This window comes from Carex rostrata, chromosome 2 (genome assembly GCF_964058835.1).
Source record: "Carex rostrata chromosome 2, lpCarRost1.2, whole genome shotgun sequence".
Classification (NCBI taxonomy): domain Eukaryota; kingdom Viridiplantae; phylum Streptophyta; class Magnoliopsida; order Poales; family Cyperaceae; genus Carex; species Carex rostrata.
In genome coordinates, this window is record NC_135919.1 from 17,488,133 (window position 1) to 17,551,457 (window position 63,325).

The 63,325-nt window shown below is 34.8% G+C and overlaps 4 protein-coding genes and 1 long non-coding RNA gene across 5 annotated transcripts; 4 read left to right on the plus strand and 1 right to left on the minus strand.

Moving 5' to 3' along the window:
• Positions 1 to 4,584: 4,584 nt before the first annotated feature.
• On the plus strand, positions 4,585 to 12,510 carry LOC144548346 (U-box domain-containing protein 33-like). Its single transcript, XM_078297018.1, has 6 exons — positions 4,585 to 4,760; positions 5,139 to 5,215; positions 5,462 to 5,571; positions 5,978 to 6,061; positions 6,408 to 6,447; positions 12,322 to 12,510. The coding sequence occupies exons 1-6, from the start codon at positions 4,595 to 4,597 to the stop codon at positions 12,508 to 12,510; spliced, it is 666 nt and encodes a 221-aa protein (XP_078153144.1). The 5' UTR covers positions 4,585 to 4,594.
• Positions 6,719 to 10,852, minus strand: LOC144546489 (uncharacterized). Its single transcript, XR_013508797.1, has 3 exons — positions 10,367 to 10,852; positions 8,406 to 8,506; positions 6,719 to 6,962 (listed from the first exon to the last, which is right to left on the minus strand). It is a non-coding gene; the product is annotated as an uncharacterized LOC144546489 (long non-coding RNA).
• A 10,201-nt stretch (positions 12,511 to 22,711) lies between the features above and the next one.
• LOC144550604 (peroxidase P7-like) lies at positions 22,712 to 24,144 on the plus strand. The gene is made up of 2 exons (XM_078298603.1): positions 22,712 to 23,120; positions 23,378 to 24,144. The coding sequence occupies exons 1-2, from the start codon at positions 22,905 to 22,907 to the stop codon at positions 24,128 to 24,130; spliced, it is 969 nt and encodes a 322-aa protein (XP_078154729.1). The 5' UTR covers positions 22,712 to 22,904; the 3' UTR covers positions 24,131 to 24,144.
• An 8,611-nt stretch (positions 24,145 to 32,755) lies between these two features.
• LOC144550605 (peroxidase P7-like) lies at positions 32,756 to 34,188 on the plus strand. The gene is made up of 2 exons (XM_078298604.1): positions 32,756 to 33,164; positions 33,422 to 34,188. The coding sequence occupies exons 1-2, from the start codon at positions 32,949 to 32,951 to the stop codon at positions 34,172 to 34,174; spliced, it is 969 nt and encodes a 322-aa protein (XP_078154730.1). The 5' UTR covers positions 32,756 to 32,948; the 3' UTR covers positions 34,175 to 34,188.
• A 4,656-nt stretch (positions 34,189 to 38,844) lies between these two features.
• LOC144550606 (peroxidase P7-like) lies at positions 38,845 to 40,357 on the plus strand. The gene is made up of 2 exons (XM_078298606.1): positions 38,845 to 39,159; positions 39,466 to 40,357. The coding sequence occupies exons 1-2, from the start codon at positions 38,944 to 38,946 to the stop codon at positions 40,213 to 40,215; spliced, it is 966 nt and encodes a 321-aa protein (XP_078154732.1). The 5' UTR covers positions 38,845 to 38,943; the 3' UTR covers positions 40,216 to 40,357.
• Positions 40,358 to 63,325: the final 22,968 nt, after the last annotated feature.

Below are 63,325 nucleotides of genomic sequence, written 5' to 3' on the forward strand. Positions count from 1 at the left end.
GTGATATTGTACAGTACAGCATCATCTGTGTAATTGGATGGTCATGATGTGTTGCCAGATGCCACCCATGACTAACAGAAGTTAAAACAGTTTTAACTCTGTTTACCAACATAACACAGATCCTATTGGGTCACACCATATAGGAGCTACTCGGAGAATCTTACTGATTAATTATAAATTGATTATAATTAATATTAAGATGGTTATAATTAATTATACGTGTTATAATTAAATTATAAATGTTATGTAAAAATAACAAGCAAAAACATTGGTTAATTTATAAACGTGTATGACACGTTGTATAAAAGTTAACCGGTTAATTTATAAATGTGCAGGACACATTGTATAAATTATCGAAACAACAAATAACCGCAAGAAAAATATATATAATTATTCAGAATAATTATACGAATATTATTTGTGTTCGGGCCGAGGGCATTCGAGTCTTTTCAGATTCGTCCTTATCCGCATGACACGTCATCGATCCTATCCAGATGACACGTCATCGATACCGAAACAAATAACCGAAAGAAAAATATATATATAATTGTTCAGAATAATTATACGAATATTATTTGTGTTCGGGCCGAGGGCATTCGGGTCTTTTCAGATTCGTGCTTATCCGCATGACACGTCATTGATCCTATCCAGATGACATGTCATCAATCCTATCCACAAGGGCAAAATGGTCATTTCACACCTATGCCACCTTGCATGTGTAGAAGCATGGAGAAGAATGTGGAAGGGTGTGGAAGGAGTATTTTGGTCATTTCACATATAAAAGGATGAGGTGTCAATGGCATATCTTGTAAATAGGCCGAACTTGGAGGGCATTTTGGTCTTTTGCAACCGAATCTAAACACTATAAATAGGGGTGGAGGGGTAGAGAGAGAAATATATATTCACATATATACATATGCACATTCACATGTATCTTTTCGTGCAGAAACGAATCGGTATTTTCTCTCTTTCTCGGTTTCTCTCCCAAATAGTGTTTCGGTTGAGAAAAGAAAGTTATACGTAGTTGACGTATAATCTTGCGGGTTGTTGTGGAGTATATTTACGGGATTGATGAATAGTGTTTTACCGAATTTAGCGGCATGTCAGTTTTGCATATTGATGAAACTGAGCAACCAAAAATTCGTGTTTACGGGTTTTCGTCTTTTCCCCGTGAATAGTGTTTTTGCAGAATTCCGCGGTTTACGGTATTTCTGGCAGAAGAAATAAATCGCTCGCCGGTTAGTCCTGGTGGATAACCGATAGAGGTATCACACGTGTGATACTCCGAGTCGATTCCTTCCCTGGTGAGGCTCTACTCGCTCGGTCTGCATTCCAACTGTGATTTGGAAACAAGGTATAAATATGTTATATTAATCTATTTAATTTGTAAGTAGATTAAAGTTTTAGAAATCAATCATGGAGTAGATCTGTAAAAGGATTAAATTGGGTTTTGATGCCAAAGGAATACTGAAGGTGGACCGCCTTGGAAAGTTTCCTGACATACCCAGTTTAATCCTGAGCTTAAGTTGGCCATAGAAATTTTTGTTCTACGGTCATTCCGCACCTTAAGCCTAAACGGTTTCCGGTTAGCACACCGCGTGAACCCCAACATTCGTCGCCATCACAACCGTCGGCGTGGGTAGTTGGTGGTGAGCAGTAGAGGAGAAGAATATGGTGGATTTTGAGCTGTGCTAAATTATTTATTTATTTTTCTTTCTAAGAGGAGATTGAACTAAGAACCTAGTCAATTTCTTTTAAAAGTAAGTGACCACGTGGGGAACAAAAAAAGGAAGAAGAGTTATGTATGAACAATTAGGTTGTTAGAGAGACTAATAGAGGACTAATCAGCGGAGACTAAAATCTTTACTCTAAAATTAAATCAATTGCAGTAAATCTTTATAACTTCAAGAAATAAATTTGGCTTCTTGAGATTAGAAAAAAAAAAAAAATTACGAGTTGTGAAATAAGTTCTAAATTATTTCATGATCAACAACAACCTATATCATCACTAATGTAATTTAATAATCAAACAATTCCTAAATAGTTGTTAAGTTTTATTTTCAAAAGTTCACGATATGTTTACACATTTTACAGCATTACAATAATTCCTTCTACTACGTACTTTACTTCAAATCAAATAATATTTCAAATTTAAAAATCAGGATGTTACGTTAACACTGTGAAGCTAATTATTAATACTTTTATTGATACTGATTACTTCTTCCAAGTCAAGCACTCATGGTTCCTTTTGCGTTCTCATGCATGATCATCTCCATTCTTAATTACATTAAGTACGTTGATATCCTGATTCGTCAACGGCTACGATTGAAATATGAAATTTTAGATTTAATATCAGCCATCCAATTAAATAATATGTATTATTTTGATTAAATGGATCTTTTTTAGATATAAAAGTCTAAATTTAGTTAAAAACATACTTGCCACACGTACGATCACACCAGGTACAATTAAAATTGAACTATAATTAATATGTATATCTAGCAATGATTCAATGATACGCTTGCTTATAATTTTTTTTTTTTTCAAATTTATGCCTAGATGTGGGGGCCACTGTTTTGGTGATGCTAGGCTGTTGACGGCGTAGATATATTTGCCGATTGCTTTCCATAAATATAAAATTAGTAGCATCAACGAAAACAGGGAAACATGATCTTTGATCACTTTATTTCTGCTCCACAGGCAGCATAGAATCTAAATTTAATTTTGATTGAAATTTGAAGAAGGCATAGATTGGTACTCTCTACCCCATGTTCCGAGAGTTATAAAAGAAAAAAAAAATATTATATGACATGATTCACGCTAAGGCATATGGCAACTCTTTCGACTCTCTCTGATTTTGGGATCCACACAGCATGCGACAATTGGAAACCCAAAATAACTGAACTATCTCTATGAATGCAAATTAGGAATTTTATTCTTTATATTTTATAATTTTTGAAAGTGTTTCTCCATTCTATTATTAAGCACATTGGGTGTCCGATCTGCCAACGGCTACGATTGAAAGATGAAACTTCGGATTTAATCTCAGCCCTCCAATTACATAATTTGTCTTCTTTTAATTAAATGTATCTATTTTATGTATAAAAGTCTAAATTTAGTTAAAAACATACTCACCACATGTACTACCACACGATACGTTACAATTAAAATTGAACAAACTCTGAAATTTAGCGATATATTTATCTATTTCTTTATTTCTTCCATATTTCTCATCTTCAATTAAAAAGACTCCACCTTCAATTTTCTTATTTCTTTGTTTCCTTACTTCTTCTTCGTTTCTATACGGATCACAATGGAAATAAAAAAAAAATTATTTCCTTATTTCTCTTTCTTTGTTTCTATACATATTGTTGTGGGCAATTTTGAATATATTTCCAATATAAAAAATATCAATGTGTGTGTGTGTGTGTATATTCTAAATTGAAAATAAAGAAGAATATAAATTGGAATGTGTGTGAATATATGAGATAATTTTCTCTTACAATATGTGTGTGTGTATATATATCCTATACATACACACGATAACACTTTTTATTTATGTCTTTTGATATTATATTATATGTCGATATTGAATTGTTGTAAGATATTTGATATTAGATTCAAATTGAGCTATTATTGATATCATTGGTACTTAAAAATAAAAAATCATCACATCATCAAATTGTTATCAAAAATCACGATTAAAGTTAATTTAAAATACAGAATCATATAAATTTTTTATTAACATGTGTCTTAATTTTTAGATAAGAGGAGGGATCAAGTTACAACAATTTTTGAGTTACAACAAGTTACAACAAGCATTTTCTACATTTTCAAAGTCCAAATTGTCGATCCAAACCGTTAAATGTGATCTCTACAATAAAATATGCTTGAAGACCAAATTTTACATTTTTTGAATTTTTTTTACTATTTATTAAGATAGGTACAAAAACTAGTCAAATTCAGACCATTGAATTTTGTACCCATCTTAATAAACGGTTAAGTATTTTTGTACCCATTGAATAATAATTAAGATGTTGAATTAAACGGTTCAGTATTTTATCAGTTCGGTTTATTTTTTAAAACCAATTCAAATATTTTGATTCGGTTTGGTTATATTTTTTTTGTTTTTGTTTTGAGAAACTGACAGCAGCTTTCAGGGTATTAAAACCGAATATAGTAAAAACGAATATAGTAAACAGACCGAACTTTAGAAAGAGGATATGACTTGGAAAATTTTAAAACCGAATGGACCGTCTGTTTCGCGATACGGACCAAGATTCGCGCCATTTCTTCTTTCTATCCATTTTTCTGGAAATAAATCTGCTACGATCGTAAGAGATTGTAGGATCCCTACAATTCCAAATCCAACATTTTATTTGTTTTGAGATTCGTACAACCAATAAATAAAAGGTTACCACTGCCCCTCCTTTCTCCGCTGCCTTTTCTCTGAGACTCTATCTGACTCGTTTCTCCTCAGTTCTAGTTTTAGCTTTCCTTGCTCCATCGTCTCTCTCTCTCTCCCTCTAGAAAGGATCTAGGGTTTTCTTGGACAGTCGGATCCTATATGACGATGCAAATTGGAGAATCATCAATGGCAACCGCAGAAGTGAAGGAAGAACAAAAGGTGTATGTTTTGTTGCCTAGGGACTTTAATAAAGGAAAGCATATTCTTTCATGGACGCTCAGTCATTTTCCAAAGGATAAAACTAAAATCGTTGCCACTTTCATCACCTCTCCTTTATCTACCAATTATTCAGGTTGCAATCATTTTAATTTTGAAGATTTTTGTTAATCTTTACTTGAAGTAATTTTATTGTAAGAGTACCGTGGATCATATTGTTTTATGATCGCTTCCCAGTTCCCACACAAAGTCCCTCAATTCTGAAATTTTATAATTTCATAAAACTTTGATTCTGAATTTTGGAAAGCTAAATCCCCAATTACCCATAAAATATTAATGTTTTTTTTTATGGTTACATAAAATATTAATGTTTTTTTTTATGGTTACATAAAATATTAATGTTAATTGGTTCCAATTCTTATCTTGATTCCTAGTCTGGTAGTAAATGGAAGCATATTACATTGACAACCAATTTGAATGTCATACTCATGCAATTGTTTCCATTCTGAAACAGATGCATTACTCAATCAATGGAGGGAGAGAACCAATGAAATTCTAGACGAACATGTGGCTCTTTGTGCAATACAGAAGGTGAAATTTAGTTTTAATGAATTATCTTCAATGTACACGTATGTCTTTTCTTTTCTTCTTCTCTTGGGAACTCATGACATGATATCTTTGTAAATAACAAAAAAAATCCTCTCAGTCAATAGAGGTCATTAGGATACCTCCTGATGAAAACTTCAGAAATTTAGTTACGGTTTCGTTTTTGAATGAACTCAATGTGCTCCTAATTATACACTAACACATTGTGTCCACTGTTTTACTTGAACGCAGTTTAAAGCTGAGAAACTGATACACAAGAATGATGATGAAGTAGAAGGGATTTTAGAGCTGATTGACTTGATGGCGGTCAAGAATCTTGTAATGGGGTTTCCTCCAAACAGGTATTAAGATAAGATAGTCATGCACATCTTGATTTTTTTACTTTACATAATTAGAACTGCAAAAAATCAGTCTGAATCAACAATTAATAATTAAACCTTTGTTGGCATAATGGATATATGAAAGATAGCTTCAGTCTTATATATGAAATTGAATTAATTTGATCCTCCATTACGTCCATGCTACACAGCTGAGGATAATTGTTGTACTATTCATCAAAGCCTTATTAGGCTATATTTGCATTTTTTTTTTTGCAAATTTGGGAATCTTTGTACCATACCATACCAACATCACTGAAGATTGTTTATTGGTAGGCAACTGGTATCATTTGGGTTTACCTTAGTAGCAAAAAAGTTGGATCATGGCAGATTTCCTCGGTGTTGATTTCTGGCACCTTTTCAAATGCAGTAAAGTGGCAGAACTTGTCGGAGAGAAGGCAAACCCATCATGCAAGATATGGTTTATTCGAAATGGAAACCTGCTATTAACTAGGTACTATTAATCTTTTGTTAGTCTACCATGTGATTGCATTGCCTTGGTTACTGACAACTGGGCAAAACATTCGCTAGGATCTCACTAGCCCTTCGGTTAACTGAGCTTTGGGTAAACTTATTTGGGGTTTGTCTCACTAAGGTTATTTTGTACACATTATCAAAAGACAGAAAAACAAAAATGCACACTTATTTAAAGAAATAGATCTTTAATCCTTTTGGTTCAGGTTGAGTTCTCTGTATTTTGGGTTGGCTTAATTATTGGATTACATGAGTTCTGGTTGGTTATATCTAATTTTTAATAATCACATAAGCTTTGATGACAGGTGTATATTTGGCTTCATTAGGCATGCCAGGTTAGATTTGACAGAGGCGACAACTGAAGAGGTGCATCTTTCCACTTATTCTTGATCATAATTCTTTATTTTATTTCAATTTTCTTTTTTCCTTCTTAGAAATAAATTTTTGCTCTACTACCTAAGAAAAATCATAAATAAGATTTCCCTAAATTTTTTTTTCACATAATGAAAGTATAATTGTCACACCCCAACCCAGAAATTCTAGATTACGGTGTGATCAACCTCGCCTCGTGCTTAATTAATCATTAAGCACGCAAGGCTAATCATAAATAATAAATCCAACAGCAGCGGAAGCAAAATAATGTAAGTATCAAGCATCAGTCACATAGCAAATAAATATACATACACATACATAACATATAATCTGATCCATCTCGGATCCAAATGACACCATCTATAGAAGGGGATACATGATCTATCGAGCCCGTATATATAATACAGGAAATACGGGGCTCGTAAATCTAATCAAAAGCCTAACCCTAACTAGGTCAAGTGGTGTGGCCCTCGGGGACATCTCCTACTGCGGACCGCCAGAACCTGTACCTAAAACCCACGAAACAACTTGTGGGTGAGCGACGAATCGCCCAGTATGTGACCCAGAATTATCCCCTCAGGGATCCTCTACGGTCAAAGCACTTTTATATATAAAATGAATACAGTTAAAAATATGCACATGTGTGGACCTATATAAATATCTATTATAACTTATAATACTTTTGAATGATGCCATGATGCGATTATTCTATTATGCCAACATGCGGAATAAACCCAAAATAAAATCAAGGTGTAATATCAGATATAATCAAGTCGGAATCCAGTACTCCTTGCACTGTGTGCCCAAATACAATAACCATAATAATAATACGGATAAAGTAAATCACCCCGTGCCGTGCCAATAGTATCAAAAGAAATCGAATAGTATAATCCAAGGACTGTGATCAGAGTGCAATGATACACGATGCCTAGTGACATCGAGCATTGCTCCACAAGAACTGCACACTAGCCGATGGTTATACCTTTACCAAAAAGAATCTGAATAATATAATCCAAGGACTGTGATCAGGGAACAATGATACACGTTGCCTAATGACATCGCGCATTGCCCACAAGAACTGCACACTAGCCGATGGTTATATCAAAATTCGGTGTGTCATCTCACCTAGACGATTCATAAGCCAAACATATTCAATAGGAGAAATCATACAATGCAAGTCGCAAAAATATCATCACCAGGGCCACAGAACTCGAGATCGGAACTGTGCCCTCACCCGCCACACCAACACCCGCCACACCAAATCACCAAATCCGCCATGGAACTCGAGATCGGAACCATGCGGTAGCGTAAAACAGACCTACACAGAACTCGAGATCGGAACTGTGCAGTCTCAAGTAATAAAAATGCCACCACGGAACTCGAGATCGGAACCGTGGTGGGGTAACCCGTTCTAGGCATGTAGCTCCTAATGTAGGCGTGGGAAACATCCCGAATCGTCCGTGCCACAGAACTCGAGATCGGAACTGCTCACGTCAAATAGCAAAAATGATCGAAAAATGATATAATCAAGGTTTATACATATAATATAGTCCTAAAGCCATCCAAGGATCAAGTGACCCTTAGCTCAGTGGCTGTCGGGCCGTCCCATGCCAAGTGACACCAAGACGGAACGAAGTCACTCGGCTCTGCTCAGCTCTCACCAATGCATGCGTATGCACGTAAAATAATAATATAGTCTTCTACGAGAAGAAGACAGCTAATAACCTAATATTCTAATAAGATATATATATAATATTATTTAATTACTCTACTCTTAAAATACAGTAAATTCGAGTTTTTCAGGGTTTATGCAATTCTACCTACAGTGTAGAAAGAATAAACATGCTCTAAAGTTTTAATGCAACTACTTAAAAATAAAGTGCGGATGTCAGGTCAGATGGATCGACTGGTAAGAGTACGCCCACGAAAAGAATAATTCAGATATCCCACACCTGAGGGGGCTGGAGTCTCTGTCGCCAAAAATCAGCGTGCTCCGCGTATGCTCCGAACTGCGAATCGGTCCACGGGTCGGACTCGTACGAAGTTGACTGATCTGTGATCACGTAATTTAAACTAATTAAAATCTACGCTAAATTATTCTAACCCTCGTCCCAATTAATGTGCAAGTCAAATTCTCGATTATTTCAATTTTATAAAATTACCAGTTCAGTCAGTCTGACTGATCCGGTTAGGCATTTATTAATTATTTAATTTCATGTCATCGAGCTTAGCATTAATCTTAATTTCTTTATAAGTTCGTCAGATACCTTCATCTAATTTAATCTAATTTAATCCTAATTAAATTTATATTTTTAATAATTTAAATTGAAGGTATATTGCTTGTGAAAATTTAAATGTCGAATTATTCCCAGACCAAAAATAATTATTTGAGAATTATGGCAAATTAAATGTGTTTTACTTAATTATTTTATTCTAATTCCTTATCTACTTTGATTTATTTTAAATGAACTACAATTAATTTTAGTCAGTCGATATGCGGTTTCGAAAGCTAATTTATGATTTAAAATTCCTAAGTCTACTATTTTAAATTAAAATGTGTATTTGTATAATTATAACTAAATTTTGTATTTTAGTTTAGTATAGTTGTATTATATTTTAAATGCGTAACTTGATTATAAAATTTTAAAGTGAAACCTTTAACTAATGTACTTGGTTTGAATTATTTCTAACTAAGCCGCACAATTCGATATTTTATAACTACTCTAATTTTACGTTTATCTCGACGTTTCGAATCTAAGTATAAAACAATACTTTTCGTTGCTAATTAATTGTTCCTTATTAATTAGCAACGAAGTCTTTATAAAAATTTCAAAAAGTTTAAAAGTTTTAATTAAGACTTATTTATTAAACTTTTATTTTAATTAACGTGTTGGGTGTTTTAATTTGGTTTAAATTCATTATCTAGAGGTCAATATAATTACCATGTCTTTATTTAATTAAAATTTTCTTATATATATAAGTTATAACTCTCATGTTGTATAATACCTTTATTAATTTAAATACAATTCCTTACATAAAGAGTTATAATAATCTTATTTATTTGTCATGATAATTACACACCTAATCTTACATTTTATATTCACATCTTAATAAGTACAAATTACTTATTATAGCTAATGTCATCATTTGCTAATTATTTTATGAACCTTTAATTAAGCATTTAAGTGGCCCCAAAGGCCAATTCAAAATATAACTTATTCGGCCGAACACCTCTTCACAAATTTAAAAATCCCCATTTACAATTCGGCCCCTCTAATTTAGGGTAATTACATCAAGAGACAAAATTTCAGTTTCTTCTTTTCATAAAATACCTTACCTACAACTAACGCCTCAAAACCATATTTGAAAATTTTCTATTCTATACTTTATTTCATTTTTATATAAATTTTTGGTACAAAACAGAGAGCTCAACCCATTTCGATTTATTTTCGGTTTGGGCAAATCAAGGCCGGGTCCAACAATTCAAACTCCCAAATCTATCTTTAAGTCCTTAGGATAGAGTGTTATGACAAAGGACCATATTTTTAGCAATTTAGCCCCTCAATTAAATAAATTTGTGAAAGGGCCCCTGACAGTTTCAGAAAGGGTGTACCAGTAATGTGAATTCACTGGTACCGAGATCAATAGCACACCCACAGTTAAAGCAAAGAATACATGGGGACAAATTAGATGAAGAAGGCATAAGAAGAGCCCAAGTCAAGATTGACACCAAGAATCAAAATCGATTCTTCAAATCAAGGTCACACACGGCTTAAGAGAAAAATTACGAACACGAGAGATAACATGGCACAGCATACATACAAGTCAAGTCAAAAAGGGTCGATGCCCTCGTGCCATCACAAGGCAAAGCAGAATGTAAAGAGGGACGACAAGAATGGTACAAGCAAGTTACCGGCTTTGCTTCCAAATCCGTGTCGTGGTGAGAGTCGGTAGTCGTAGTCGGTTTTTGCCTTCTCCCCTCGCTTCCTAACCGGTCTCGAGATCCATACGAGCGTACAACCAAGCACAGAGATTTCGGAATCGAATCGTGCTGCTTCCGACTCACGTTGTGGCGAAGGTCGGTACCATGCAGTGGCTGAAGTCGTCTCCTCCTTTGCTTTCGACCTCGCCTCAAGCTTCGCGCATAAGGCAGCAGCAAGGAAAGTTGAGTATGGGGGCAAGCTCCGAAATAATTTGCAACAAGAAAATCCTAACCGGATTGGAAGAGTTGAGAAACAGTGGAGAGAAAAAGAGAGTGAGAGAGTGAAAGAGGAGCCTTGGTCAAGAGAGTACAAGAGGGGGTCGGGTCTTAATGGCGATGTGATAGGCAACGTGGGAGGGTCGTGCAGAGGAGGAAAATAGCGAAGAGAGGGAGATGGTTCCTTCGCCAGGAAGGAAAAAGGAGGAGGTATTAATTTGGGTGGGGTCCGGTTGTCAATCAAATAGAATAAGGATGGGAAGAAGCCAATTAAAGAGAATAGAAAATATGATTCAGAATAGAGTGGAGCTAGGGATACGGTTCGCCAAAAAAATAAATGAAAAAGGCATGAATGGAGGCTAGCTGTCAAGGCAGGAATTATAGAGGGAGGCTTTGAGATTAGTGCTAATGTAATTGAACGGTTTGGGATCTCTCAAGCAAATAAAAAGGATTTAATTTAGTGATATTTAAATGAAACAATCTTTTTAACCTCTCAGACTAACGAGGTTTGCTTATAACAAAATATATATATACAAGTCTTTGGAATGTTCCTTGTTCTTAACTCACAAGAATTTTATTTACAAGCTCCATCAACGTCTTTGATAATTACTATTACTATTACTATTACTATTATTATTTTAAATAATTTCTTACTTATAATTATGTTGCAAAATTTCTATTATCTAATTGAATTGAAAAAAAAACGTATCTGATTACAAGACTTGTAAAGAGGGGATGGTTGCTTCAAAATTCGTGTTGGGATGAAATCAAATGGTTCAAACAATCCAAAAATCAATATGTACTCGTTTAATTTATTTAAAAATATGTTTTCGTCCAAATTTTGAATCGAAGGTTCGTAAAATATTATAATGTCATACGAATATTAGTACGTGTTTATAATTCGATTTTTAAAATCCAAATGACTAAATATCAAATAATATATATACATATATATACATATAATATCAAATCACATATTTGTAATTCCTAAATAGAATTTGTAACTTATATATAAAATTATTCGTATGGAAATTTGTACATTTAATCTACTAATTCTAACTCTATTTATTTATTCCTTCGCAAGAATTCATTTTATTTAATTTTCAGATTCTCATTTTCATTCCATAATTTCATAAATCATTTATATCTCCAATTTTTAGTTTATATTTTTAAATCGTTTTACTTCTAACTCCTATAACTCGAATGTACCTATTTCATGGTTCGTTTATATTTCAAAAAAAAATTTTGATTCGATTAAAATTAAATCAGACCATCTGATCAATCATTAATTTAGTTAGAAATTTTTATTCAGTGTAAATATCATTTTAGAAATTAATCACGTTTTAAAATTTCGGAATATAACAATAATATATCAAAGGGAATGATCTCGGCCACTCTCTGGCTTTGCTGTTTTGATTATTTTCTGAATTGTTATTCTTTAACTATACTGAAAATGTATAGAAGAATAAGTACCTTAATTCCGTAACTGAAAAATGTTAGCATGATCAATACAATATAATTACTTTACCGGGAGTGACTGGAATATTAGCATGGTAGAAATGGACAATTGTAGTTTTGATTATTAGCATGGAATATTAGCATTTGTAGTTTTGTTAGTAAATATAATATCAGATCAAAAGAATTAAACAAAAAAGAATTGACAATTGCAGATAGAAATGGAGTTGCAGCGAAGGAAGAAACTACATGTGAATGAGGTAGAAATGGAGTTGCGGGAAATATACATGGAAGAAATTGAGGAAATCCCAAAGACAGAAAATGACAAGAAAGATCCTCTTAAAAGGGAAATTGAACAACTTGAGTTGGTTGTTGTTATTTTTTGTAAAGAGAAGCAAATCTGAGGAGATAAAATGTTTTTTGAATTTCTTTTCTGTTATTTTTTACAAGAGAAATGACTTGACCCTTTTATACTACTCATTTTCTATTTTACCGTTGGTACTCAGAAATGGTACCTAACGGTACATTCATTTAATTATCCTAATTACATTTTAACCCTTTTTTCTTATTTTACATTCCTACCCTTCTATTTTCAATTATTCTCAACACTCCCCCTCAAGCTAGGATTATAGATGTCGAGTAATCCTAGCTTGCTTGTGATTTCTTCAAACGGTTTTGGATCCAATCCTTTTGTAAACACATCCGCTAGTTGTTCTCCACTTCGAACAAACGGTGTTTCTATTTCCTTGGCTTGAACCTTCTCTCGAATAAAATGACAATCGACTTCTATGTGTTTGGTCCGCTCATGAAATACGGGATTTGACGCAATGTGACGTGCCGAATTGTTGTCACAATACATTTTCATGGGTTGATCAAAATTGATTCCCATGTCTTTAAGCAATTGCTTGAGCCATATCAATTCACTTGCGGTTGATGTCATGGCTCGATATTCCGCTTCCGCGCTTGATCGTGCCACGACATTTTGCTTCTTGCTTTTCCATGTGACTAAATTTCCGCCTACAAATGTGCAAAAACCGGTGGTGAATTTTCTATCAAAGATTTCCGGGATTTCCTTTTAAATACCTCAAAATTCTATTTATGGCCTCTAAATGTGGTGTTCTTGGTGAATGCATAAATTTACTAATTTGGCTTACGGAAAAAGAGATATCCGGACGGGTTACCGTGAGGTAAATTAGTTTTCCTACGAGTCTTTGAAATTGGTATACATTTTCTAAGGGTTCTCCATCCTCGGTATTTAACTTATATTTATTATCTATTGGTGTAGAGGCCGGTTTACAACCAAATTTACCGGTTTCTTTTAATAAATCCAAGGTATATTTCCTTTGTGAAATTAATAGACCTTTGTTTGAAAAAGCTACTTCTATTCCTAGAAAATATTTTAAATATCCTAAATCTTTAATATCAAATTTTTCTTTTAATTGGGATTTGATTTTTCTAATTTCTTCTAAATTATTTCCGGTAATTATTAAGTCATCTACATATACTAGTACAAGAGTTGTATTATTTCCTTCATTTTTTGCAAACAATGAATGGTCGGCATTGCTAATTTTAAAATTGCAAGAAATTAAATATGAGCTAAGTTTGCCATACCATGCTCGTGGAGATTGCTTCAATCCATATATTGATTTGTTTAATCTACAAACAAGATTAGCATTTTTTTCTTGTACATGACCCGGTGGTAGAGTCATATAAACCTCTTCCTCAAGTGTTCCTTGAAGGAATGCATTTTTTACGTCCATTTGGTATAGGTTCCATCCATTGTTTACGGCAATGGAAAATAAGACCCTAACGGTATTCATTTTTGCAACCGGTGCAAACGTTTCATTGTAATCTATACCATAGGTTTGTGTAAATTCTTTGGCCACTAACCTTGCCTTATACCGTTCTATGGTACCATCACAATTATATTTAATATTGTAAATCCATTTGCACCCAACGGGTTTTTTATTTTTTGGTAATGGAACAATTACCCATGTTTCGTTTTTTTCTAGAGCTTTTAGCTCTTCTTTCATGGCTTTATCCCAAGTTGGATTTCGAATGGCCTCTTGATAATTTTTTGGTTCTATTTCTTTTTCTATAGTTGTGAGAAATGCTTGGTATGAAGGCGAAATTTTATTGTATGAAACAAAATTTTGTATGGGATATTGAACGGTATAGGTCACATAATCTCTAAGTCTAGTAGACGGTTGTGATATTCTAGTTGTTCGTCTAGGTCCCGAATTATTTTCTACTTCGGTTTCATTTATGTTATCACTATTTTCATCTATTTCTTCTTCATGATCACTTGTATCATTTTCATTTTGAACAAAGTCTTGATTTTCAAAGTAGGGTATTATGGAGTTAATTTTTTCTTTTTGACAAGACACTTGAATTTCTCCCTCTTTTTTGAAATATGGCTCATTTTCAAAGAATACAACATTTCTAGAAATAAATAATTTTTTATTAATAGGGTCATAGCATTTGTACCCTTTTTTAAAGGGTGAATATCCTAAGAAAATAGTTTTTGTTGATACATAATCTAATTTATCTTTTCTTTTAATATGTACAAAACTTGTACATCCAAATATTTTTAAGTGATCAAAAGTGATTTTTTGTTGGTAGAGAATTTCTAGTGGAATTTTATTTTCTAGCTTTGAACTTGGTAATCTATTAATCAAATGTGTAGCACAAAGTATGGCATCCGACCAATATAGTTTAGGGACATTACTTTGAAACATTAATGTTCGTGTCATCTCTAATAAGTGCCTATTTTTTCTTTCCGACACTCCGTTTTGCTCGGGTGTATTAATGCAAGTTGTTTGATGTATAATTCCTTTTTCCTTAAAGAAGTTTGCAAAATTTTTGTTTATAAATTCCGTCCCATTATCCGATCTAAATATTTTTAGTTTGGCATTAAATTGATTTTCTATGAAATAAAAAAATTCCTTAAAGTTGGTAAAAACTTCATCTTTTGATTTGAGTAAATATAACCAAGTGGTTCTTGAAAAATCGTCGATAAAGGTAACAAAATATTTAAATCCGTTATACGATTCAATTGGAGCCGGTCCCCATACATCCGAATGAATCAAATCAAACATAGCTTTACTTTTACTAATAGAACTAGAAAAAGGAAGTTTTGTTTGTTTTGCTAACTTGCAAACTTCACAATTAGTACAATTTAAGTTTTTACAATCTAAAATATAGTTTAAAACCTTGTCGGAGGGATGCCCAAATCTTCTATGCCAAAGATCAATATTAATAGATTTAGCGGAAGCACAAAGATTTATTTTTTGTAAATCCAAAATATAGTGTCCATTTTCAAGAAAACCTTCACAAATTTTCTCCCCGGTTTTCCGGTCCTGAAATATAACATTTTTACAAGAAAAAATTACATCACAATTAAAATCTTGTGTTAATTGTTTTACGGAAAGTAGATTTATAGGAAAGTTTTTTAAAAATAAAACTTTGTTAATTTTCTTATTGAAAAGGGTAATTTCACCGACACAATTAATTTTTTCTTTCATACCATTTGCTACTAACACATATTGGTTATGTTCGGACAATTTTAAATTGGTAAGAAATTTTTCATTTCCAAACATGTGATCGGTAGCACCACTGTCAATAATTATTTGATCAAACAAATTAAAATTTTGAGAGTGAGATACAATACCACATGAGCTATGAATTTGATTTTGATTAGAAAGCAGCACAGAGAGTTGTTGAAGAAGAGCTCGCATTTGATCAGCCGACTCATTTCTGCCTAATCCGCTTGAGCATGACCCTTCAACAAAAGAATTGGACGCCTCCATTTTCTGACTGAATGGAGATGTCATGTGAGAGTTATTAAACCCATTTTCTCTTTCTTTCTTCACAGAAGCACGCTGCTCCCCCTTTTGTCTTTCCTCTACCTCTCTGCTATTTTTTCTCTCGGCCCGATCGCCTCCATTCTCCGCCACCTTCCACCACTTAGGTCGGAGATGAGAATGGAGAAACCAACAATTATTATGGGTGTGACCCTCTATTCTGCAATTGGAGCACTTTTCGGTTTCAATTTTGGCAATAGGGTTTTGGTTTTGGCGCGGACCGAAGCTAAGGTTTGGAGCTTTCACAGCGATCGCCTGTGTTTCGTGTTCCTCGACACTGCCTTGCGAGCCACTCATAGTGCGCTGCCACGACTCCTCCCTTTGGACCATGATATGGGAAGTCGGATTTGAGGTTTTTTCTTCTTTTCTTTAAAACGAGATTGAACTCGTTTAATTTGTCTGCTGATCGGATTTTGTTTCTGATTTTGAATTCTGGTATTTTCTGGTATTAACCTGATGAAGTAAATCAGGTGTATATTTTCTCGGGTATTTTTCTGGTATTGAACTAATCAGAAGCAGTATAGATATTATTTATTGGATTGGGTTATAGATATCTAAACATAGATTTTTGTTGGAATTATGATTGCCAGATTTGCTGGTAGGAATCAAAAGCTTAAAGCTTTATCGGCTTATCGGGTATTTTTATCGGGTTATCGGGTATTCATATGAGGTTATCAGAATCGAGCTTGAAGCTCTGATACCATGTTATTTTTTGTAAAGAGAAGCAAATCTGAGGAGATAAAATGTTTTTTGAATTTCTTTTCTGTTATTTTTTACAAGAGAAATGACTTGACCCTTTTATACTACTCATTTTCTATTTTACCGTTGGTACTCAGAAATGGTACCTAACGGTACATTCATTTAATTATCCTAATTACATTTTAACCCTTTTTTCTTATTTTACATTCCTACCCTTCTATTTTCAATTATTCTCAACAGTTGTACTCAGAAACCAAGAGTTGGATAAGAAGAAGCAGGAATTGGTAAAAGACATTTCTGATTTAGAACATCCTAAAGCAAAAGCATAATGCTATTAAGGGTGTGCTCCAGTTGTTTAAGAGAGGAAGGGAATGGGAGAGGAGGGGAGGGGAGGGGATGGGAGTTGGGACGGAAGGTGAAAATTTTAATGGAGTTGCTCCAGAAATATACATGAAGGAAAGGATGTTTTTTTTTTTAATAGTCGGTCCTACTGAAATATATCATTTTATTTATGTGCCTAATAATTTAATTTTACATAGAAAGAATTGGTATGTTGCACGAGTGCTTCCCTTTTTCTTATATAATTTTCTTAATTATCTTTTTACGGCAAATTGATTCCACCAATCAGCAAGTGGACCTGTACCAGTATCTTTGTTTTTGCTCTCAACAAAACCTGCAGTATTGTAGAAAATACCATACCATACTACTTAAAAACACCAAAAAAGCAATTTTTCAATTCTGTCCCATACCGGTACAATGGTTCTATACATTTTGATTTTTTTTTTTTAAAAAAAAAATCTGTACCAACCCATTCTTTTTATCAGAATAGTGATTACAAAGTTAAAGTATGCTATTTTCTGACATAGTTTTAATTACCAAACCCGTTCTTTTTACTGTACCAACCCATTCTTCTTGGTACCGGTACAGTGGATTTATGAAAGTATGTTATTTTCTGATATGACAAACATAATTTCAAGCATAAACAAGAATAACCAAGTAAACGGAAAACAAATTATAAAACAAATTTTTTTTTCAAGCATTGATATCCTGTTTTAGAAAGTCAGAAAATTTATAACCCTGAGATACTTAACTAAGCTGAGCACATGAAAATTGACATCATCCATATTTCTCAATTCAAGACAAAAGACGAGCCCGTGAATCATGAAACAGGAAAATATTTTACTCTTCACCCAAACATAGCCTACAAAATTTCACTTTCAAACCCTTTCTAATAGGTAACTATGCAAAATAAAATCTTGAGTTATAACCAAGTGTGCTCCAAAAAGGGTTAACGGAGGGGAAAGGGTTTATATATTGTAATTGATAATTTGGTTTACTTTCACCTCTGACATTTCACAAGTCATGTACCCCTTTGACATTTCACATAAGGACTGTACCAGTATACTAAGAGAGAAGTAAATCCAATCTCCACTTGATGATTGTACTCTTCAGCATTTAGAATTTGTTACCTGTCTTTCCTACTTTTCGAGGAAAAAAAATTATAAATACAAAATTATTAAGGAAAACATGTACCAACACAAGCATAATCAAGTAAATAGAAAGCAGATAGTAAATCAAAATACAACTTAAAGCATATAAGTCAAAAAACTAACTGCAGAAGTGTATATTTGGATTTCATCATAAATTTTATTTACATATGACTATTTTACCCTTATTTACATTTGAATATATTAAAAATTCTGATTGGACAGTCCACATGCATCCAGATAGAAATATTTTGTTACATTAAGTGATACGAATTTTCTTGTAACTGTCAAAGAAAAAGCAAATATTCAATTGCTACAAGATTATATATGTAAATATATTTTCCAAGATTTTGAAAATACAACACATCTATATATCAAATACAAATAGGTAAAAAAAAAATATCGACTCTCTCTGTTTCTTTTGCTAATACTTTAATATGAGCAATTTATGAATACCCATTTAAGAAAAAAAATTGTATTTGGGGATAAAATTTTGTGTTTCACATTATTTATATAAATTGGTTGAGTGAAATATCTTCTTTATGTTATATTTTGCAAAATATGATTTTTAGTCGATTGTGTTTAGTACAATCATGTATATATATATATATATATATATAATCGATTGTTTCTGAGGTAGGCTAATATACAATCGATTGTTTCTGAGGTCCCGTACAACCAAGTCATTTTCCGATTTTTAAAGTCCAAATGATCGATCCAAACCGTTCATCTTGTTCTCCATATTAATATGTGCTTGGAGACCAAATTTTACATTTTTCTGAATTTTTTTACTATTTATTAAGCCACTTTGAAAATCGTTGATCCAACGGTAGCTTCTGGTTTTACTGTTTTGTTAAGCCACCGTTGGATCAGCGGTTTTCAAAATGGCTTAAGAAATGGTAAAAAAAATCAGAAAAATATAAAATTTGGTCTCCAAGCACATATTAATATGGAGAACAAGATGAACGGTTTGGATCGATCATTTGAACTTTAAAAATCGGAAAATGATTTGGTTGTACGGGACCTCAGGAACAATCGATTGTATATTAGCCTACCTCTCTCTCTCTATATATATATATATATATATATATAAAATAAAAATTTGGGTGTGCAGGATATAATTTTTTTATTAATTTGTAGGGTTTTGAAAAATATTGTATTTTGTTATTTGTCATATTACTCATGTTGCTGGAATGCTGGTTCATTTAGTTTTTCTTTTGGATAAATTATGTTTGTATTTTTTTCTTAAAAAAATGTCTTTCATTACAAATACTTTGATGCTTTGATAAGAATATTTTTTTACTTTCAAATTTATGACATTAGTAAATATTAGCGCACGACACATTGACATATAATGAAATCAAGAATTATGACGATTAGTGTGGATCAGTATCCATAAATAATATTTTAAAAATAGAAAGAAATACCATTCAAATCGAGTATATGATATTCGAATAAGGGCGTTTTGAGTAGTTTTTGGAAATAAATGAAAAAATTAGGACATTTGCATGTGGCGAGTGCATGTGGCGAGTACGTGTGGCGGATACGTATCTAAATAAATTTAGACTTCTACACTTGTATAACATAAAAATGATGCATAAAATCAAAAGAAGATAGACTATTCGATTGGAGGACTGATATTCAGTTCGAAATTTCATCTTTTATCTAAGTCGTTAGCAGATAAGAACTTCTACGTACTTAATATAAGAATGGAGATATATAGAATTGTATTATTACCATAAATGATAACATTCTATAGAGCATTGTACAAATTTGAAGACAAATCAGACAATTTAAATCGGACATTGGACTGTATTTTGTCTCAACAAATCTGAAGGCACAAGTATGTGGAATTTTCAAACAAGGTATCATAAATGACACTAATTATCAGTGGGAAACAATCAACAAAAGGTAGTTATTATTCCCAGCTCAATAAAATTAGATATGAATTGCAACAGACTATACAAAATAATAGAAGGAAAGAAAATCAAATGTAGAACCTTTTAATTACACATGAAAAAAATTTCTTCAAAAAATAATTATGCATGATAATAAAATATTTATTCATAAACAAAAAAGCATTCAACTAAAATTTTAAACACTTGGAGGCAAATGATGTTCTTCTAAGTGACATTGTGCATGTGGCGTATCAGGTCAACGACACGATCACTGTATAAAGATAATTAATGAAATTAGAAAAAAAAAAGATAGATGAGAAAATTAAGAAAAATCAGAAATATAATGAAAATAAAATATTTATGGAGGCAAAGAGAGATATAGATACCTATAGTTCAATTCATTGTCATACCAGGAGACAAGCTTGATAAAGTTATCATTCAATGGGATTCCAGCCTTTGTTCCAGCCTTTGCAAAAAAAATGTCCGACCTGAAAAAACATAACAACGATAAACAAATTATGAACTTAATTACTGTTATTAAAGCAAAAAACTTAAAAATATGTTTTTAGTTGCATTGAAGTACCTCTTGTCGTCGACAAAGTCAGTCGATACCAAATCCTCCTGAAAATTTGTTTTCGAGAAGGAAAAAAGAAAGAAAGAAAAGATCAGAAAAATATTGCAATCCAATATTGTAATTGAAATAATATTACAAATTATACACAGGTATATAATGTTTCTTTTCTCTGCATCATATTAATTGATTATTTCACGGAGAGAGAGGAGAGAGAGAAAGAGGAGACACAGAAATGGCAGTTAGAGTGATTATTTCTAGCTGTTATTTCCTTCGCTGGATCAGAAAAATATTGTAATTCGTTTTTATTTTCCTTATAACGCTTCTCTTTTCTTAGCTGTCATATTATACTCTTTATCCGCTCATTTTTCTCTTATACAATTTTAATGTGATAAACTATGTAGCAGTCTATGTGGCGAGTATGTTTTTAAGTAAATTTAAACTTCTACACATAAGATAGATGTATTTAATCAAAAGAAGACAAATTATGTAATTGAATGGTTGATATTCAATTCAAAAATTCATCTTTCAATCTCGGCCGTTGGAGGATCAGGACAACTACGTGCATAATATAAGAATGGAGATATATAGGAGGGATCCACTTACAACATTTGAAAGTTACAACATCTTACAACAATTCAATTTTGTGATTTTTAAAGTTCAAACAGTCGATCCAAACCGTTCAAGACGATATCTATATTAAAATGTGTTTGGAGATCAAATTTATATTTTTTTGAATTTTTTTTACTATTTATTAAGTATTTTACAAAACTATTGGTTTTAAATAATTTTGGACTACTGAAAAAAACAGTTTTGTAAAATACTTAATAAATAGTAAAAAAATAGTAAAAAAAAACCATCAAAATTAGAAGAGAGATACATCAAGAAATGTAAAAATTCTAAATTTTTGAATTAATTTAGTAGAAAGTCAAGTGATCAAAATTAGAAGGTTAATAAATTAATTTTAATGCGTTCATTTTTTGATGTTTTTTGATCACTTGACTCTATGTAAAATTAGTTTCAAAATTTAAAATTTTGGCGGGTAGGTGCATCACTCGTAAGGTAGACGGGTTTCAACGATTCAGATTCAGTGTTTGAAGCCAATCCGATAAATTTTAGACTTGAGTTCGCAAAGGACTTGATGAACTTAAAAACACCTGAGTTCTACTCATATATGATGTGGCAGTTGTATTAATTTACGAGGACCTAGAAATTAAAATGATATATTGGTAGAATTCTTTGGTTTGCGGTACGTGCCCACCAAGTGGCATGCAACTGGTTTGGGATTAGACAAGACTTTATCTACACGAGCAAAAGATTTAGGAAAATAAAAGGCTGCTTGACCGGACCAATGGTGCAGAAATCTCGCGTACGTACGTATGGTACGGGAGGATGATTTGGACCTTAAAATAATAAAAAGAATATGATCATTATTATAGATATAAACAAGTGTCTTTTTTTTGTACACGACTTTTGTTCTTATTAACCGTGTATGTATACGGCTGAACTCATTTGTGCGCACACACCGTCTCCATTAACAAACTGTTTTTGATGGAAAGTTTTCAATAAAATTTTGTCCTATACGAAAATTAATTAATAAATCATCTATGATTCTAAATAGAGATGAAGTATACATGTATCTTTCTTTCTTTGTTTTTTTTTTAAAGGTTGTATTAGTGAATAAGTTAAGAAAGTTTTTTCATCCTTCAAAAATGACCAAGTATATCATGTATCTTTACTCAAAGGAGCATATATAGCCAGTATCGTTAATGGTCCGGTGAAGCAACCTCTAATTTTCCTGAATAATTCGTTTTTATAAACGAGTTATTTGCCAAGGGTATTTTTTTTTTTAATTCAGTGAAGCAACATTCACGTGCTGCAGACCATAGAATTCTACGTACCATGCAATATAAAATTTTCTTGGTCAATTAATTAATTGGTATAACTACCCCAGTATATCTAATCTATTAATAACAAAACTCAAAAAGGGCGATGAATGTTTGACTTGGAACAAGTAATCCAAACAGCTGGCAAAGAAGTTTGTACAAATCTTAATTAATTAATTAGCATCGATCGATATATACCGTACTTACAGTGTTCAAATAAAATAAATAATTATGTTTGAAGCATTCTTCCCAGTGACCTGTTCACCGAAGGTACCCTATAAATACACATATGATACACCATAAAGCCACAAATCAACTCTTAATTAGCTTCTCTCTACAAAAAAGTTACGATCAGCTCCCAATTAGTTTTAATCACGCTCTCTCATAATTAACAATGGGCTCTTCTTCAAAACTTGCTTTGATAGCAATTGCAATGCTCTTCGTGTTCGCTTTAAAGCACTGTCAAGCTTCTCTGACTCCAAACTACTATGATTACACATGTCCACAAGCCATTCCAATCATTCGCAGTGCTATACGGGATGCAATTGCGAAAGAGCGCCGGATGGCCGCCTCTCTCATACGCCTTCACTTTCATGACTGCTTTGTCCAGGTAATTAACAATAAATTGATCCGTTACATGATGTTCATCCAATGACACGCCTCATTTTGAATTGATCTTTTGAGGTCTGAAATCTAAAATACGTAGAAATGGTACAAGCATATTAAAAAAACACTGTTCCACTCAGAGTACTACATATACAATAACATAAATACTTACAGGAGCATACTCATGATTAATATTAATTAGGTTAATTTTGGAGTAAAATCTAAAGGAATTAGTACCTTCTATTTTGAATAATTAATCAGGGATGTGATGGATCGGTGCTTCTGAAAGACACCCCATGGTTCACGGGTGAGCAAACTGCCCAACAAAACAACAACTCCATCAGGGGGATGGAAATCATTGATGCTGCCAAGTGGGCCGTGGAAGCAGTTTGTCCGAAAGTCGTATCATGCGCAGATATCGTTGCACTTGCAGCCAGAGACTCTTCTGAGTATGTGAATGGGCCGACATGGACGGTTAAGCTCGGAAGAAGAGATTCGACCACTGCAAATAGAGATTTGGCTACTGCTGATTTACCCATCGGTACTACTGATAATCTGGATGGCTTGATTGATAAATTTGCTAGAAAGGGACTCAATGTAAAGGAAATGGTTGCGCTCTCAGGTGCACACACAATTGGTCAAGCTCAATGCGCGACATTTAGGGACCGTATATACAATGAGACCAACATCGATCCGGGCTTTGCTCTTCGCAGGAGACGTAATTGCCCTCGTTCAAAGAATGCCGGAATTACAAACTTGGCACCACTTGACCCTGTTACACCGAACTCACTTGACAATAAGTACTACAAAAATTTGATGCAAAGAAGGGGGCTGTTGCACTCTGACCAAGTGTTGTTCAATGGGGGTGAGACTGATGGCATGGTAGCCAGCTATAGTAGGGATCCATCTTCCTTTTATGCGGATTTTGCTGCTGCCATGGTTAAGATGGGGGACATCAATCCGCTAACAGGATCGTCAGGACAAATAAGAAAGATTTGCAGTGCGATCAATTAATGTGTATTCTAAAATTACTACTCTGTATCACTTGTTGATAGGTTGTCCTTATTATGTTTGTATATTAAATGACAAAAAATAAGTCTGTATTTTTTTATTTATTTACAAAATACTTTTAAGGCAAGGTTGTTGAAAGAATAATAATTTATATGAATGGAAATTTAGAAGAAATAAAATATTTCTCAAATGAATTCAGTGCATGTTTAATTATTATACTTATCAAGCGGTTTTTTTCTTCATTTTTTTTGGCTTCGTATAGTTTCTTATAATTAGAATATTTAGTTTAAAAGTTCAAGAATCCTTTTTAGGGTAATATATATACTAATATATTGTATCTATGACTTTTAAATTTTAGTTTTTTAGTTTGTGAGAACTTGGTCTTCGAACATATAATTTTGAAAATCAGTTTCTTGAACTATATATATAATCAGCGAAAATGACCTCTCAGCACCTAATTTACTATTTTTTTTCTCATTGACACTTACAATTATATTTTTTTTATCATGTTTGTTAATCATACGAAAGTGCAATATGATGATTTATCAGGTGACTTCGTATCAATATTACCATACGTCTTGAAAATTTAATCATTAATTAATTGCTAAATGAAACAACCAAATATTAAAAATAACTAGCTAGCTTTGTTTTTTGAGTTAATAAAACTACTTTTTAAGTGTTTCTAAGAAGAGTAGTGATCAAACGCCTCATGATTTTCTCTGTACCAGTCAACATGATCCATATTAAAATGGCTTGGTGACCAAATTTATATTCTTTTTGAAAATTGTAACTAATTTTTTAAATAAGTACTAAATCATTGTTTTTGAATGGTCCAAAACTATTGTTGTACATTGTTGCCATTACTAGATGAACCTTCACAAGGCATGCCTGCATGTAAAAAAAAAAAAATCTCAATGATCGAAAGTAAGCAAAATCTGAGAGTAAGCAAATTACAGAATCTTTACCCACAGTGCATTAAACTGATAACCTAAAACATCCTTCAAAAAAACTATAACCTAAGTAAGAGGGAGGGAAGAATGTTCAACGCAAGTGAGAGAAACTTTCAGTGCATGAGTAGATTACAATTAAGAATGGTAGAATATATACGAGGGTAAAAAGTGACTATCTACGAGGATATACCGACAGAAAGATGCTTTATCTATTAACAACGGTAGCATCCACGATGGTACACCGACAATATTCTCGCGGAAACTGTCATATTCTTGTAGTCGCAACAATGCACAATCAGAATAAGATTCGCTACGGAGAATGATAGAAAGTTTTAAAGTGATAGATAGCCGGAAAAAAAATGAAATTAAAAACACCTATAATTTTGGAACTTAGGTTAAAAAAAAAGTCTGGTTCAATCGGCTCAATAGTAGATCATTTCTACATTTGACTGGCAGAATTATCTAGTGATGACCAGCTCTATACTCGTAAAATTACTTGATCTGAAAATTCTGTACCATTCATATCAAGTGATTTTCTATCTATAAAAAATAATAAAAAAAAATTCTAAAAAATGTAAAATTTGGTTTGCCAAGAACATATTCATATGGAGATTATGTTGAACTGTTCGGATCGACCGTTAGGATTTTGAAAACTAAAATATTGAGCCGTTGCACAGAGACCCTCTATGGTATGCGTAGTACCGTAACCAACTCCAATATATATATATATATAGAGAGATGGGCTATGGTGAGTTGCGAAGTAAAGCGACTATTTTACTTCACGCTCATATTTTGCGATTTTTAAGTTCAAAACATCGATCCGAACCGTTCATCTTGTTCTCCATATTGAAATGTACTTGGAGACCAAATTTTACATTTTTTGGAATATTTTTACTATTTATTAAGCAATTTTGAAAGTCGCTGATCTGTTGGTCCAGAAAATTTTACTGTTTTTTACTGTTCACAGCAAAACAGCAATTTTCAAAAATGCTTAATAAATAGTAAAAAAATTCTAAAAAATGTAAAATTTGGTCTCCAAGCACATTTCAATATGGATTAAACATCTAACAGTTCGGATCGGTCGTTGGAACTTTCAAAATAAAAATACGGCGTGAAGTAGAAACGCGTTTTACTTCGCAACTCACCGTAGCCCACCTCTATATATATATATATATATATATAGAGTGTGACTAATATGCTTTCGGTAGCACTTCGGCCGAAGTGCTCCCGGTCCAAATTTCAATTTTCAAAATCCAAATAGCCGATCCAAACCGTTCATCTTGTTCTCCATATTAATATGTGCTTGGAGACCAAATTTTATATTTTTCTCAATTTTTTTACTATTTATTAAGCCAATTTGAAAATCGCTGATCCAATGGTGGCTTAACAAAACAGTAAAATCAGAAGCCACCGTTGGATCAGCAATTTTCAAAGTGGCTTAATAAATAGTAAAAAAAATTAGAAAAATGTAAAATTTGGTCTCCAAGCACATATTAATATGGAGAACAAGATGAACGGTTTGGATCGGCTATTTGGATTTTGAAAATTGAAATTTGGACCGGTAGCACTTCGGCCGAAGTGCTACTGAAAGCATATTAGTCACACTTTATATATATATATATATATAGAGTTAGGCTGGGGTGCTATGGATAGCATAGTGGCCTCTATGCTACGGCTCAATATTCGAGTTTTCAAAATCCAAACGGTCGATCCGAACCGTTCATCTTATTCTCCATATTAATATCTGCTTGGAGACCAAATTTTACATTTTTCTGAATTTTTTTACTATTTATTAAGTATTTTACAAAATTGTTGATCCAACGGTGGCTGCACAAAACAGTAAAACCGTTGGATTAGCGATTTTCAAAGTGGCTTAATAAATAGTAAACAAATTCAGAAAATTATAAAATTTGGTCTCCAAGCAGATATTAATATGGAGAATAAGATGAACGGTTCGGATCGACCGTTTGGATTTTAAAAACTCGAATATTGAGCCGTAGCACGGGAGGCCACTATGCTATCCATAGCACCCCAGCCTAACTCTATATATATATATATATATATATATATATATATATATAGAGAGAGAGAGAGAGAGAGAGAGAGAGATGGGCTATGGTGCATTGCAATGCATGAACCCCCTTATGCATTGCACTATAATCACGGATTTAAAGTCCAAACGACCGATCCGAACCGTTAGATGTTTAATCCATATTGAAATGTGTTTGGAGACCAAATTTTACATTTTTTGGAATTTTTTTACTATTTATTAAGCATTTTTGAAAATTGCTGTTTTGCTATGAACAGTAAAAAACAGTAAAATTTTCTGGACCATCAGATCAGCGACTTTCAAAATTGCTTAATAAATAGTAAAAAAATTCCAAAAAAATGTAAAATTTGGTCCCCAAGCACATATTAATATGAAGAACAAGATGAACGGTTCAGATTGGTCATTTGGACTTTAAATCCATGATTAATAGTGCAATGCATAAGAGGGTTCATGCATTGCAATGCACCATAGCCCATCTCTCTCTCTCTCTCTATATATATATATATAGTATGACTTGGGTGCTATGGATAGCATAGGGGGTTACAGTGCTACGGCTCAATATTCGAGTTTTTAAAATTTTAAAGGTCGATTCGAACCGTTCATCTTGTTCTCCATATTAATATGTGTTTGGAGACCAAATTTTACATTTTTTGAAAAAAATTTACTATTTTTCTAGATAGGTAGAAAATCAATATCTGAATGGTGCAGAATTTTTTAGATCAAGTGATTTTCTACCTAGCTAAAAAAATAGTAAAAATTTTTCAAAAAAATGTAAAATTTGGTCTCCAAACACATATTAATATGGAGAACAAGATGAACGGTTCGGATCGACCGTTAGAATTTTGAAAACTCGAATATTGAGCCGTAGCACTGTAGCCCTCTATGCTATCCATAGCACCCAAGCCTTACTCTCTCTATATATATAGTTTTCAAAATTGCTTAATAAATAGTAAAAAATTTTCAGAAAATGTAAAATTTAGTCTCCAAGTACATTTCAATATGGAGAACATGTTGGAAGGTTCCGATCAGTTGTTTGAATTTTCAAAATAGAAATATGGCATGGAGTACAAACACGTTTTACTCCATGGCTCACCCAAGTCAATCCCTATATATATATATATATATATATATATATATATATAGGAGTTGGGCTACGGTGCTATGCATATATAGTGTCATGTTATGCTATGCATTTTTCAACTGTCAGATGGACTTCAAGATTCGTGCAAGAAAATTTCGCTGGATAAGAACTTAATGGAAGTAGATGGAAATTTTAATTATTGCTAATGACAAAATAGGTCGTTGATATGTCCATGGGTTTAGTCCCGACTTTTTCTTTCTAAGAACGATGGAATTAGAAAAAGGGTTTTGCTCAAATTATCATGATAGAAGTTTGATTTAAGAGGTTCTTGTCTGATTATTTGAAAAAGGGTTTTGCTCAAATTATCTTGTTAAGAAAAATCTGAGAAAGCTCTCAAGTTCAGTACGAGATACAAGGGGTATTTTGTAGATCAAAGGCAGAAGGGAGATCATATATAACACACAGATCGGAGAGACTTTTACTTCATTTTCACTTTTTCATTTTCACCGCATATGTGATTACAAAGAAAAAAGGCACTAACGGAGAGTCGGACCACTCTGTTTTAATTTTTTCCATCTCCGTTAAACATCCTGGGAAATTTTTCTGCACGAATCTTGAAGTCCATCTGATAGTTGAAAACTGCATAGCACACAGTGACACTATATATGCATAGCACCGTAGCCCAATTCTAATATAGAGTGTGGCTAATATACAAACGTTTGTTCCTGGACTCACGAACAAACAGTTCGGTTCTCCGATTTTTACTGTTTGTACTTTGAAAATCGGAGAACCGAATTGTTTGTTCCTGAGTCCACGAACAAACGTTTGTATATTAGCCACGCTATATACATATATATAGCGTGGCTAATATACAAACATTTGTTTCTAACCCCCGGAACAAACAATTCGGTTTTATAATTTTTAAAGTTCAAACACTCAATCCAAACCGTTAGATGTTCAATCTATATTAAAATGTACTTGGAGACCAAATTTTACCATTCAAATCAAGTGATTTTTTACCTATCTAAAAAAATAGTAAAAAAATTCTAAAAAATGTAAAATTTGGTTTGCAAGTACATATTCATATGGAGATCACGTTGAACGGTTCGGATCGACCTTTAGGATTTCAAAAACTCAAATATTGAGCCGTTGCACGGAGTCCCTCTATGCTACGCGTAGCACAGTAGCCAACTCCATACACACACACACACACACACATACGGAACAAACGATTCGTTTTTTCTGATTTTCAAAGTCCAAACAGTCGATCCAATCCGTCAGATGTTCAATCAATATTAAAATGTGCTTCGAGACCAAATTTTATATTTTTATATGTTTTTATTATTTATTAAGATGGTTTTAAAATCGCTGTTTTTCAATGATATAGAATTTTAATAAAATCAGCGATTTTCAAACCATCTTAATAAATAGTAAAAAAATTTCAAAAAAAATATAAAATTTGCTCTCGAAAAACATTAAAAAAAGTAATTTTCAGTAAAATCTAAAAAAATAGTAAAAAAATTCCAAAAAAATGTAAAATTTGGTCTCCAAACACATGTTAATATGGACAACAAGATGAATAGTTTGGATCGGTTATTTAAACTTTGAATCACATAATTTGTAGTTCAATGTACAATAATAGCTATACATTATAATGTACAGTAGCCCATCTTTCTCTTGTATATATGGTATATATGATGTGGCAGTTGTATTAATTTATGAGGACCTAGCAAAAAATATATTGGTAGAATTCTTTGGTTTTCAGCACGTGTCCACCAAGTGGCAAGCAACTCGTTTTGGGAATTGGGATTAGACAACACTTTATCTACACGCGAAAAAGATTTAGGAAAATAAAAGGCTGCTTGACCGGACCAATGGTGCAGAAATCTCGTAAGTACGTATGGCAAGGGTCGATGATTGGGACCTTAAATTAATAAAAAAATATATGATCATTATTATAGACGAGTATGCATCAAATTATAGATATAAACAAATGTGTATAAATGTAGGTGTCTTTTGTACACGACTCTTGTTCTTATTAACCGTGTGGGCAGTGGCGTAGCCAGAAATTTTGCTAGGAGTAGGCAGAATATATGTAGTTGCAAAAAAAAAAAAAAAAAAATCCAACATAACAAAAACTACAATTTCAATCAAAATAAACAAGAAGTCAATATATATAATTGAACATCAAAATATTCAACTAAGTCAAAAGTATATAATTGATTTTAGGAAAATTGTGATTTTTCGGTTGACATGGCCCTTTGCGTAGATAATATCTTCGTACAAAATCCTACTCATTTGGTGGATAATGAGATATGGGTTTCCTTTTAGCGGGATCATAAGGAGGTTGTGATCCTTCAACTTCATTAGAATGATTAGGCCTAAGCTAGACCCGCTTTGTTGTGATCCTTCAACTTCATTAGAACGATTAGGGCCTAAGTTAGATCCGATTTGTCGTGATCCTTGTGAAGATGAAGCAACTGGAACTTTATATTCTTTCTTATAGAATTTCTCCATTCTCTAATTGACAAATTTAAAGAAATAAGATTACAAATCAAAAGACTTTCTACAAAATCCGATTTGTATGGTGCCCAATTGCACAATTCAAAGTGTAATTGAAGCCAATTTAGGTTTCATCAAGGAAAACTGAAGCTTAAGTGCTTCTTGTTCCACAACTGAAGGTAACTGATGCCTAATAACACAATCAGGTGTTTATTAGAAACATGTGCATAGACCTTGATAGCTATTTCTCCAATTGCCCAACAAGCATTATTTGCTACTGAGACAGCCTCCTTTACAGCCGTAGGATTCTGTGAAAATATTAGGCAAGTATTAGAAAAGCACAAACTAAATGCAAATAAAAAGTTGTCAAAATAAATTAAAAAGAACAATATATTAAAAGGAACATGGCCAAATTGACACTCTGAAGAAATAAAATATATAACCTCAACATAATCACCATGAAGAAATGTGCCAGTAACTGAAGGGTCATAGACAGAGCCCCACTCTTGTTGCTCTATTGCATAGACATCCGATAAATCTTTGTTTCTTTTGCTGTATATGATCTTAACCCCAAGCAATATGTCGTGATGTCATTCTATAAGAAATTCAGATAATTAGCTTAATCATACTAGAATTCCAATGATACACTGGAAACTATGATTTGTGTCAGGTGACTCGGATAGGAAAATTACAAGTTGAAATTTTGACTTCATATAATTAATTAAACAAAGGTCAATCCCCAAATCCACTAGCATACAATCAAAATGAATCACATGGTACTACCGTACTGACATGGTATCAGAAAGTTATGAAAGTCAGGTCAAATTAAAACAAATTGTAGAAATAGCTTACCGAGGTCAGAGAGGCGTGGTCAGTGGTCACGGAGCGGAGGCCAGGAGGTCAGAGAGGTGTGGTCAGTGGTCACGGAGCGGAGGTCAGAGAGGCGTGGTCAGTACAAAGTGGTCATGGAGAGGAGGTCAGGAGCGGGGAGCGGAGAGGCAGTCGCGTGGTTTAGGGTTAGGCGGAGCCGCGGAGGCAGTCTCGTCTCGCGTGCGTGCAGGCTGCAGCGGAGCGAAGTAAGCGTGGTTGATTCTATTCGCTAACGGAACGGAGCCAGAAGTGGAGCGAAGGAAGCGTTCTCCTAACAGGCTGTGAAAAAATTGGGCCAGGGGTAGGCAGACTTTTTCAGACCCATTAGAAAACCTGGTCCAAATTTTTTTTTCAATTCCAGAGATAGACAGCTGCCTACCCCTGATGTACAGTAGCTCCGCCCCTGCGTGTGGGTATATGGCTGAGCTCATTTTTGCGAACACACCTTCTCCCTTAACACACTGTTTTTGATGGAAAATTTTCAGATATTTATACGTATAATATGCCGAGTATAATTAGCGTTATTGTAGTAGTATATATTAGCATATTTATTAATAAGTAGATCTAAATATATACACCATATATATATATATATATATAATTGTCATTGATAAATAAGTTTGAAGAAATTATATATTATCATAAAAGAATCACAAACGTCAATAAAAGTTTATCCTATACAAAAATTAATTAATAAATCATATATTATTCTAAATAGAGATGAAGTATACATGTATCTTTTTTTCTTTTTTTTTATAAGGTTGTATTAGTGAATAAATTAAGAAAGTTTTTTCATCCTTCAAAAATGATTAAGTATACATGTATCTTTACTCAAAGGAGCATAGCCAGTATCGTTAATGGTCCGGTGAAGCAACCTCTAATTTTCCTGAATAATTCGTTTTTATAAACGAGTTATTTGCCAAGGGTATTTTTTTTTTTAATTCAGTGAAGCAACATTCACGTGCTGCAGACCATAGAATTCTACGTACCATGCAATATAAAATTTTCTTGGTCAATTAATTAATTGGTATAACTACCCCAGTATATCTAATCTATTAATAACAAAACTCAAAAAGGGCGATGAATGTTTGACTTGGAACAAGTAATCCAAACAGCTGGCAAAGAAGTTTGTACAAATCTTAATTAATTAATTAGCATCGATCGATATATACCGTACTTACAGTGTTCAAATAAAATAAATAATTATGTTTGAAGCATTCTTCCCAGTGACCTGTTCACCGAAGGTACCCTATAAATACACATATGATACACCATAAAGCCACAAATCAACTCTTAATTAGCTTCTCTCTACAAAAAAGTTACGATCAGCTCCCAATTAGTTTTAATCACGCTCTCTCATAATTAACAATGGGCTCTTCTTCAAAACTTGCTTTGATAGCAATTGCAATGCTCTTCGTGTTCGCTTTAAAGCACTGTCAAGCTTCTCTGACTCCAAACTACTATGATTACACATGTCCACAAGCCATTCCAATCATTCGCAGTGCTATACGGGATGCAATTGCGAAAGAGCGCCGGATGGCCGCCTCTCTCATACGCCTTCACTTTCATGACTGCTTTGTCCAGGTAATTAACAATAAATTGATCCGTTACATGATGTTCATCCAATGACACGCCTCATTTTGAATTGATCTTTTGAGGTCTGAAATCTAAAATACGTAGAAATGGTACAAGCATATTAAAAAAACACTGTTCCACTCAGAGTACTACATATACAATAACATAAATACTTACAGGAGCATACTCATGATTAATATTAATTAGGTTAATTTTGGAGTAAAATCTAAAGGAATTAGTACCTTCTATTTTGAATAATTAATCAGGGATGTGATGGATCGGTGCTTCTGAAAGACACCCCATGGTTCACGGGTGAGCAAACTGCCCAACAAAACAACAACTCCATCAGGGGGATGGAAATCATTGATGCTGCCAAGTGGGCCGTGGAAGCAGTTTGTCCGAAAGTCGTATCATGCGCAGATATCGTTGCACTTGCAGCCAGAGACTCTTCTGAGTATGTGAATGGGCCGACATGGACGGTTAAGCTCGGAAGAAGAGATTCGACCACTGCAAATAGAGATTTGGCTACTGCTGATTTACCCATCGGTACTACTGATAATCTGGATGGCTTGATTGATAAATTTGCTAGAAAGGGACTCAATGTAAAGGAAATGGTTGCGCTCTCAGGTGCACACACAATTGGTCAAGCTCAATGCGCGACATTTAGGGACCGTATATACAATGAGACCAACATCGATCCGGGCTTTGCTCTTCGCAGGAGACGTAATTGCCCTCGTTCAAAGAATGCCGGAATTACAAACTTGGCACCACTTGACCCTGTTACACCGAACTCACTTGACAATAAGTACTACAAAAATTTGATGCAAAGAAGGGGGCTGTTGCACTCTGACCAAGTGTTGTTCAATGGGGGTGAGACTGATGGCATGGTAGCCAGCTATAGTAGGGATCCATCTTCCTTTTATGCGGATTTTGCTGCTGCCATGGTTAAGATGGGGGACATCAATCCGCTAACAGGATCGTCAGGACAAATAAGAAAGATTTGCAGTGCGATCAATTAATGTGTATTCTAAAATTACTACTCTGTATCACTTGTTGATAGGTTGTCCTTATTTTGTATATTAAATGACAAAAAAAAAGTTTGTATTTTTTTTTTTTTACAAAGAAGTACTTTTAAGGCAACGTTGTTGAAAGAATAATAATTTATGTGAATGGAAATTTAGAAGAAATAATATATTTCTCAAGTGAATTCAGTGTTTAATTATTATACTTATCAAGCGGTTTTTTCCTCATTTTTTTGGCTTCGTATATTTTCTTATAATTAGAATATTTAGTGTAAAAGTTCAAGAATCCTCTTTAGGGTAATATATATACTAATATATATTATATATGACCTTTAAATTTTAGTATTTTAGTTTGTGACAACTTGGTCTTCGAACATATAATTTGGAAAATCAGTATCTTGAATTATATATATATGAGGAGGGATCGGATGACACCCTTTTTTGGTGACATCGAATGACACCGTACATTTTCAAAGTCCAAACAGTCGATCAAAACCGTTGAACTTGATGGATATGTTAAAATGTGATTGCAGATCAAATTTTATATTTTTCTGAATTTTGTTTACTATTTATTAAGATGGGTACAAAAATTCAACGATCTGAATATAGCGATTTTGTTAAATACTTAATAAATAGTAAAAAAAATCCAAAAAATGTAAAATTTGATATGTAAGCACATTTTAATATATCCATTATGTTGAACGGTTTGGATCGACTGTTTGGACTTTGAAAACTTTGAAAATGCACGATGTTATTCGATGTCACCAAAAAAGGGTGTCATCCGATCCCTCCTCTATATATATATATATAATTAGCGAAAATGACCTCTCAACACCTAATTTCAGGGGCGGATTTAGAATTTTCGCCGGAGGTGGATAAAAAATTATCGAATCGAGTTTAAATAGCTAATCGGATTTAAATTCATTATCTAATTGAGTACTTGATAAATAAACAATGCTTTGAATTATATTTTTCAATACTCTGACTTGTAATTTATGATGTTTTAACTTATAATTCTAATTAATTACCAATCATAATTGAAGAAACTTATTTTGATTTTAGCAATAAATTTAACCTGAATATCAAATGAAACATTTAGAGGGGGTAAAAAAATTTTCAGAGAAAACAAAGTCCATTAATACCTATAGATCACTAGATCACCACTAGCTGAATTTACCTATAGATCACTGCCCTCCTCCTGTTACATGCTGGGTCCACCCCAACCTAATTTACTATTTTTTTTCTTATTAACACTTACAATTATATTTTTTATCATGTTTGTTAATCATACGAATGTGCAAATGATAATTTATCATGTGACTTCGTATCAATATTACCATACGTCTTGTAAAATGTAATCATTTAATGCTAAATGAAACAACCAAATATTAAAATTAACTAGCTTTGTTTTTTGAGTTAATAAATAACTAGTTTTAAGTGTTTATAAGATAGGGTTCAAATGTCTCATGATTTTCATGCCTCGTCATACCTCACATCTTTTTTTCTCTATTTTCAAAATCCAAACAATAGATCCGTACCACTAAACATGATCCATATTATAATGGGCTTGGTGACAAAATTTATAATTTTTTGGAAAATTTTAACAATTATTTTAAGTAAGTACTAAATCATTATTTTTGAATGGTCCAAAACTCTTGTTGTACATTGTTGTCATTACTAGCTAGGTGAACCTTCACAAGACATGTCTGCATGTAAATAAGAAAAAAAACAATAATCGAAAGTAAGCAAATCCAAAACTCGTAAGAGTAAACAAAGTACATAATCTTTACCCTCAGTGCATTAACCTGATAACCTAAAACATCCTTCAAAAAAACTAAAACCAAGTAAAAGGGAGGGAAGAACCTTCAAGTGAGTGAGAGAGAAACTTTCAGTGCATGAGACATGCAAACAAAAGTAAGTGGCAACAATGCACAATCAGAACAAGAATCGCGACGGAGTAAGATAGAAAGTGAGTTTTAAAGTGATACATAGCCGAAAAAAAAATGAAATTAAAAACACATATAATTTTGGGACTTAGGTTAAAAAAAGTCTGGCTCACAATCGGCTCAATATATAGTAGATCATTTCTACATTTGACTGGCAGAATTATCTAGTGCTGACCAGCTCTATACTCTTAAATTAATATAAAGAAGAAATGACAACAACTATCACAATAGATTATTCAATTTTTCCAGTAGACCTTTCAATTCCTTCTATTATACATACGTACGTGATTTCTGCCCTTAATTGGTCCGCTGAAGCAACCTTCATTTTACCTAATCCTTTTTATTTACCTAATTAGATATTTTTCCCGTGTGGCTAAAGTCTTGTCTAATCCCACAACAAGTTGCTTGCCACGGGTTGGTCACGTGCTGCAGACCAAATAATTCAACCAATTTATATTTTTTTCCGAATTTTTAATTATAGAAGTTATAATACAATAAAATATCTGATGGTGTCACTGTTGCTTGCCACGGATTACCTCCACATTTTCTTGAGTTGCACAGTGAGGACATCTCTCCAATGGTGTCACTGTTGCTTACCAATTAAGCAGTTTGATGGGCTCTCACTACTGCCATGACAATATACATGCAAAAAGTTGCGATTTTGTCTGTTTATTTGCTTGTCGGTAATAATCTTGGTTTGTTACCATGTGTTCTTTGTTGTTGGCTTGATTGCTAGCTAGTGTTCTTCCGTTTTTCTGTGGGTCAAAGAGGATATCACAAATAAAGTAGCTGAAACATTGATACTACGTACTCTTGTTGAGTTCAGTATCGGGTTGGGTAGCAGGGTTTCTTGTTTTTGTTTCTTTAAAGTCCTAGTGGTGAACTCTTTCTTTTTAATGGATGGGCAATATTGCCTTTTTTTCAAAAAAAATAATACAATAAAATAAGTTATTAGACTGATTGTCTTGAAATTTTTATTTTATAGAAAGAACCGAAAAAACAAACTTCCGTCCCTTTCTAAATTTGTTTCGGTAATTTTGAAAGGGAGCACCTACCTATCCCCGTAACAATCTCATATTTATCCTTCAGTCATTAACTACTTAAATAACTACTAACTACCTAGGAAATCATTTACTATTTGCGGACCATCTAATATTTGAAAGATTTTACAACTGGCGTACGCAAGTATTCATATATAACACGTCAAATATTTATATCTAAGATATCAAGTATTTAAAAAAAAATTGATACGTTTTTAGAGATGATTTTTTTTTCTCCGTTCAATCTCATTAATATTTCTGACGATTGGTGAGGAAATTTTGCAAATCTAAAGCCACGAATGTTTTGTACATAATTTTATTTTTCAAATGAGATTCATGATGACATACTTTCGAGTTATCTGTTACACAAGTATTCATCCTCATCGAGAAAGTATTCATCTTCATCGTGCAAGTGCAAAAATAAAAACTGGATACATCACTTATCCATCTTTTACACGTTTTTAGAGGTGATTTTTATCTCCGTTCAATCTAACCAATATTTCTGACGATCTGTAAATAATTTTGCAAATCTAAAACCACGAATGTTTTCTACACAATTTTATTTTTCAAATGAGATCTATGATGACATACTTTTGAGTTGTCCGTTGCACAAGTATTCATATCTTGTCACGCAAGTATTCATTCATACACATTGAAATATTCATTCGTATACCTCTATATTTTTTTTATTTTTGTATGTCATTTCGTAGTACGCAGTCGCTTAATTCATCATTAATAAAGCTTTGTTCTTTGTAAATAACTTGCTACTTCATGATAAAGAAGAACATAGACATCAAAGAGATTAATTGCATCCACAGATACAAAAATATTTTGATATGGTCGACAGTGATGAATCTGACCCGGCAGAGGCGTGCTCAAGTATTCATTTATACACGTTGAAGTATTCATTCATAAACATTTAAGTATTCAATCCGGCAGAGACGTGCTTGATTGGAATGGAGTGATGGATAATCTCTGGCAGAACGTCCGCTGGAGTGGGAGCAACATGCATAGATGGGAAAAACGGAGGAGGAGGCGAAGGCAGAGGTAGGAAAGAGAGGGAGCTTATCGTATTTACCATTTCGAGGTGGAAGGTGGTGGGAGGTGGGAGAGGGAGGTAGAGGCGGAGGTTGGAGAGGTGGAGGCAGAGGTGGTAGAGGGAGATGGAAGAGGGAGATGGGAGAGGCGGAGGTGGAAGAGGGAGGTGGGAGAGGCGGAGGTATAGGTGTTAGAAGGAGGTGGGAGAGGGAGGCAGAGGTAGAGGTAGGAGAGGGAGGTGGGAAGAAGATATATCCAGAGAAGATTTAATTTGGCGCAGTTCAAAAGAGATACAAATCAGTCTAATAGCCTACATTTTTTAATATAATTTCTTTAAATAAAAAATTATGTATTTTTTTTATCCTTAATATTGGAAGAACTGCCCCATCATAACTAATTAAAATCATGAGAACGTAGAGGGGCCATGAATGTTTGACTTGGAAGAATAAGTAAGCGCCCGGAATATCACTATCAATAAAATATAATAATGAATACCTTCTTGTGTTGACTTTCAAAAAATAAAAGAAAAAAAAAACCTTTTCTTGTGTTAAAATAAATAATTTATTGTTGAAGCATTCTTCTCAAAGACCTGTTCACCAAAGGTACGTATCCTATAAATACACAAATGAAACACTAGTTCTTCTCATCATAAAGTCACAAATCAACTCTTAAATAGCTTCTCTCTACCAAACAATTACGAACATATCAGCTCTCTATTAGCTTCTCTATCTCATAATTAACAATGGGCTGTTCTTATAAACTTGCTTGGATAGCCATTGCAATGCTCTTCGTGTTCTCTCTAAACCACACTCAAGCTTTTCTGACATCAAACTACTATGATTATACATGTCCGCAAGCCCTTCCAATCATTCGAAGTGCTATACGAGATGCAATTGCAAAAGAGCGCCGAATGGCTGCCTCTCTCATACGCCTTCACTTCCATGACTGTTTTGTCCAGGTAATTAAATTAACCATGGTATATATTCAATAGATAAATAGATTCGTTAATTACTGATGTGCTTCCCTTGACACACCTCATTAAGAATTTATTTGATATTTGTTTTAATTTAGTTCTGAAATCTGAAATACCTATTAGCGGTACAAGCATATATATTAAAAAACACTGTTCTAGACTTCTAGTCAGAGTAAACTATATATAAATATAATAACATACACACTGCATACTCATGATTAATATTAATTAGGTTAATTTGGAGTAAAATCTAAAGGAATTTGCACCTTTTTACTTTGAATAATTAATCAGGGATGTGATGGATCGGTGCTTCTGAAAGACACCCCATGGTTCACGGGTGAGCAAACTGCTCTTCAAAACAACAACTCGATAAGGGGAATGGAAGTCATAGATGCTGCCAAGTGGGCCGTGGAAGCAGTGTGTCCGAAAGTCGTATCATGTGCAGACATCGTTGCACTTGCAGCCAGAGACTCTTCTGAGTATGTGAATGGGCCGACATGGACGGTTAAGCTCGGAAGAAGAGATTCGACCACAGCAAATAGAGATTTGGCTACTACTGATTTGCCCTTCGGTACTGATAATCTGGATGTGCTGATTGCTAAATTTGCTAGAAAGGGACTCAATGCAAAGGAAATGGTTGCGCTCTCAGGTGCACATACAATCGGTCAGGCTCAATGTGTGACATTTAGGGACCGTATATACAATGAGACCAACATAGATCCCGGATTTGCTCTTCACAGAAGACGTAATTGCCCTCGTTCAAAGAATGCCGGAATTACAAACTTGGCACCACTTGACCCTATTACACCGAACTCACTTGACAATAAGTACTACAAAAATTTGATGCAAAGAAGGGGGCTGTTGCACTCTGACCAAGTGTTGTTCAATGGGGGTGAGACTGATGGCATGGTAGCCAGCTATAATAGGGATCCATCTTCCTTTTATGCAGATTTTGCTGCTGCAATGGTTAAGATGGGGGATATTAATCCGCTAACAGGATCGTCAGGACAAATAAGAAAGATTTGCAGTACGATCAATTAATATGCATTCTAATTAAAATTAGTAATTTTGTATCACTTGTTGATATGTTCTCCTTGTATATCTCTTCTAGTTTCATTTTACTTTATACATTCTTTATTTATTGTTTCTTTTTTTTTTTTGCAAAGAAGTACTTTTAAGGTAACGTTATTGTATTGAAGGAATAATAATAATCTATGTGAAAGGAAATCTAGAAGAAATAAAATATTTCTAAAATTAATTTAGTGTTACTATAACTTACTATACTACTGATCAAGCGATCTTTTCCTCTTTTTATTTTTTTGGTCCGTATAGTTTCTTATAATATATATATTTTATTTTTAAAAGGCAAAAATATCCATTTCATTGCTGAAATATAATAATTACAAAAATCAGTTCTTTTCTATCCAGACTAATGAGTTCATTATCCCTTCTTACAAACCAAAAATTTAGTATCAGGCAATATAACCACCAAAGCTTGCTATTAGCAAGACACCAAAAATATGTTAAATTTGCTAAAACTAAGCCACAAAATATTGGGCTAAGGCTAAGTATAACTATACGACAAAATTGATGAAGCATCTTCATTTTCCACTACGGTAACACATCGGCAGCAGCAAACCCTTGCTGTCTAGAGACCTCCACACCCGAATGGAAAGGCACTAGCTCCATTGGCATGGACTGGTTCAAGGGAATGACATCTTCTATGACCGGTAGCCACTCGCCAACAACATTCTTGACTTTCTTGCTCATGTTTCCTACCCAATAAGAACAAAGAGAGTTAATTAGTAAAATCAGATTTCTAGCACTTTTAATAGCACAAGCATTGAAACAAACCTCATTCATATGCTTCCACAAACTCCAACTAACTACACTAAGTATAATTAAGGAACTTGTTCTATCTATGACATCGAGAGAATAAGCAAATGCAAGTATATTATCCCAAGTTGTCCATGATTGCATTATAAATTGACTTTTTCCTAACCAAAACCAAATTTGTTGAGCTAATGTACAAGTGATAAAGAGATGGTCAATCGATTCATTGTGTAAATAGAACTGATATTTGGGGTCTCCAACCCACCCTTTAATGGATAAATTGTCTTTGGTTAAGATGGTATTATGCGAAACTAGCCACATAAATGCTCTAATTTTTGGTGGTACCGGCAAGTTCCACCATATCATTGCTTGTTTTGGTTGATATCCACCAAAGTTAAGAATTTGATAAATCGAATGAGTTGAAAACTTCCCTGAGACTTCCCATTTCCACTCAATTTTGTCGTGTTAGTAAGTGAATGAAGTGGAGCTGATTAGATGTAGTGATTATGTCCATTCCTGAAAATCTATTCCTACTAATGAAGTTCTAAATTTCACTAATCGCCCTTGAGAGTGTACCACATCAGCTAAGAGTATGTTTGGGTTTGTACATTGAGTAAATAAAGTGTAGTACCTAGTAGCTAGTGTGCAATCTTGATACCATTGGTCAACCCAGAACCTAATTTGCGAATTTACCCCTGGTTCATAAGATACCCCCCATTTCCCCTACATGATTAACTTTCAACATAGCAGTCCAAAAGGCAGAATTTAATGGATGGTGATTGGTCACATACTTATGTATTAGAAGGGTTTTCCAAAGTCCATTGTATTCAGAATTTTTCAATTTTCACCACCATTTGAGTAGAAGAGATGTTCATTTGTCTTAGATCGAGAATTCCTAAACCACCAACCTGTTTATTTAAATTTGAGGTGTACTGGTCTATGAGAATATATATATATATATTTTTTTAGAATTACCTTGTCATAAGAAGCGTCTTCTAATCTTATCTATTTGTTTAATTACCGTAAGAGGAATCCTATAGATTGAGAGTGCATATATATAAAGGGACAGTTGTAAGGACTGAGTTTATTAAGGTTAAACGACCTCCTATGGATAGCAAGCTTCATTGCCATTGTTGCAGCTTACTTTCTACCTTATTTACCATAAAAGACCAGTCAACTACTTGTAATTTTTTATAGTGTAAGGGAAGTCCTAAATATTTAATAGGAAAATGTCCTTCGTGACATCTAAATAAATGTTGAAGAGGTTGTGTATCATCTACATTTAACGAATACAATTCAGTTTTATCGTAATTCATTCTAATTCCAGAGATAGCCTCAAAAGCTAACATGGCCCACCATGTTGCTTCCACATTCTCTTCCTGAGCTTTAAGGAAGAGAATAGTATCGTCGGCATAGTGGCAATTTGTGATGGCTAGATTATCTAAACATGGTGGACCTAAACCTTTAATTATATGTGCTTGTCTACCTTTTGTAAATATCCTACTAAGTGTATCTGCAGCTAAGATATATAAAAATGGGGACAATGGGTCACCTTGTCGAACTCCCCTTTTGTAATAAAAATATTCAGTTAGTTCCCCATTTATAGTTATACAGGATTGAGAACTATACAGCCATTGAGTGATCCATCATATCCACCTAGTTCCAAAATTTCTACTATGTAACAATTCTATTAAATAATCTCAATGTATCTTATCGTACGCTTTCTCAAAATCTACTTTTATTACTACCCCTGGTCGTTTAAGAGTATGGCATGAGTGTAAAATTTCTTGGCTAAGAACCATGTTATCTAATATATACCTATTCTTCATAAATGAAGCTTGACTATGATCTATCAGTCTATCCATAAAAGGTTCTAGTCTAATGGTAAGTAACTTTGAAAGAATCTTAAAACTACAGTTAACTAAACTAATTGGCCTAAATTTCTTAATAAGTGTAGCATATTTTTCCTTAGGTATGAGACAAATGCAAGACTTATTAATTTTGTGTAAGTTAAGGAAATTTTCATAAAAGTAATGACTAAGAAGCATCAAATCAGATTTAACAATGTCCCAAAAGAATTGGTAAAACTTAAAAGTGAAGCCATCGGGACCTGGAGCCCAGATGCAAAAACAGCATTTTTTAGTTCCTCTTCAGTGAAAGGTCATTCTAAATCCCATTTGTCTAAAGTTGTTAATTATTCATCTATGTTCCAGAAATTAGATCCTAACGAGCCAAATCTATGACCTTGAGATCTTAGTAAGTCACTCTAGTAGTGTCTCTACTAGAGTGAGTCAAACACCTTCAATTGGAGTGTGGTTTTAGGGTTGTAAATGCCCTATTATCGTGCCATCTGGAGACACTACTAGAGTGCTCCAAACACCTTCTATTGGGGTATTGTATTAGGGTTGAAAATGCCCTATTATCTTTCCATCTGGGGACACTACTACCGAGCTCCAAAAACCTTCAATTGGAGTGTTGTATTGGAGTTGTGAATACCCTATTATCTTGCCATATAGAGACATTACTAGAGAGCTCTAAACACCTTCAATTGGAGTGTAGTATTAGGGTTGTAAATGCTCTATTATCCTGCAATCTGGACACACTTGTAGTGTGCACCAAACACAATCAATTTGAGTGTTCTATTAGGATTGTAAGTGCCCTACTATCTTGCCATATAGAGACACTACTAGAGAGCTCCAAACACCTTCAATTGGAGTGTGGTTTTAGGGTTGTAAATGCCCTATTATTTTGCCATCTGGAGACACTATTAGAGTGGTCCAAACACCTTTAATTGGAGTGTTGTATTAGGGTCAAAAATGCCCTATTATCTTGCAATCGGGAGACACTACAAGAGTGCTCCAAATAACTTCAATAGGAGTGTTGTATTAGGGTTGTAAATGTCCTATTATCTTGCCATTTGGAGACATTACTAGGGTGCTCCAAACACCTTCTATTGGGGTGTTGTATTAGGGTTGAAAATGCCCTATTATCTTTTCATCTGGGGACACTACTACCGAGCTCCAAACACCTTCAATTGGAGTGTTGTATTGGGGTTGTAAATATCTTATTATCTTGCCATATAGAGACACTACTAGAGAGCTCTAAACACCTTCAATTCGAGTGTAGTATTAGGGTTGTAAATAACCTATTATCCTACAATCTAGACACACTACAAGAGTGCACCAAACACCATCTATTGGAGTGTTCTATTAGTGTTATAAATGCCCTACTATCTCACTAGTAGAATGCTCCAAACACCTTCAATTGGAGTGTTGTTTTAGGGTTGTAAATGCCCTATTATCTTGACATCTAGAGACACTACTAGAGTGCTCCAAACACTTTCAATTGGAGTATTGTATTAGGGTCGAAAATGCCCTATTATCATGCAATCTGGAGACACTACAAGAGTGCTCCAAATAACTTCAATAGAAGTGTTCTATTAAGGTTGTAAATGTCCTATTATCTTGCTATTTGGAGACATTACTAGGGTGCTCAGAACATCTTCGATTAGAGTGTAGTATTTGGGTTGTAAATGCTCTATTATCTTTCCATCTGGGGACACTACTACAGAGCTCCAAACACCTTCAATTGGGGTGTTGTATTCAGGTTGTAAATACCTTATTATGTTGCCATATAGAGACACTACTACTGACCTCCAAACACCTTCAATTGCAACGTAGTATTAGGGTTGTAAATGCCCTATTATCTTTCCATCTGGGGACACTACTACAGAGCTCCGAACACGTTCAATTAGAGTGTTGTATTCGGGTTGTAAATACTCTATTATCTTACCATATAGAGACATTACTAGAGAGCTCTAAACACCTTCAACTGGAGTGTGGTATTAGTGTTGTAAATGCCCTATTATCCTGCAATTTGGAGACACTACAAGAGTCCTCCAAACAACTTTAATTGGAGTGTTGTATCCGTGTTGTAAAAGCCCTATTATATTGCCTTATACAGGCACTACTAGAGTGATCCAAACACCTTCAATTGGAGTGTTGTATTAGGGTTGTAAATGCCCTATTACCTAGCCGTCTAGAGACACTACTAGAGTGCTCCAAACACCTTCAATTGCAGTGTGGTTTTACGGTCCTAAATGCCCTATTTACTTGCATATTGGAGACACTAAAAGAGTGCTCCAAACACCTTCAATTGGAGTGTTGTATTAGGGTTTTCAATGCCATAATATCTTGCCATATAGACACTACAAGAGTCCTCCAAAAAACATCAAATGGAGTGTGGTATTAGGGTTGTAAATGCCCTATTATCTTGTCATATGGGGACACTTCCAGATTGCTCCAAACCCCCTTCAATTAGACTGTGGAATTAGGGTTGTAAATGTCCTATTATCTTGTCATATAGAGACACTACAAGAGTGCTCCAAACAACTTCAATAGGAGTGTTGTATAGGGTTGTAAATGCCATATTATCTTGCCATCTGGAGACACTACCAGAGAACTCCAAACACCTTCAAATGGAGTGTTGTATTCGGGTTATAAATGCCCTATTTTCTTGCCATATAGAGATCCTACTAGAGTTCTCCAAACACCTTGAATTGGAGTGTCGTATATAGGTTGTAAATGCCCTATTATCTTGTCATATAGGGGACGGTATTAGATTGCTCGAAACACCATCAATTGGAGTGTGGTATTAGGGTTGTAAATGCCCTATTATCTTGCCATCTAGACACACTACTAGAATGCTCCAAACACCATCAATTGGAGTGTTGTATTAGGGTTGTAAATAACCTATTATCTTGCAATCTGGAGACACTACAAGAGTGCTCGAAACAACTTCAATAGGAGTATTGTATTAGGATTCTAACAGCCCTATTATCTTGCCATATAGAGACACTACTAGAGTGCTCCAAACACCTTCAATTCGAGAGTTTTATTAGGGTTATAAATGCCCTAGTATCTTGTCATCTGGAGACACTACTGGACAGGTCCGAACACCTTCAAATGGAGTGTTCTATTAGGGTTATAAATGCCCAATTATCTTGCGATATAGAGACACTACTAGAGTTCTCCAAACACCTTGAATTGGAGTGTTGTATATAGGTTGTAAATGCTCTATTTCCTTGTCATATAAGGACAGTATAAGAGTGCTAGAAACACCATCAATTGGAGTGTGGTATTAGGGTTGTAAATGCCCTATTATCTTGCCATCTAGAAAAACTACTAGAATGCTCCAAACACCTTCAATTGGAGTGTTGTATTAGGGTTGTAAATAACCTATTATCTTGCAATCTGGAGACACTACAAGAGTGGTCAAAACAACTTCAATAGGAGTATTGTATTAGAGTTCAAACTGCCCTATTATCTTGCCATATAGAGACACTACTAGAGTGCTCCAAACACCTTCAATACTAGTGTTGTATTAGGGTTGTAAATGCCTTATTATCTTGCCATCTGGAGACACTACCAGAGTGCTCCTAACGCCTTCAATTGGAGTGTTGTATGAGGGTTCCAACTGCCCTCTTATATTAGTATCTTGAGACTTTATTATAGTGCTCCAAACACCATCAATTGGAATTGGGTATTAGTGTTGTAAATGCCTATTATCTTGCATTCTGGAGACACTACCAGAGTGCTCCAAACAACTTTAATTGGAGTGTTGTATTGGGGTTGTAAACCCCCTGTTGTCTTGCCATTTGGAGACACTACTAGAGTGCTCCAAACACCTTCAATTGGAGTATTTTGTTAGGGTTGTAAATGCCCTATTATCTTGCCATCTGGAGACACAACTAGAGATCTCCAAACACCTTCAATTGGAGTGTTGTATTCGGGTTGTAAATGCCCTATTATCTTGCCATATAGAGACACTACTAGAGTTTTCCAAACACCTTGAATTGGAGTGCTGTATATAGGTTGTAAATGACCTATTATCTTGTCATATAGGGACGGTACTAGAGTGCTCGAAACACCATCAATTGGAGTATTTTGTAGGATTGTAAGTTCTCTCTTATGTTGCCATCTAGAGACACTACTAGAGAGCTCTAAACACCTTCAATGGTAGTGTGGTATTAGGGTTTTAAATGCCCAATTATCTTGCGATCTAAAGACACTACTAGATTGCTCCAAACAACATCAATTGGACTGTTGTATTAGTGTTGTGAATGCCCTATTATCTTGTCATATAGAGACACTAGTAGAGTACGCCAAATACCTTCAATTAGAATGTGGTATGAGGGTCGTAAATGCCCAATTATCTTGCCATATGGGGACACGACTAGAGTACTCCAAATGCCTTCAATTGGAGTGTGGTATTACGGTTGTAAATACCCTATTATCTTGCCATCTGGAGAAACTACTATAGTGCTCCATACACCTTCAATTGGGGTGTTGAATTCGAGTTTTAAATGCCCTATTATCTTGCCATATAGAGACACTACTAGAGAGCTCTAAACACCTTCAATTGGAGTGTAGTATTGCGGTCTAAATGCCCTATTATCTTGCAATATGGAGACACTACTAGAGTCCTCCAAACACCTTCAATTCGATTGTGATTTTAGGGTTGTAAATGCCCAATTATCTTTCTGTATGGGGACACTTCTTGAGTGCTCCAAACCCCTTCAATTGGAGTGTGGTATTAGGGTTGTAAATGTCATATTATCTTGCAATCTGGAGACACTAGAAGTGTGCTCCAAACACCTTCAATAAGAGTGTTGTATAGGGTTGTAAATGCCCTATTATCTTGCCATATAGAGACACTACTAGAGTCCCCCAAACACCTTCCTTTATAGTGTGGTATTAGGGTTGTAAATGCCCTATTATCTTGCCATATGGGAACACTTCCAGAGTGCTCCAAACCCCCTGAAATTAGAGTGCGGTATTAGGGTTGTAAATGTCCGATTATCTTGCAATCTGGAGACACTACAAGAGTGCTCCAAACAACTTCAATACGAGTATTGTATTAGGGTTGTAAATGTCATATTATCTTGCCATCTGGAGACACTACTAGAGTGCTCCTAACGCCTTCAATTGGAGTGTTATATTAGGGTTGCAACTGCCCTCTTATATGTATTTTGAGACTTTACTACAGTGCTCCAAACACCATCAATTGGAATTGTGTATTAGGGTTGTAAATACCTATTATCTTGCAATCTGGAGACACTACTAGAGTGCTCCAAACAACTTTAATTGGAGTGTTGTATTGGGGTTGTATACCCCTATTATCTTGCCATTTAGAGACACTACTAGAGTGCTCCAAACACCTTCAATTGGAGTATTTTATTAGGGTTGTAAATGCCCTATTATCTTCCCATCTGGACAGTACTAGAGAACTCCAAACACCTTCAAATGGAGTGTTGTATTCGGGTTGTAAATTCCCTATTATCTTGCCATATAGTGACACAACTATATATCTCTAAACACCTTGAATGGGAGTGTGGTATTGGGGTTGTAAATGCCCTATTATCTTGCGATCTGAACACACTACTAGAGTGCTCCAAACAACATCAATTGGAGTGTTGTATTGGTGTTATAAATTCCATATTATCTCGTCATATAGAGACACTACTAGAGTACTCCAAATACCTTCAATTAGAGTGTGGTATTAAGGTTGTAAATGCCCTATTATCTTGCCATATGGGGACACTACTAGAGTGCTCCATATCCGTTCAATTGGAGTGTGGTATTACGGTTGTAAATGCTCTATTTTCTTGCCATCTGGAGACACTACTAGAATGCTCCATACACCTTCAATTGGAGTGTTGTTTTCGAGTTGTAAATACCCTATTATGTTGCCATATACACTACAAGAGAGATCTAAACACTTTCAATTGGAGTGTAGTATTGGAGTCTAAATGCCATATTATCTTGCAATATGGAGACACTACTAGAGTCCTCCAAACACCTTCAATTGGAGTGTGATTTTAGAGTTGTAAATGCCCTATTATCTTGCTGTATAGGGACACTTCTAGAGAGCTCCAAACACCTTCAATTGGAGTGTGGTATTAGGGTTGTAAATGTCATATTATCTTGTAATCTAGAGACTCTACAAGACTGCTCCAAACACCTTCAATAGGAGTGTTGTATTGGGTTGTAAATGCCCTATTATCTTGTCATATAGAGACACTACTAGAGTCCCCCAAAGGCCTTCAATTGGAGTGTCGTATTAGGGTTGTAAATGCCCTATTATCTTGCCATAAGTAAACACTTCTATAGTGCTCCAAACCCTCTTAAATTAGAGTGCGATATTAGGGTTGCAAATATCCTATTATCTTGCAATCTGGAGACACTCCAAGAGTGCTCCAAACAACTTCAATACGAGTGTTGTATTTGAGTTGTAAATGCCCTATTATCTTGCCATCTGGAGACACTACTAGAGTAATCCTAACGCCTTCAATTGGAATGTAGTATTAGGGTTGCAACTGCCCTCTTATATTGTTATCTTGAGACTTTACTATAGTGCTCCAAACTACATCAATTGGAATTGTGTATTAGGGTTGTAAATGCCAATTATCTTGCCATATAGGGACACTTCTAGAGTGATCCAAACCCCTCCAATTGAAGTGTGGTATTAGGGTTGTAAATGTCCTATTATCTTGAAATCTGGAGACACTACAAGAGTGCCCCAAACAACTTCAATACTAGTGTTGTATTTGGGTTGTAAATGCCTTATTATCTTGCCATCTGGAGACACTACTAGAGTGCTCCTAACGCCTTTAATTGGAGTGTTGTATGACGGTTCCAACTGCCCTCTTATATTAGTATCTTGAGACTTTATTATAGTGCTCCAAACACCATCAATTGGAATTGTGTATTAGTGTTGTAAATGCCTATTATCTTGCAATCTGGAGACACTACCAGAGTGCTCCAAACAACTTCAATTGGAGTGTTGTGTTGGGGTAAACCCCCTGTTATCTTGCCATTTGGAGACACTACTAGAGTGCTCCAAACACCTTCAATTGGAGTATTTTGTTAGGGTTGTAAATGCCCTATTATCTTGCCATCTGGAGACACAACTAGAGATCTCCAAACACCTTCAATTGGAGTGTTGTATTCGGGTTGTAAATGCCCTATTATCTTGCCATATAGAGACACTACTAGAGTTTTCCAAACACCTTGAATTGGAGTGCTGTATATAGGTTGTAAATGACCTATTATCTTGTAGTGCTCGAAACACCATCAATGGGAGTATTTTGTAGGATTGTAAGTTCTCTCTTATGTTGCCATTTAGAGACACTAATAGAGAGCTCTAAACACCTTCAATGGGAGTGTGGTATTAGGGTTTTAAATGCCCAATTATCTTGCGATCTGAAGACCCTACTAGATTGCTCCAAACAACATCAATTGGACTGTTGTATTAGTGTTGTGAATGCTCTTGTCATATAGAGACACTAGTAGAGTACGCCAAATACCTTCAATTAGAATGTGGTATTAGGGTTGTAAATGCCCTATTATCTTTCCGTATGGGGACAATTCTTGAGTGCTCCAAACCCCTTCAATTGGAGTGTGGTATTAGGGTTGTAAATGTCATATTATCTTGCAATCTGGAGACACTAGAAGAGTGCTCCAAACACCTTCAATAGGAGTGTTGTATAGGGTTGTAAATGCCCTATTATCTTACCATATAGAGACACTACTAGAGTCCCCCAAGCACCTTCATTTATAGTGTGGTATTAGGGTTGTAAATGCCCTATTATCTTGCAATATGGGAACACTTCTAGAGTGCTCCAAACCCCCTTAAATTAGAGTGCGGTATTAGGATTGTAAATGTCCTATTATCTTGCAATCTGGAGGCACTACAAGAGTGCTCCAAACAACTTCAATACGAGTGTTGTATTAGGCTTGTAAATGCCCTATTTTCTTGCCATCCGGAGACACTACTAGAGTGCTCCTAACGCCTTTAATTGGAGTGTTATATTAGGGTTGCAACTGCCCTCTTATATGTATTTTGAGACTTTACTATAGTGCTCCAAACACCATCAATTGGAATTGTGTATTAGGGTTGTAAATACCTATTATCTTGCAATCTGGAGACACTACTAGAGTGCTCCAAACAACTTTAATTGGTGTGTGGTATTGGGGTTGTATACCCCCTATTATCTTGCCATTTAGAGACACTACTAGAGTGCTCCAAACACCTTCAATTGGAGTATTTTATTAGGGTTGTAAATGCCCTATTATCTTGCCATTTAGACACTACTAGAGAACTCCAAACACCTTCAAATGGAGTGTTGTATTCGGGTTGTAAATTCTCTATTATCTTGCCATATAGTGACACAACTATATATCTCTAAACACCTTCAATGGGAGTGTGGTATTGGGGTTGTAAATGCCCTATTATCTTGCGATCTGAACACACTACTAGAGTGCTCCAAACAACATCAATTGGAGTGTTGTATTGGTGTTGTAAATGCCATATTATCTCGTCATATAGAGACACTCCTAGAGTACTCCAATTACCTTCAATTAGAGTGTGGTCTTAGGGTTGTAAATGCCCTATTATCTTGCCATATGGGGACACTACTAGAGTGTTCCATATCCGTTCAATTGGAGTGTGGTATTACGATTGTAAATGCTCTATTATCTTGTCATCTGGAGACACTACTAGAGTGCTCCATACACCTTCAATTGGAGTGTTGTTTTCGAGTTGTAAATACCCTATTATGTTGCCATATACACTACTAGATAGCTCTAAACACCTTCATTTGGTGTGCAGTAGTGGAGTCTAAATGCCATATTATCTTGCAATATGGTGACACTACTAGAGTCCTCCAAACACCTTCAATTGGAGTGTAATTTTAGGGTTGTAAATGCCCTATTATCTTGCCGTATTGGGACACTTCTAGAGCGCTCCAAACACCTTTATTTGGAGTGTGGTATTAGGGTTGTAAATATCATATTATGTTGCAATCTGGAGACACTACAAGAGTGCTCCAAACACCTTCAATAGGAGTGCTGTATAGGGTTGTAAATGCCCTATTATCTTGCCATATAAAGACACTACTAGAGTCCCCCAAAGACCTTCAATTGGAGTGTGGTATTAGGGTTGTAAATGCCCTATTATCTTGCCATAAGGGAACACTTCTAGAGTGCTCCAAACCCCCTTAAATTAGAGTATGGTATTAGGGTTGTAAATGTCCTATTATCTTGCAATCTAGAGACACTACAAGAGTGCTCCAAACAACTTCAATACGAGTGTTGTATTAGGGTTATAAATGCCCTATTATCTTGCCATCTGGAGACACTACTAGAGTGATCCTAACGCCTTCAATTGGAGTGTTGTAGGGTTGCAACTGCCATCTTATATTGTTATCTTGAGACTTTACTATAGTGCTCCAAACTACATCAATTGGAATTGTGTATTAGGGTTGTAAATGCCTATTATCTTGCCATATAGGGACACTTCTAGAGTGCTCCAAACCCCTCCAATTGGAGTGTGGTATTAGGGTTGTAAATGTCCTATTATCTTGTAATCTGGAGACACTACAAGAGTGCTCCAAACAACTTCAATACTAGTGTTGTATTAGGGTTGTAAATGTCATATTATAATCTTGCCATCTGGAGACACTACTAGAGTGCTCCTAACGCCTTCAATTAGAGTGTTGTATGAGGGTTCCAACTGCCCTCTTATATTAGTATCTTGAGACTTTATTATAGTGCTCCAAACACCATCAATTGGAATTGTGTATTAGTGTTGTAAATGCCTATTATCTTGCAATCTGGAGACACTACCAGAGTGCTCCGAACAACTTTAATTGGAGTGTTGTATTGGGGTTGTAAACCCCCTGTTATCTTGCCATTTGGAGACACTACTAGAGTGCTCCAAACCCCTTCAATTGGAGTGTGGTATTAGGGTTGTAAATGTCATATTATCTTGCAATCTGGAGACACTAGAAGAGTGCTCCAAACACCTTCAATAGGAGTGTTGTATAGGGTTGTAAATGCCCTATTATCTTACCATATAGAGACACTACTAGAGTCCCCCAAGCACCTTCATTTATAGTGTGGTATTAGGGTTGTAAATGCCCTATTATCTTGCAATATGGGAACACTTCTAGAGTGCTCCAAACCCCCTTAAATTAGAGTGCGGTATTAGGATTGTAAATGTCCTATTATCTTGCAATCTGGAGGCACTACAAGAGTGCTCCAAACAACTTCAATACGAGTGTTGTATTAGGCTTGTAAATGCCCTATTTTCTTGCCATCCGGAGACACTACTAGAGTGCTCCTAACGCCTTTAATTGGAGTGTTATATTAGGGTTGCAACTGCCCTCTTATATGTATTTTGAGACTTTACTATAGTGCTCCAAACACCATCAATTGGAATTGTGTATTAGGGTTGTAAATACCTATTATCTTGCAATCTGGAGACACTACTAGAGTGCTCCAAACAACTTTAATTGGTGTGTGGTATTGGGGTTGTATACCCCCTATTATCTTGCCATTTAGAGACACTACTAGAGTGCTCCAAACACCTTCAATTGGAGTATTTTATTAGGGTTGTAAATGCCCTATTATCTTGCCATTTAGACACTACTAGAGAACTCCAAACACCTTCAAATGGAGTGTTGTATTCGGGTTGTAAATTCTCTATTATCTTGCCATATAGTGACACAACTATATATCTCTAAACACCTTCAATGGGAGTGTGGTATTGGGGTTGTAAATGCCCTATTATCTTGCGATCTGAACACACTACTAGAGTGCTCCAAACAACATCAATTGGAGTGTTGTATTGGTGTTGTAAATGCCATATTATCTCGTCATATAGAGACACTCCTAGAGTACTCCAATTACCTTCAATTAGAGTGTGGTCTTAGGGTTGTAAATGCCCTATTATCTTGCCATATGGGGACACTACTAGAGTGTTCCATATCCGTTCAATTGGAGTGTGGTATTACGATTGTAAATGCTCTATTATCTTGTCATCTGGAGACACTACTAGAGTGCTCCATACACCTTCAATTGGAGTGTTGTTTTCGAGTTGTAAATACCCTATTATGTTGCCATATACACTACTAGATAGCTCTAAACACCTTCATTTGGTGTGCAGTAGTGGAGTCTAAATGCCATATTATCTTGCAATATGGTGACACTACTAGAGTCCTCCAAACACCTTCAATTGGAGTGTAATTTTAGGGTTGTAAATGCCCTATTATCTTGCCGTATTGGGACACTTCTAGAGCGCTCCAAACACCTTTATTTGGAGTGTGGTATTAGGGTTGTAAATATCATATTATGTTGCAATCTGGAGACACTACAAGAGTGCTCCAAACACCTTCAATAGGAGTGCTGTATAGGGTTGTAAATGCCCTATTATCTTGCCATATAAAGACACTACTAGAGTCCCCCAAAGACCTTCAATTGGAGTGTGGTATTAGGGTTGTAAATGCCCTATTATCTTGCCATAAGGGAACACTTCTAGAGTGCTCCAAACCCCCTTAAATTAGAGTATGGTATTAGGGTTGTAAATGTCCTATTATCTTGCAATCTAGAGACACTACAAGAGTGCTCCAAACAACTTCAATACGAGTGTTGTATTAGGGTTATAAATGCCCTATTATCTTGCCATCTGGAGACACTACTAGAGTGATCCTAACGCCTTCAATTGGAGTGTTGTAGGGTTGCAACTGCCATCTTATATTGTTATCTTGAGACTTTACTATAGTGCTCCAAACTACATCAATTGGAATTGTGTATTAGGGTTGTAAATGCCTATTATCTTGCCATATAGGGACACTTCTAGAGTGCTCCAAACCCCTCCAATTGGAGTGTGGTATTAGGGTTGTAAATGTCCTATTATCTTGTAATCTGGAGACACTACAAGAGTGCTCCAAACAACTTCAATACTAGTGTTGTATTAGGGTTGTAAATGTCATATTATAATCTTGCCATCTGGAGACACTACTAGAGTGCTCCTAACGCCTTCAATTAGAGTGTTGTATGAGGGTTCCAACTGCCCTCTTATATTAGTATCTTGAGACTTTATTATAGTGCTCCAAACACCATCAATTGGAATTGTGTATTAGTGTTGTAAATGCCTATTATCTTGCAATCTGGAGACACTACCAGAGTGCTCCGAACAACTTTAATTGGAGTGTTGTATTGGGGTTGTAAACCCCCTGTTATCTTGCCATTTGGAGACACTACTAGAGTGCTCCAAACACCTTCAATTGGAGTATTTTGTTAGGGTTGTAAATGCCCTATTATCTTGCCATCTGGAGACACAACTAGAGATCTCCAAACACCTTCAATTGGAGTGTTGTATTCGGGTTGTAAATGCCCTATTATCTTGCCATATAGAGACACTACTAGAGTTTTCCAAACACCTTGAATTGGAGTGTTGTATATAGGTTGTAAATGACCTATTCTCTTGTTATATAGGGACGGTACTAGAGTGCTCGAAACACCATCAATTGGAGTATTTTGTTAGGATTGTAAGTTCTCTCTTATGTTGCCATCTAGAGACACTAGTAGAGAGCTCTAAACACCTTCAACGGGAGTGTGGTATTAGGGTTTTAAATGCCCAATTATCTTGCAATCTGAAGACACTAGTAGATTGCTCCAAACAACATCAATTGGACTGTTGTATTAATGTTGTGAATGCCCTATTATCTTGTTATATAGAGACACTACTAGAGTACGCCAAATACCTTCAATTAGAATGTGGTATTAGGGTTGTAAATGCCCAATTATCTTGCCATATAGGGGACACGACTAGAGTACTCCAAATCCCTTCAATTGGAGTGTGGTATTACGGTTGTAAATGCCCTATTATCTTGCCATCTGGAGAAACTACTATAGTGCTCCATACACCTTCAATTGGGGTGTTCAATTCGAGTTTTAAATGCCCTATTATCTTGCCATATAGAGACACTACTAGAGAGCTCTAAACACCTTCAATTGGAGTGTAGTATTGGGGTCTAAATGCCCTATTATCTTGCAATATGGAGACACTACTAGAGTCCTCCAGACACCTTCAATTGGAGTGTGATTTTAGGGTTGTAAATGCCCTATTATCTTGCCGTATGGGGACATTTCTAGAGCGCTCCAAACACCTTCAATTGGAGTGTGGTATTAGGGTTGTAAATGTCATATTATCTTGCAATCTGGAGACACTACAAGAGTGCTCCAAACACCTTCAATAGGAGTGTTGTATTGGGGTTGTAAATGCCCTATTATCTTGCTATATAGAGACACTACTAGAGTCCCCCAAAGACCTTCAATTGGAGTGTGGTATTAGGGTTGTAAATGCCCTATTATCTTGCCATAAGTAAACACTTCTATAGTGCTCCAAACCCCCTTAAATTAGAGTGCGATATTAGGGTTGCAAATATCCTATTATCTTGCAATCTGGAGACACTCCAAGAGTGCTCCAAACAACTTCAATAGGAGTGTTGTATTAGGGTTGTAAATGCCCTATTATCTTGCCATCTGGAGACACTACTAGAGTGCTCCTAACGCATTCAATTGGAGTGTAGTATTATTGTTGCAACTGCCCTCTTATACTGTTATCTTCAGACTTTACTATAGTGCTCCAAACTACATCAATTGGAATTGTGTATTAGGGTTGTAAATGCCTATTATCTTGCCATATAGGGACACTTCTAGAGTGCTCCAAACCCTCCAATTGGAGTGTGGTATTAGGGTTGTAAATGTCCTATTATCTTGCAATCAGGAGGCACTACAAGAGTGCTCCAAACAACTTCAATACGAGTGTTGTATTAGGGTTGTAAATGCCCTATTATCTTGCAATCTGGAGACACTACAAGAGTGTTCCAAACAACTTCAATACTAGTTTTGTATTAGGGTTGTAAATGCCTTATCATCTTGCCATCTGGAGACACTACTAGAGTGCTCCTAACGCCTTCAATTGGAGTGTTGTATGAGGGTTGCAACTGCCCTCTTATATTAGTATCTTGAGACTTTATTATAGTGCTCCAAACACCATCAATTGGAATAGTGTATTAGTGTTGTAAATGCCTATTATCTTGCAATCTGGAGACACTACCACAGTGTTCCAAACAACTTTAATTGGAGTGTTGTATTGGGGTTGTAAACCCCCTGTTATCTTGTCATTTGGAGACACTACTAGAGTGCTCCGAACACCTTCAATTGGAGTATTTTATTAGGGTTGTAAATACCCTATTATCTTGCCATCTGGAGACACTATTAGACAACTCCAAACACCTTCAAATGGAGTGTTGTATTCGGGTTGTAAATTTCCTATTATCTTGCCATATAGATGTTGTAATAAGGGGCACCGCTAATTAGCTCGAAAACTGAAATTAAATTGCAATTAATAATAAAAGAGATGAGTTTAGAGAAATTGACACGCGGGATGATAACGGAGTCCGGCAAAACAATGGCCTACGTCTCCGGGGCGTCGCAACCTCTTTCTAGGTGCGTCTTTCTATTACCCAATATGAAAGGATTACAATTGTGAACCGTGAGCCCTTACAAAATAGGAAGCCACGACCAACGAGAGATGAGCGCCGGCGAGCCCTTACAACCAAGGGAAGTCACACGAGCAACTCGAGGTTTGAGCCGGTGAGCCCTTACAAACAGGGGAAGTCACACAAGCTACTCAAGAACAAGAGAAACACTCAATAGATCATTCTAACCTAATCTAATTAGAGATTAGTGAAGTGGATTTGAGGTTGTTTGAGATTGATTGAGAGATATTGAAGTTTTAAGCTCAATCAACAATGGTGGAACCAAGCTCTCAGAAAATCGCCTCTTTTGAAGTTTAGGGACGGCTAGGTTAAGTGGGGAAGAGACCCCGCTGCTCTATTTATAGAGACAGCTCCAGAAAGAGCAAATTGAGCTAAAACGTTACAACGTTTTCTAAAAATGTTACAACGTTTTATCTTATAATGCGATTTTAGGTTTTGAATTTTCTGACAGCTCAGCTAATCGATCCAAAACGTTACAACGGTTGTAAAACGTTACATAACGTTTTGTTCTGTAAAATCTTGATCAAAAACAGGAATTGTTTGAAGGCTGAATTTAATTAAAACGTTACAGAAAACGTTATAACTTTTTAAAACGTTACAGCACAATTTCTAAAACGTTACAGAAAACGTTGTAACTTTTTAAAACGTTACAGCATAATTTCTAAAACATTACAGAAAACGTTGTAACTTTTTAAAACGTTACAGCATATTTTTTTTATTCCTTTGCCTTTGATCAAGTTGTTTCACAGCGTTTTCTTAAGGTATAATCGTTATAACGTTTTACAAACGTTACCAACGTTTTTATCCTGTTTAAACAACATCAAAAACACTTTACCAAGTTTAGATTTTACAATTTACATTCTTGATAAGTCTTCATGATTTCTTCCGTTCAAGTATTCCATATTGCAATTTAATTTGACTTGAACCTGCATAATTCTAAAATAGAAGAAATCGTAAAATTCAATAATTGTATGTTTTTGCAAATTAGTCAAATAGACTAAAAAGATTATTGCTAGAACAACAATCTCCCCCTTTTGACGATTTGCAAAAACATACAATGCGAGTAAGTGCATAAATTGAAAAATTTTCAAATTGGTTCACCCAATTGTGATTTTGCATGTCAAGCCATTTGTACCTCTTTCTCCCCATTTTGGAAATCGACGAAAGGGTGAAAAATTAACACTAATTTAAAGTGCTCTCCCTCAAAATATGCACTCCCCCTCAATTTAGCAATATAATACCGATGAATCACAAATGAAATAAAATTGAGGGATTACTCTAACAATTCTCATTTCAATTCATAAATTTTAAAACAATGCATATAGCCATGCATATAGTCATACATATACAACAATTCATTTCATGCATTTTAGATAATTCAATACAACTTGTCAAGGCTCCAAGATATCCAATCGTATGTATTCAACAATTTTGCAATTTAACCCTTGACAAGGTATCAATTCATGCAATTCATAGAATTTCCTACATCTCATGCATATCAACAACAATTACCAAATATTCAAGATATAACAATTCAAGCAATTAACATTTTTGCATTCAAACCCTTAACAAGTTCACAATTCATGAGACTAAACAATTCAAGGATTTCGTGAAAATATTGGCAATTTGGTTTTTGGTGTCGATATATATGAGTTTTTAGTTGTAAAGTGAAGAATCACATTTTGAAAATCATTTTAGCACTAATTTTGTCACACATAATTGGTATGTTGCGGAAGAAAATTTCATAATCATTCAGAGTTTGGATAATCCATAAAATTTGTGTACAACAACTATCAATGATCAAAGTATTCATTACGAGATTTAATCAAACACTCCTACCTTGTTTAATCTCCCCCTTTGTTTTTAGCAATTTGAATAAATTAGGGGAGATTTTGTATAAACTTAAACTAGTTTAGCTTTAGGAACCCAAATAACATTTGGGTTGTTGTCTCCATTCCTAAACCTACACTCTAAGGAGGTATGACCAATTTTGCAACAATAATTACAAAATGTAATTGATGGCTTTTGAGCAATAGAACCTTGTTTGAAAGTGGCATGGTATTTTGTTTTCACTTCATGAATTTTGTTCTTTGGATTAACAAATGACCTATTTGTAACTCTAAATGTGACACTTTTGGTGTTGTTAGACTCAATTCTATTGTGATGTTGGGAACATCTTTTGTTAAACCATTTCTTTGAGTTTGATTTTGTAAAACATTTTTATTTTTGAGTTCATAAAACCATTCATCCGGTCCTTTGAAATAAGTTTTGTTTGACCCTTTTGGATTAAATGTGTTCCTATCACTATTTTGAAAATTTTTGTTCTTATAATTTTTATGATTATACTTATACCTAAATGCATGATTTGGTTTAGCATTTGAGGTTTGAGAGGTATTCCCTTTGTTTGACTCCTTTTGCAAGGAAGTATTACCATTTTTGGTAAAAAATTGATAAGTATAATACTTATCACAATTAAACTTAAGTTTAAAATTTTTGGTGTTTGAAGTTTGTATATGTTCCCCTTTTCCTTTCGGGCCTTGTATGTGGTTAGATTCGAATAAGGATTGACCCTTCTCGAATCCAAGACCAATTTTATCCATTTTGCGATAAGATTGGTCATTGATCAAACTATCCACATAATAAGGATCTAGACTAGTGACATTTGAAAATTCACTAGGAGACCTTAATGCCCTATTTTCGGTCTCTAAGGTTTGAACTTTAACCTTTAATATGCCTATTTCACCTATGTGCGATGTTTTTAAATTCCTAACTTCACATTCTAACATGTCATTTTTAGCAATCAATTTTTGAATAATACTTTCATTTTCAACCAAGATTCTATTGGACTCATCAAGGAGAGATTGCCACCTAAGTTCATTATCATACCGTGTTAGAATCTCATTTGTGAAATTGCTTGTATCATTGGTTTCTAACCGATTGGTACACAAGTCATGTTTGGTCTCATCAATTGAATCATTATATTCTTCACCACCTTCTTCCTCATCGGTCAATTCATCTTCGGTATCAAGATCATTAAGACCAAAATTTAAATGTACCTCATTAGCGGGGCTAGTTGAGGCTTCAATTTCATCACCTTCCTTATTGATGTTTCTTGATTTGACAAGGTCTTTAAGGAATTCGATGGTGGTCTAATCGGTGATATTCTTGCTTGCAATAATCGAGTCGACATTAATTGCCGAGAGACCTTCATCTACACTTGCCATCAATGCAAGGTTTGTCTCTTGTTCATTTTCCGACTCCGTGTCGGATTGCTCCGCCTCGTTCTCAGTCGAGAATAAGGCTTGCAAGGCTTTAGCCTTTTTCTTGGCCTTGTACCCGTCCAATTGGAAGCAAGTTTGAGTGGTGTGCCCTTTTCTATGACATGCGAAGCACATCACTCTTTTGTTCTTCTCTTCTCGTTCCTTGTTGTAATTTCTTTCGAGATCTAGCATGTCTTGAAACATTTTGGATAGGAGAAGGGTGTTTTTGGAGGTTTCATGATCAATTTTATTTATAAATTGATCATTTGAGAGACAAGTGTTTGAGGAGCTAGAAGGTTTTCGGTTTTGAGCCGGAAAGGCCATGGTTTTGAATTTTGAACTTTGCTTTGGGTTTTCGGATTGCCGAAGTTTCTCTTCGAAGCTTCGTAAGTGTGCATAGAGGTCATCCGGTGTGAGTGAGTCATGTGTGCCTTGAATTTCTTCTAGCGCACTCACCAAGCCGGACCATTTGTCTCTCATGAGCATGATCCTCAATAGCTTCCCTACAATTTTATTGTTAGAAAGCGGTTCTCCCAATTCGGTAAATTCATTTTGGATATGCATAAGTCTATTATACATATCCTCAATGCTTTCGCCATCTTCAACCTTAAAGGTTTCAAATTTGGCTTCTAAACCGGTTAATTTGGTTCATTTAATTTGGGTATTTCCCTCATACCGGTTTACAAGGGCATCCCACATTTCTTTTGCGGTTGAAGAGCTACCAAAGATCAAGGCAACCGATTCACTAACCAAGTTAATTATGGCATTAATTGCAAGATCATTGTCTTTCTTGGTTTGTTTGGATTCGGGAGTCTCGATTTTAATGTCGGTGGTAGTGGTAGTGAATATTGGTGTATACCCCTTGTTAACCACATGCCATAACTCAAGAATGTTTAAATAATTGATCATGGTTTTCTTCCAATGTATAAAATTTTTGGTCGAATTGCCAAAAATTAGGGGTTCCTTCACAGGTCTATAGGGTGCCATTTGACAAGTTAATCTAACTCTAATTAAGTGTGTCTTAATTTGAGTAACTTGCTCTGATACCACTTTGTTGTAATAAGGGGCACCGCTAATTAGCTCGAAAACTGAAATTAAATTGCAATTAAAAGTAAAAGAGATGAGTTTAGAGAAATTGACACGTGGGATGATAACGGAGTTCGGCAAAACAATAGCCTACGTCTCCGGAGCGTCGCAACCTCTTTCTAGGTGCGCCTTTCTATTACCCAATATAAAAGAATTACAATTGTGAACCGTGAGCCCTTACAAAACGGGAAGTCACGGCCAACGAGAGATGAGCGCCGGCGAGCCCTTACAACCAAGGGAAGTCACACGAGCAACTCGAGGTTTGAGCCGGTGAACCCTTACAAACAAGGGAAGTCACACAAGCTACTCAAGAACAAGATAAACACTCAATAGATCACTCTAACCTAATCTAATTAGAGATTAGTGAAGTGGATTTGAGGTTGTTTGAGATTGATTGAGAGATATTGAAGTTTTAAGCTCAATCAACAATGGTGGAACCAAGCTCTCAAAAAATCGCCTCTTTTGAAGTTTAGGGACGGCTAGGTTAAGTGGGTAAGAGACCCCACTGCTCTATTTATAGAGACAGCTCCAGAAAGAGCAAATTGAGCTAAAACGTTACAACGTTTTCTAAAAACGTTACAACGTTTTATCTTATAATGCGATTTTAGGTTTTCAATTTTCTGACAGCTCAGCTAATCGATCCAAAACGTTACAACGGTTGTAAAACGTTACATAACGTTTTGTTCTGTAAAATCTTGATCAAAAACAGGAATTGTTTGAAGGCTGAATTTAATTAAAACGTTACAGAAAACGTTATAACTTTTTAAAACGTTATAGCACAATTTCTAAAACGTTACAGAAAACGTTGTAACTTTTTAAAACGTTACAGCATAATTTCTAAAACGTTACAGAAAACGTTGTAACTTTTTAAAACGTTACAGCATATTTTTTTGATTCCTTTGCCTTTGATCAAGTTGTTTCACAGCGTTTTCTTAAGGTATAATCGTTATAACGTTTTACAAACGTTACCAACGTTTTTATCCGGTTTAAACAACATCAAAAATACTTTACCAAGTTTAGATTTTACAATTTACATTCTTGATAAGTCTTCATGATTTCTTCAGTTCAACTATTCCATATTGCAATTTCATTTGACTTGAACCTGCATAATTCTAAAATAGAAGAAATCGTAAAATTCAATAATTGTATGTTTTTGCAAATTAGTCAAATAGACTAAAAAGATTATTGCTAGAACAACAATAGAGACACTACTATATAGCTCTAAACACCTTCAATGGGAGTGTGGTATTTGGGTTATAAATGCCCTATTATCTTGCGATCTGAACACACTACTAGAGTGCTTCAATTGGAGTGTTGTATTGGTGTTGTAAATGCCATATTATGTTGTCATATAGAGACACTACTAGAGTGCTCCAAATCTCTTCAATTGGAGTGTGGTATTAGGGTTGTAAATGTCCTATTATCTTGCCATATGGGGACACTACTAGAGTGCTCGAAATCCCTTCAATTGGAGTGTGGTATTACGGTTGTAAATGCCCTATTATCTTGCCATCTGGAGAAACTACTATAGTGCTCCATACACCTTCAATTGGGGTGTTGA

What these genes read in the sequence shown, in the direction of transcription:
- LOC144548346 (XM_078297018.1), top strand. Translation starts at nt 4,595, where the DNA reads ATGGCAACCGCAGAAGTGAAGGAAGAACAAAAGGTGTATGTTTTGTTG. An exon ending in CTCTTTGTGCAATACAGAAG is followed by an intron (nt 5,216 to 5,461) that starts GTGAAATTTAGT and finishes ACTTGAACGCAG; the next exon opens with TTTAAAGCTGAGAAACTGAT. An exon ending in GGAAACCTGCTATTAACTAG is followed by an intron (nt 6,062 to 6,407) that starts GTACTATTAATC and finishes TGGCTTCATTAG; the next exon opens with GCATGCCAGGTTAGATTTGA.
- LOC144550606 (XM_078298606.1), top strand. Translation starts at nt 38,944, where the DNA reads ATGGGCTGTTCTTATAAACTTGCTTGGATAGCCATTGCAATGCTCTTC. An exon ending in TCCATGACTGTTTTGTCCAG is followed by an intron (nt 39,160 to 39,465) that starts GTAATTAAATTA and finishes ATAATTAATCAG; the next exon opens with GGATGTGATGGATCGGTGCT.
- LOC144550605 (XM_078298604.1), top strand. Translation starts at nt 32,949, where the DNA reads ATGGGCTCTTCTTCAAAACTTGCTTTGATAGCAATTGCAATGCTCTTC. An exon ending in TTCATGACTGCTTTGTCCAG is followed by an intron (nt 33,165 to 33,421) that starts GTAATTAACAAT and finishes ATAATTAATCAG; the next exon opens with GGATGTGATGGATCGGTGCT.
- LOC144550604 (XM_078298603.1), top strand. Translation starts at nt 22,905, where the DNA reads ATGGGCTCTTCTTCAAAACTTGCTTTGATAGCAATTGCAATGCTCTTC. An exon ending in TTCATGACTGCTTTGTCCAG is followed by an intron (nt 23,121 to 23,377) that starts GTAATTAACAAT and finishes ATAATTAATCAG; the next exon opens with GGATGTGATGGATCGGTGCT.